Source organism: Andrographis paniculata, unplaced genomic scaffold, assembly GCF_009805555.1.
Source record: "Andrographis paniculata isolate CXL003 unplaced genomic scaffold, ASM980555v1 Contig35END, whole genome shotgun sequence".
Taxonomy (NCBI): Eukaryota; Viridiplantae; Streptophyta; class Magnoliopsida; order Lamiales; family Acanthaceae; genus Andrographis; species Andrographis paniculata.
In genome coordinates, this window is record NW_026137568.1 from 1,669,580 (window position 1) to 1,730,527 (window position 60,948).

The 60,948-nt window shown below is 26.6% G+C and overlaps 4 protein-coding genes, 1 long non-coding RNA gene and 1 other non-coding gene across 7 annotated transcripts; 2 read left to right on the forward strand and 4 right to left on the reverse strand.

Annotated features, from left to right (window-relative positions):
- Positions 1-9,569: 9,569 nt before the first annotated feature.
- LOC127249335 (zinc finger protein 11-like) lies at positions 9,570-10,397 on the reverse strand. Its single transcript, XM_051272088.1, has 2 exons — positions 9,936-10,397; positions 9,570-9,851 (listed from the first exon to the last, which is right to left on the reverse strand). The coding sequence occupies exons 1-2, from the start codon at positions 10,286-10,288 to the stop codon at positions 9,701-9,703; spliced, it is 504 nt and encodes a 167-aa protein (XP_051128045.1). The 5' UTR covers positions 10,289-10,397; the 3' UTR covers positions 9,570-9,700.
- Positions 10,398-17,530: 7,133 nt separating this feature from the next.
- LOC127249043 (transcriptional regulator SUPERMAN-like) lies at positions 17,531-18,157 on the reverse strand. Its single transcript, XM_051271636.1, has one exon. The coding sequence runs from the start codon at positions 18,155-18,157 to the stop codon at positions 17,531-17,533; it is 627 nt and encodes a 208-aa protein (XP_051127593.1).
- Positions 18,158-33,827: 15,670 nt separating this feature from the next.
- LOC127249015 (uncharacterized) lies at positions 33,828-37,783 on the forward strand. Its single transcript, XR_007838230.1, has 3 exons — positions 33,828-33,959; positions 35,394-35,502; positions 36,810-37,783. It is a non-coding gene; the product is annotated as an uncharacterized LOC127249015 (long non-coding RNA).
- Positions 37,784-39,379: 1,596 nt separating this feature from the next.
- Positions 39,380-39,463, reverse strand: TRNAL-CAA (transfer RNA leucine (anticodon CAA)). Its single transcript has one exon. It is a non-coding gene; the product is annotated as a tRNA-Leu (tRNA).
- Positions 39,464-40,720: 1,257 nt separating this feature from the next.
- Positions 40,721-43,520, reverse strand: LOC127249288 (1-aminocyclopropane-1-carboxylate oxidase homolog 1-like). Its single transcript, XM_051272026.1, has 3 exons — positions 42,921-43,520; positions 41,903-42,224; positions 40,721-41,044 (listed from the first exon to the last, which is right to left on the reverse strand). The coding sequence occupies exons 1-3, from the start codon at positions 43,424-43,426 to the stop codon at positions 40,790-40,792; spliced, it is 1,083 nt and encodes a 360-aa protein (XP_051127983.1). The 5' UTR covers positions 43,427-43,520; the 3' UTR covers positions 40,721-40,789.
- Positions 43,521-57,026: 13,506 nt separating this feature from the next.
- On the forward strand, positions 57,027-60,014 carry LOC127249379 (1-aminocyclopropane-1-carboxylate oxidase homolog 1-like). 2 transcript variants are annotated; one of them, XM_051272144.1, is made up of 2 exons: positions 57,027-57,899; positions 59,650-60,014. In XM_051272144.1, exons 1-2 carry the CDS (start codon positions 57,063-57,065, stop codon positions 59,917-59,919), a joined length of 1,107 nt encoding a protein of 368 aa, XP_051128101.1. In that variant the 5' UTR covers positions 57,027-57,062; the 3' UTR covers positions 59,920-60,014. The 2 variants fall into 2 exon arrangements, with proteins under 2 accessions (XP_051128101.1, XP_051128102.1); XM_051272145.1 differs by having other exon boundaries at positions 57,034-57,899; positions 59,668-60,014.
- The last annotated feature ends 934 nt before the right edge of the window (positions 60,015-60,948 follow it).

The following is a 60,948-nucleotide window of genomic DNA, read 5'->3' on the forward strand; positions in this document are numbered from 1 at the left end:
ACAAAAAAATATCATGTATATATGTTCAATTATCAAATTTATTCTATAATTTTTTATTTTTTATTTTTATTTCGGAAGCCCGCGTAAATAAATCTTATTTCAGGCCAACTTCTCTCTCTCCAACATTTTAATGACATGTGACAAATTATTTTGGCAAAATATGTCATAGATCTTACATAATTTTTATATATTCTGTTTTTTTATACGACAATATAGGTATTTATTTTTTTATTAACTTTTTTTTATATCCATAAATATATATATATATTCTATTTTAACTTTAACTATATATATATATATATTTTATTAGTATATTTTATTTTTTAATTAATTATTGTAATTATTTTATATGACAATTCTTAATATACTTCCTCCATCCTAATTAAAATGTCTACATGTATATACGAGAATTTAGGTAAAGTATAATTAATAAATTATTATTATATAAATAAAAATAATTATAAATTCAAATTAAAATAGCTAAATAATTTAACTAAGATTATTAAAATTATAAATTATAAAATTTAAAATATAATTAAAGTCTATAATCATATTTTAAAAAATGTAAATGATAAATTATGCGTAACAAAAATAGAAAAAACAAACACTTTATATGGGACGGATGAAGTAGTATTTAACGTATTTATAATTGATATATATAAATTTATCATTCGTTTTAAAATTTATTATTCATAATTACTGTATTTGTTTGGGTTAGAGCTGACAAAAACTGACCCGACACGAAATAATTGGGTTTGAGTCAAAGATTTCAACCCGATTATATATACGGGTTGACACGAACCCGATACGATAATAAACGGGTCGGGTTAGGGTTAAATAATTTAACCCGTTTAAAATAGTCAACCCGACACGAATCGATCCATTGTCTGCTCTAGTTTGGATTTGGAATTTGTATTTTGGATTTGAATTTAAAATATTAAAATTTTAAATTAAAATAATTATTAGATATTATATACATAAGTGTTGGTGTAATCTCTTTAAAATTTAGTGTTATATTGAAAAAAAAAAAAAGTATCCGCTTTAATAATTTTTGGGGAAGCTTTTTTTAATAAATAATAATAAAATTCTAAATAAGCACAACTAATTTCAATAAATTATATTATTGGATGAACAATTTATTATTAGAATATTCAAGTTTTTTTTAAAAAAATATTTTATAGCTTATTAAAAAATTTATTTTTATTTGGATGTTTATGATTCCTTCTTTGATGGATGTTTTATATATCATAATCTTTTCAGTTAAGTTAACAATTTGGTAGAAATTTGTCAATAAGGCCAACGAGAAAATCACACTAGGCGAACCATGTGTGATAAGTGAACCTAAGGTCCAGGAGGTTTGAACCTATGACCTCACGGGACTTCTTGCTTTCTTTTTATTCTGTTTATAAACTATTGATTTATAATATATTGTTTGGTACATGTGCAAATTGTTTACTACATCGTCATTGCGTTCTCGAATCAATGATCAAAATATTTACGTCGAAACGATGGAAGAAGATAAAGGCATTTCAGGGGACATACAAACAGAAAGGGACTCTAAAATTGAAATTCCGTACAGAGGATCCGATGAAGATGAAACTATGGAAAATCTCAGAAGATTTGGTGGAAGAAACGAACGAGGAAATAGAGCTGGAGGGATTAATCAACCAATTCTTTTTGTATATATGATAAATATATGGTATCTTGATATTTTAATTGCTAATCAACCAATTCTTTTTCATTTTGGAATTTTATCATAAATCCCTTTAGATTTATTCCCTCACTAAAATCAAAAGCTCATCAAGAATATATATATATATATATATTATTATATAATTCAAATAATTGCGAGAGTGGATCAACTGGCTATTGACCTGTAATAAAATTCTTATTTTATAACTTAATAAATAACAGATTAAAGAGAAATTTATGCAAGTTGCCAAGTGTCTCTTATTCATTTACCCCATCAAAATAAAATAAATAAATCGGTTGCGTAACGATGATCGGATAGTATGGGATGAAATCGAGACCGTAAGATCACATGTTCAAATTTCTACGCCTCTAGATTTTGCCTTCTAAAACGTAATCGAAGAATAGTGGCTGTGGATTCGACGTTATAAAAAAGAAAAAAAAACAAGAATTTTGTTCAAAATTGATATATATACATATATATACTTTAATGTAAAAGATATTCTATAATTTTATACAATAATTTCAAAGTATTTTTCATTCTTGTGTGATTTAGTAGATTTACGCAGTAGGTTAATAATTTTTTGTTCTTAAATATATAAATATATATTTACCATAATTCACCAAATTTAATTACATATGGTTCAATTAATAGTTTAGCATTGTGCTAATATGTAATAATATGATCCAATATATTTTATGCACAATTAAGCAAATTATTGGTACGATTCAATATTTTTTGTAAGATATAGGCTGTGTTTGTTTAGAGCTTTTGGATTTTGAATTCTGAGATTTTTTAAGTCGAATTTTGTAAGCTTTGTTTGTTTGAAGGTTTTATTTGCAAGAATCATGTCGAAAAATATTATTTATTTAATAATTTGAGTTGAAAGTTCGATATGATCTTTAGAATAAAAGAAATAAATTGAAATAAAAATATTTTTATGTTATGTATATATAGAGATTGTGTGTGATATGATGAGTGGAATTGTGTATTATAAATTGATCGAATACTCACAAAAATATTTTATTACTCCTTGCGTTAGCCCATAAAGTAATTTTTTTTTTATTGTCAAATCAAAATGTATGTATATTTTTAATAAATTTAAACACGTTACACATTATAAATATCTTCAAACTTACATTTATTTATATCAACATACCATTACATGAAATTAAATTACAAGGACAAAGTTTTTACACACAAAAAATTCCAACTACCATTTAAATATAAAAGAGGATTGAAGTTGAAACCTAATCATAAGCTAGGTTTCATACTTTCATAGGATCTTTCTATACATAATAATTATATAGTACAAATTCGGGCAAAAAAAAAAACCCCTCCAAACGAAAAGGATGCTACTTTAATTTTAAGATAAATTCAACACATACTTCAAAAAAAAATAATTAAAAAAAAAAGATGAGAATTAATTTGATGTATAATTTTGTGTATATAAAAGTTGCAATTAATTTATTTTTTTTATTTTAATTTGGAAAGGTAAACAATAATATAAAACTTCTTTTGTCCGTAACAATTATTGGCCAAATTAGGCAACTTGTTGTAAATAAATATACTGATATACATGGTTGATATGCATGTATGTCACACAAGTGGCAAAATTCAATTGGTTGATGATGTTTATGTCAAATAATAATTTAGATTTAAAGTTTTATTATAGTTTTGAGAAATTTGGTCTTGTCTAACTCAATTGTCCCTCTATGAATATAATGAATAAGCCCACTTTTTAGCCAAATCCAAATCCTTAATTAATACCCAAATCTATTTTCCATTAACCCTAATCCAAACCTTAAGTCCAAGCTCAAATGAAGAAATTAGTTTTTAGAGGTTTTGGGGTGTTATTATGATCGATGTGAAAAGTTAGAAATCTTAGTAGTTTTTCATTACATAGAGAGGGTTTTTTTGGGAGAAAGAGAGTAGAAACTGAAATGAGATAGATAAGAGAGTGAGAGAGACAAACCCCAAGAAGTTGCGATAGGTTTTTTTTGTGACTTTCTGATGGTCGATTCCGGTGGATGTCGAAACTTAGAGTGATACCCGATCCTTCAACCTTGCGGCATGGTTACCATGGGCTGAGCTAAAAATCGAATGTTTCTATCGCCTATGAAAGTTCAAAGAAGATTGGAGAAATCGGAGCTACTCCGAGTATACGTGCATAGGTCTATGACTGAACAGGTAAAAAACAAAAATAAATAATACACTCGATTTACACGACTCAAGACAACACAACGAACTCCACAATCTATCCTTTAAACAAACTCCCTATATTTTACAAATATAGGCAAATTGGTTAATTCTTACAGTGCCACAACAACACCAGTAGACTCGTAGTCTAGCTAAGAGTAAGTGTGTTTACAAGTCGATAATCACCTTCGAAAGGAACTCTTTTTTCTACTTGTTAAGATTGCTTCAAAATTCCATGGAAGCACATCTATCTTCTTTGAAACATGGAGAGATAGACACACTAAGGTGGAAAGAAATTAAAACAAACTAGTTTGTGTTACTATAATTCAAATCAAACCGTGAGATAATTTGAAATAAAAATTTACATTATACAGAAAATAATGTATTTAATTAAAAAACTATAAAATAATCATACCTAAGATTTTCTTACTACATAATTTTCCTTACTAAGTTTTCTCGGTTCCTTTCCTAATTCGTGGTATTTTGAACTTAATTTATTTTTTTAGTGTTTTCTCAATAAAATTTTTATTTATTTATTTATTGATATATATGATGAGATAATTCATTATATGAAAATTGGTTGTTTAGGTAGAAAGTTTCCATTTGGAATTGTGCAAATTTTTGTATATTCCATTTGAGAATCAATTATGAAATAAATGATAATATAGTAAGAGCAGTGAATATAACCTGCTAATTAAATTTTAAATTGATATCTATACGTGATCAAAGATTCATCATCTAAAATATTATTAAAAAAAAGTGTTAAATTTCTTGAAATTCTTCGAATAATTTGCAATATAGAATTGATATATGTTTTGTATCTAGATATGCTTATGATGCTTAATTAATAATATAGGATAAATGTGAACTAACTAAATTATATAATATAATATTACTATAAAAATGCATAAAATAGTTTGTATATTATTTATTACTTGAAATTTTTTCTATTAAATAAAAGGTATGCACAAAATAGTCTGTCGATTCTGTGTTGATCTGACCGAGTCAGCATGTTGTTGATTTGACCGGACCGGATCAATATATATACACGAGTGATTAACATATATTTATATATAATATAACAAATATTATGTTATAAAATAACATAAATTGTATTATAATATAATATAATATATAATATATTATAAATGTGTTGAGATATACATAAATATATTGGTCACCTCTATAACATATATTGATCTAGTCACATCAGTATCATGCTTACTTCACTACAAAAAAAATAGTATATTTGTAACGGAATTCCGTTTCTAAAGTTCACATAGCTAACCATCTCTAATTCCGTCTCTAATATCATTAGTAACGGAAAAAGTAGATTTAACAACGAAACAATTTTGTTACAAAATTGATATTTTTTTTGTAGTGCTTGACCAGATCATCAATGCCCAAAAATACATTCTTTATTTATATTTGGTTGTAAATACATATCTAATTATATAAATTTTATATAAAAAAAATAAAATATCTTAAAATCATATACTTATAAACATATAAATTTTTACATGTATAAATAAATTATTATTATTTTGGAATTTTAGAAAATTAACTATCTTCTTATCGAATTCTGTTCCGACACAGCATTCAATCTTTTGTAGACCATATTCGATATAGATAATAAAAAATATTTATTCTGAATTATATTGAATCAATTTCATCGACCATAAATAAACTAAATACACTCAGCTCAACTTGCAAATGCATACAATAATCAAAGAAGAGATCCCCAAAATGCTCCATACAATGGATTTCAATTTCTCATTATCCTTTGATTTTTCCTTCTTTTCTAATTCTAATTGTCTTCCTTAAAATAATCACTAGATCCGTACCCAAACCTGAACCCGACCGGAATTCGATTACTAAGGGTGTGTTTGTTTGTGGATTTGAATTTTTGAATAGTAAAAAGTTGAATTTGAATAATTGTTTGATGTGATATAAATAGATAATGATGTGATGTTTTGAATGTAAAATAAATTTGTAGTATAATATAAAAAAAGAAAAATAATTATTTAATTTGATATTAGGAAAAAAAAATCCGAATAGTAAAAACCTTGTGTAAAATTCACAAAAAAACACAACCTAAGTGACTTAGCTGAAAAATTTGGGCCGGTGATGTACCTGCAGCTCGGCGAAGTTAGCGCCGTTGTGATTTCATCGCCCGAGGCCGCGAAAGAAGTCATGAAGATGCACGACGTAACCTTCGCCAATAGGATTCGCTCGTCACAAAGGATATAATATTCTTAACAAGAACACCAAGAATCGAACACAAACTCCTCAAAGAAACAGAACCGAAGGCTTCAAATAAACTTTTGTTTTCGATTTAAAACTCAAATGCTTTAACACCACTGTTGAGAATGTATAAGATCGAAATCGAAACAAACACAAGTGAAAACCAAACCAACAAAACACTATTTTTACCCACACACGAACCCTACGGGTAACTCAAGAACACACGCACCCACCCGGAATTGAATTCGAGCCTAACCCTCAAGTGAAGGACTTTAGGGAACTTTTTTATTATTTGTAGATAGAATTTTTGGAATTTGTTTGACAACTTAAATGAATTTCTCCCAAATTAGAAAACAATGAGCAACGGCCCCCTTGTTGCATGCAGTATTGAGTTTGGAATTGATTCCACCATTTGATTTTGAATTCTTAAACTAACGACAATGAATTTAGATCATAAAAAACTTGAAGAAACTTGAAATTTTTCGAATATCTTACCGCTTGATTTACGAGGGTTTGATCCAAAACATGATTTGTGGCTAAAAGGTTTGGATTAGTCCTTATTGATGAAGAGCAACCCAAATACAACGGCACCTAGTCGACAACAGTGTATTTGCTCAGCTGCTATCGATCAAAATCTCTCTCTCTTTGTGTGCCATTGGGGAGTGTTTGGTGAGATTTCTTTGATCCCATTTTCTTCAAAACAAATTGTTTTGATCAAGATTTTGTCTTTGTTGTATTTGGGGTTGTTCTTCATCAATAAGGGTTAACCTAAACCTCTAAGTCGCAAATCGTGTTTGTTGATTTTCACTTATGTTCTCTTGTTTTTTAGTTCTTTAATAAAAATATTTAATTTAGTTCTTCTAAACTTGTTTTCAATTTCAATTTCGATCCTATATTTTCCTAACATAAAATCTTTGTAAGGGATTTTGATTCCTTGCAAACTTCCTTCTAAATTAGCGAATGCTTAACTGTGTTAATTTTAGTGTTATATCACATCAAAATTTAATTCAATAACTATTAATATCCAACCCCAACTACAACTCTCAACCCAATATCTATACACATAGTAACGATAAATATTCTTGGACAATAAGTGGAATTCAATCTATAGCTGTAAGAGTAGCAAAAAACAGAACAGCAATCTATATAGCTGTAAGAAGCTGTTGTTTTCTACCTAAAATTTCCAATTGGCAGAGAGAGAGAGAGAGAGGGAGAGAGAGAGAGAGAGAGGAATAATCCAATTGAAACGACAGAATCTAGACATGGAAAGAGTCTTTGTCCGAAGATTTGGTCTTGCCGGATGAACGAGGAAACGGTCATTTTCTTAAGTAGGCAACTTCTTAGTATTATTCAATTATGTGTATATATAAATATTAGGGTTTCATAGTTGTAATATGTGTGTAATAGAAAGAGACATATATATATATATTTATGTATGATGCAATATTTCGGAATATTATATACTCTTTATATCTCAAATATCGATGCAATATTTCAGAATATTTTATGCTCCCTATATCCCAAATACGATGCAATATTTAGTTTTTGGTACAAAAATTTAGGTGTATAGTATTAAATTAAATAGGATAATATGAGAATTAAGTGATGTGATGAGAGAAAAAAAAAATGTATATTTATTTTTTATTTGAGTGATGTGATTAGATAAATATAATGTATAGATTATTAGCATGCCGTAAGTTATAATTTGATATGTGTGTCGTGTTAGTAAATTTTGTGTTGAGATCAATTATAGTATGTCGTAAGTGGATTATTGTAAGTTCAGTTTATTTGTTGTATTTGTATTATATAAATATATTTCTTATGGTATTGATTTAGGTATAATATGTTGTCCGCCGAAATAGTCTGCCATATAGTTTTATATATGTATATATATATATATATATACACGGAAGAAACAAGAAGCTAACTCAGCTCTTATTTTGTCTGTTCTTCCTAGTGATCATGAATTAACTCATCGTTTTACATTAGACAAGGATTTGAAGAAGATTGGATATGCATCAATTAATTAATACTTGTTTCTACTGGATTAGATTGATTGGAATAATTTATGTGTTGCTTTGTCAACAACCTTAGTAATTCGATATGAATTACAGAGAAGAGAAAATATGATGTCTTCATCTCATGAAAATAAATAAATATATAAGAGTGTAGTCTACTAGAAATTTGAGCAACATATACTCCGAAAATTGATTTGGAGAGAACTAATTCCGAAGTTATTTTTGAATATGATTTGAAAAATGCGTCTGAAACGAAATCAAGGACAAAAAGCTCGAACACATTCAAGGGTCTTGAAAATTTTGAGGAAGTTTTTATTTGAATTGTTACAAGCATTAGTATTAGGTATGATTGTTAACTTGTGTTGAATGGTTGTCTAATTTGATATATTGTATATAAAAAAATGTGAATATAAGATTATGTAAGAAAAATCAGTAAGGTGAATAGTAAAAGTAAAAATATGAAATGCAAATGAACATAATTTCTTTGTTCATTTCTCTAAATTTGTCTAAAAAATATCATATTAATTTGAAATAGTTAAAAGTGTTGATTAGCGCTAAATTATTTCCCATCCGACGGTTGGAATTAACACACTGTGTTGTGTAGATGATTGTTACGTATAGTTCGTTTATAATATGCATTTTTGCTATGACAACGTATACTTATGTTGAAATTAATCGTGATATATGATGTGTGAACTATTAGCACATGATATTTCTATCGGTTCATACCATATATTTTATGTCTGAGATAAATTATAGTAATATGTTTAGCCTAATCAAAACCCTCATTGTCGCCCACATCCAATACATTACATTCAATATAATTTCATCCAAAAACATCAAAGTAAGAATACAAAAATGAAAGCAAAACACCCAATAAACAAACCCTATATAGTTTCCACAAATTAAACCAATTTAAGTCCATAACATTACCTATAATCAAATTAAGATAAGCCAAGAAGCACCTTAATCAATGGTAGAATTCCAAAGTATTCAAGTACATATATCCAAAACCACAATACATTGATACTTTTCTCAAATCACAACATACATTTATATATATATAAAAATTGAGACGAAACAAGTTCGTGAGTATAATGTATATCCCGCTCCAATTATTTAAATGACGATGTTAAAAATTATCCAAACAATCGAAAAGAAGAAATCAAACAATTGAGAGCAAAGGATTGTGGCTAGAAACTTTAGTTATTTCCTCTTGTTTGAAATCTTTCAATTCAAACATTTCGTAACATTTTTACGAAAATAAATGATGTACTCATCACCCAACCATTATTCGGCGCAACCATATACAAAAATGCCAATTATCGAAATATCGAAATGATAAACCATCAAATCATATACCAAAATGATCAAATTTTCTCATACAATGAGAAGCAAGGAGAATAACATACCAATAATACTGTTTTCCCCTTTGCTTTTTACAATATGTAAAATATGAAATTACATAATTTTAAATATTTCCAAGAAATAATCATTAACATATAACAATATATATATATATATAACTCACTTTCTGTACACCATTTCTTCAAGGATCATGTCCAAGTCGAAGCTCCAAATCCACTTCGACTTTCTCCACTTTTCTTTCCCCATCACCAAGATCCTGCGGCTGAGATTGCCCGATCCTCAGGCTCAGGTTCGGACTCGCCGCCGGCGCCGGCGCCGTCGGTTGTAGACGACTGTAATTGACAATTTGGGAATTAGGGTTTGGGGAGGGCAAGTAGACCTGATAATTGGGAATTCCCCCACCAGGTCTGTAATACCTTGTTTTCTGCTCCACGACGTGATCTTTAATTTGGGACAAAAACCTCAGATTCTGACAGGTGCTGCTCGATTTGGTCGAGGTATTGTAATAATTATCCAGTTGATGATGATGATGATCATTACGTTTCTGCTTGGCTTTGGCCTTAGCTTTGTCCTTTCTGTGGATGTTCATGTGCCCTCCCAAAGCCTGCGCGTTGGTGAAGCCACGTTTGCAGAAAGCACACTCGTACGATCTTCCGACGCCGGCGCTGTCGTCGTTGTCTTCTTCTTCTTCCTCCTCGTCCGATGATCTTTTGTCGTCCCTTTCCGGGCTCGAATTCGTCTCCGAATTGCTGGCTCTTCCTTGCTCCATCACCGTTGGTAGAAAATTGATTGGAATTGGATTTGATTTCTTGGTTTTTAGGTTAGGGTTTTGAAAAGGGAAATGGGAATTGGAATTGGAATTGGAGATGTAATTTGGGGAGGTCGTTTTCTTGCCACTTGATTCTTGAATTTAACTTGGTATGAAGATAAGGGTTTTTCTTTTTTTGGATTTTATTAATGTTGCTTTTTGTTATATTTTTAATTGGATTGAATTGGATTAGTTTGTCTGCCGGCTTCGAAGACGTAAGATTCTTTGCTGGTTTTTAATGTTGTTGGGTTGTCCGATCCTCGTGAATCTCTGGACCTTGCATTTGTTCTTGGTAATTTCTTGTTGCATCGTCGTCAGACATATCATATATATATATATATATATATCTATCTATCTAGAAGATGGTTACGATCGGGACCGGAACAAATCAACACAGTCAATACCATTTTGATTGTGGTGCCAAACAGTATATATTTATAAAGAAAATATCTATAGTACTAATGAATATAATATATAATACATATTTGGATAATTGATTATATAACACAATATAAATAATATAATACTACTTTCGTCCGGCACTAATAGTCTTATTTACTTTTTGCGCGTATCGATTTTTTAATATTAACTATTATATCATTAATGTCTTATAATACTAATAGAAGGATATTTCTTAAAAAACAAAAAAAAAAAACAAAAGAAAAATTATACAAATATAAGAATATTTTTAATATTAAATACAACGATGCAAAAAGTAAATGCGACCTTTAGAACCGAACGAAATGAGTATATAATTCTCTCAACAAATATTAAGTAAAAGACCGACTCACCTTGACATTATCTAACACACATTATATACATATCAACATTCAAATTATATATTTTATCACTCATGGTAGTAAATTACATTCAATTTATTACTTTTACTTATTTTATAAGATCACAATAATATATTTATTTCTATATATTTTTATTATGTAATAATATATATTTAAATAATTTATTTATTTTATAAATATTTTTATTATTTAATAACACTTTTATGTAATATTATATTTTAACTTTTAAATATTAACTTATATAAACACTAATAATTTTTGAAACATATAATTTACTATTTTAAAATTTTAATATAAAAAAATATAAAAAAAATAATTTTCAAATATAATAGATATAGTATGATATTTAGTTAATGGGTTTTAACTATAAATATAATTTCTACGTAAAATTTTGAAATTTCAAAAAAATTTCAATAATATTTAATTAATTTTTATTATTTTATTGGAGGTAATCAGTTTTAAAAAATGTAATAAATTTATAATAAATGTATTTTTTTATTAAAAGTAATAAATATTGGTACAGTAGTAGTACAAATTAAAATACAATAAAACGAATAAAAAAAATGTAACAAATGCTCTTTGAGGATATTTTGGATTTAAATTTGATTCAATAAAAATTAACTTTTAATATAATATCTTCGGTATAAAATATATTTTAATATTATATTTTGAATAATAAATTAATTTTTAATGTAACTTTTTTATACAATATATATTACTCTGGATCTATATTAAATAAACATATAGATACAAATTATGGGCCTGTTAAGTGTTTATAGCCCAGCCCATAAATGTTGCAATGGCCTGTGTTGGGCTGGGCCAACTATTACTAAGGAATTCCTTTGATGTGAACTTTTTTTTTTTTTTTTTTGAGTTTTTATTTAGTTTTTTATTGTTTGGATTTCTTTTTTTTTTTTTTTGAGTTTTTATTTAGTTTTTTATTGTTTGGATTTCATTGTTTCTTTTTTTGTAAAAAAAATAAAATAAAATAAAATAATTCTTTTCAATATCCTATATTAAATATTAATTAAATATAAAAAAAAATAAACCAATAAGATACACATTTGGTCATATATCTATTGTGAAATCTATCTATTTGTGATCAAATTTTATTCTATGATAGGAATGTGGGAAATTTTTGGGAAAGTAAAAAAAAAAAAAAAAAAAAAAAAAAAAAAACCTTCTCTATTAAACCATGCTCATGTTCATAATTGGTCATCTCCAAAAGTGAATTTTTTTTATTCTAAATATAATATCAAATATTGTTTTGCAGATTAATCTAACAAAAAAAAAAAAAAAAAAATTCAAAATATTCTTGTGCAATTTTTCAATTTTAAAAAATTCAATTTTCATAATTGATCATCTTCAATTCAGAATCTTTTCATTTAATATACAATATTATATCCAACATTCATATTCGGTCATTTTCAAAAGTGAATTCTTTCATTTTAAATATAATATTAAAATAGGTTACACAAATATTATTTTAAAAAATGATTCACTTACAATTTTCAATATATTATACAAATATCATTATTCTTATATCACACCATCTAATAAGGATACTTTTCTTTTCATTATAAATCAATATAATACTAATATTCAAAATTTTGCATAAAAAAAAACAAATTGTGCTGATTTTACGGGACATAGGTAGTATTTTCTTTTTTTTTTGGATTTTTATACCCAGATTCTATCATATATGTACTAACAAATAAGAGATATTAAAACAAATTCTGATAATCATATACAAGTGTTTAGATATACTCCCTTCGTCATGACTACCGCGTCTTTTTTTACTGTAGATACGAGAATTTATGAGAAATATAACTAAAAATAATTAAAAATATATTAGTAAAAATAATTATCGTATAATAAAAATAATTTTAAATTAAGATTAGGATAATTAATTAGTCTAATTAAAATTAAAAAAATTTAAATTAAAAATTTTAAAATAAGATTAGAGTGTATAATTCTTTTCCCGAAAAAAGAAAATAACAGAATAAGCAGTGGGATAGACGGAAATGAAAAGGTGGACACAATAAGTGGGACGAGCGTCTTTAAAGGTCACATTTACTTTTTGTGTCATTAAACTTTAGAATTAAAATATCTTTATATTTGTATAATTTTTTTCATAAATGTCTTTCTATTAGTATTATAAAAAATTAAAAAAAATATTTGTACTTATATTTTAATATAATAATTAATATTCAAGTATTTAAATGAGACCTTAACGAAAATAGTACAAAATAAAAATAGAAAGTAAAAATAAAAATGTGAGAGAGAATTCCGAAGTGGGAAATGTGACGCGATGATGGCATCTGAGGGTAAGAAATCCAAATAGGGAAAGTGATGATGCCATTTCAGGGCTGCAGGACATTATTGGGAATATGCAATTTTTCTAATATTATCTATTATATATATATATATTTTAATAAATATAAAAATGTCCCCACCAAATTTATCACCTTATGAAAAATTAAATAAAATACTCCAATTGTCTTTAATTTGTATGTCAAATAAAGCTAATTAATCTATTCGTCTCAATACAATAGTCTTATTTATCATTTTTATTTATCTCAAAATAATAGTCTCATTTCCATAAATAACCATATCACCATAAAATTATTTCTATCTTTTTATTATTGTTACACAATTGTCACTACGTTTTACAATAATATACTCACAAGGGCAAAAAAAATTATTTATCATTACTTTTTATCAACTACTAATATAATATCAATATTCTTTAAATCTTGTGTCCAACACAATAAGACTATACTTTTGGGACAGATAGAATATAATTTAATACTCCTACATTTTAATATAATAATAAATACATTTGTCTTTGATAAAGCTATGACTTTTGCATAATACTAAAAATTAACACTAAACTCCAATCAAACAAATCCCACACAATCATTTTGCATTTAGCCCATTTTTGTAATTTTGAATTAATGTATTTTTTATATTGATTATAGAGAATTGTGTCACTAATATAAAAAATATTTATATTGAATGATTAATTTTCTGTGGGTAAATAGAGTATATATATAATATATTGTACTCTGTCCATTTTAAAATTATATATTTATTTATAACACAAAATTTGAAAAATAATACTAATATTTTTATTGTAGTCCGTGGGGGAGCCAAAAAAATTTTTGGCGGGCCGAAAATTCTTTATATAAATGTTATATAACATTTTTAAAATTATATAATATAATAAAAAAATAAAAATTGCAAAAACAAATTTTTAATTTGTTTTATCTAATTTTGTTTTCAAATATTTCTAAATATTTGAAGTGTTTGAACTAATTTTTTTAGTATTTGAGTTAAATATAAATAATACTAATATTTTTATTAAATCTATAGAGATGGTTAATTATTTAAATTTTAAAAGTTGTGCAAATATCATATAATAAAAATACAAAACTTGGTCTGGTGATATAGGGATTGGATTGTGACTGGTTTACAGGGTATTAGGTTTGGCCGTGAGTTTATCCAATGCTATAAAGAAAATAGAATTTGTAATTATTGAAAAAGTAATTACTATTTAATTGGATAACTCAAAATAAAAGTATGCATACTATGTAAATAGACAGGGAGAATATTAAAATATGTATTACTCTCTCCGTCCCAGATACCATGTTCATGTTGCCGTTTTTGTCCGTCCTACATAGCATGTTATTTTTCTTTTTTGAAAAATGATTACACACTTTGATCTCATTTTAAATTTTTAAATTTTTTTTAATTTTAATTAAACTAATTAGTTATTTTAATCTTAATTTATAATTATTTATATTATAAGATAATTATTTTCACTAATATATTCTTAATTATCTACTAATTACACCCCTTCTAAAATACGTGTCTACGGTGTAGCAGACACAGTATCTGAGATGAAGGGAGTATAATTTTTATAATATTTATGAAAATCGTGTTAAGTAAAAATAAATTGGGTGAATAAATTAAATTAATCACTTGTTTATTGTTACAACAAATACAAACATTATTTCTTTCAATTTCAAAAGAATAATAAAAATTTTAGTTACAATAATTATATTATGTAATATAAATACGTATTAATTCATACGATATTTTGAATATAAAATTAATATTTATTATAATATAAAAAAATATAAATTTAATATGATATTTTTAAGATAAAACTCTAATGAATAATAAAAATAAAAATAAAAATAAAAAACTTGTTATTTAGATTCAGTCAATAATTTACCAAAAACGTACTTGAAGATTAAAGAAACATATTAAAATTTTTAATTAATAATAGTATTAATTAGTCGCAATTAATGACGCCCACAGATCGTCTGGTCCGGAAATTAATTAAATTTAATTGCTTGTAAGTCCCTCTACAAACCAATAATTAATTAAAAGAAGCAGCCAATTGACGGCTTGCGTACAGTTTAGATAGAGATTTTTAGTATTTAATAATAATAATAATATTATTATTATTATTATTAGATCAAATTAATATTTAATGATATTTTTGAAAAAAAAATACAGTTGATTAATAATGACTAACTGTAGCGAAGTGTGTTTGATCGGGGGTTTGGATTTTAAGTTGTGATTTGAATAATAAAAATTTTGAATTTGAATAATTGTATGATATGATATAAATAGGTGTTGATGTGATGTTATGAATGTAAAATTTATTTTTAGTATAATATAAAAAATGAAAAATAGGTGTTTGATTTGATGTTTTTGGGAGGAAAAAATAAGATGAACAGTGGAAATCTAATCCAATCCCCCAAACAAACGCACAAGTGTTTTAAAAATTATGAATTTTTTTTTTATTTAATTCATTAAAATTATAAAAATGTTGTACCAAACTGTGATGTTTGAGTGTAGTAATTTATCATACTCCCTCCGTTCCATGAGTAAATATTTATTTGTTTTTTAACGTAATTTTAAAAATATTAATATTATATTGAGATATAGTGGAAATAAAGTAAAAATGACTAAAATAACCTTATTAATACGTATGATATAAAAATAATGATATTTGTATAATATATTGTAAGTTGTAAGAGTATTTGTAATGTTAGGTAGACAATACAGTTACTAAAAAAAATTGATACTCTGTTATGAGACGGACTAAAATGGAAAAATAAATGTTTTGTTATGAGACGGAGGGAATATTTTTTTAAAAAATATTTTTGAAAGAAAATAATACTATCCTTTTATTAAAAATATATAAAATTTATTTGTTTATTTTTTTATATATGATACTAATGTAATAAAAAATATATATTTCATTCCTCTCAATTCTAATTATGTTTTTTTACCATTTTTGTCTGTCCATACCTCAAGGTACTATTTTTTTTATTCTAGAAAAGGTAATCATACACCTCAACTTTTTCTTAAATAACAAACATATCATTATACATACAATTACAGACAAAAATATTAAAAATTTTTATACACTTCCGCTAACTAATAAAATATTATTACTTCTTAATCTACTCCCTTTGTCCCATAAAGAAATATCCATTTGCTTTTTGTACGTAGTTTTAGAAATATTAGTATTATATTGGGATATAATATAAATAAAATAGAAATGACTAAAATAACCTTATTAGTATGTGTGATATAAAGGTAATGAGATTTGTGTAATATTGTAAGTTGTAAGGGTATTTGTAACGTTATGTAGATAGTACAATTACTAAAAAAAAGGAAATGGATACTTTGTTATGGGACAGACTAAAATGAAAAAATGAATATTTTGTTATGGGATGGAGGGAGTATTATAAAATTTCAAAAAGCCTATTTAATTAAAAACGGAGAGAGTGAGTATATTATTATTTCTCACAAAATGTTATACTATTTTCGTCCGGCTCTAAGGGTCTCATTTATTTATTTATTTATTTTTTATGGTGATCTTTGAATATTAATTATTATATAGAAAACGTAGTACAAATTTAGAAAAAATTGCAAAAATATTTTTATTAATGTTTTATAATACTAATAGAAAGACGTTTGTACAAAAATTTATACAAATATAAATATATTTTAAATATAAAGATATTTGTAATATTAAAGACAATGACGCAAAAAATAATTAAATATAACCCTTAGAAACAGACGGATGGAGTAAAACACTATTATTTTTTAATTTATTATAAAATTTCAAAAAGCCAATTTGATTAAAGCAGACAAACCTAGGGAGTATATTATTATTTTTTACAAAATATTATATCAGAATACTATTTTAATAAAAGAAAATTAAAATTAAAATTTCTTAACCAAACAAAGACGTAGATATAAAATAAAATAAAATAAAAAATAAAAAAATAATAAAAAAAATAAAAACTATATAGGGATGAAATTAAAAGAAATAAAAACCCTCTTGCAAAAACATAGATGATGAAGAAGCGTAACCCTAACAGTACTGTCCGAGCCGAAGCTCTAAATCCAAATCCAAATCGTGTTTGGATTCAGAATTATTAATCTCCAAATCCAACCTGACAATCTCATTACAAAACCTAAATTCTTTCTCACAATTACCAAAACCTTCTTTCCACACCAAATCTTTCGTCACAAGCCCGTTCCTGCTTCCCTGGCCCGGCCCGGAATCCCTGCACCATTTCCGTACCTCATCCTCTCGCGGCGGCGGAGACAATTTGGCGGCGAACTGAGGAAGTTTTGTCAAGAGAGACGACAGCGTCGGGCTCGGATTCGACACAAACCTAGCCTTAGGGTTAACGTTAGGATTAGGGTTAGGGTTAGGGTTAGTACAACCTGCGCCGGCGGCGGCGGAGAAAGATCCCCTCGACGGCTGCGGCGGCGGCGGAGAGCGGCGCAACCTGGCGGCCCTGTCGCGGCGGTGGACGTTCATGTGGCCGCCGAGGGCTTGGGCGGATCTGAATTCCCTCCTGCAGAAAGTGCAGGTGTAAGACCTCGGAGGCCACAAATATCCCGCCGCCGCCGCCATTAAATCTCCGTCGTCACCCCATCGGCTGCTGCTGTTATTACAGAATTGCCCTCCCTTCATCTTCAGCTCATACATTTTCTATATATATAAGTGTGTGTAGAGAGATAATTTGATGAGAGCATACGAAAATCCCAAAAAGAGTCGAGACTCAAATTATCACCGACGGCCTCATATATATATATATATATATATTTATATATTGTGGATATTTATTGTGCTCTAAAAAGATAGGGAAAAAAAAAGGTCAAACAATTTTTTCACTTATTTATATACTCCCTCTACATTTAACATTTTCGTCAATACATAAAGTTACTACCTCCGACTCTAAAAGTTTCATTTACTTTTTGCGTGTAGATCTTTGAATATTAATTATTATATCAAAACATAGATTGCAAAAATACTTCTATTAGTGTCGTGTAATACTAATACAATGACATTCGTACCAAAAAAAAAATATATAAAAAAAATATAAAGATATTTTTAATGTTAAGTACAATAACACAAAAGGTAAATGTGACACTTAGAGGCGGACGTAGAAAGTATATTTTTTTTTTTATGTTTGAATGCACTACACATTATAAATACGTTTAAACTTATATTTATTTATATTAATATTATTACATGAAAATAAAATTTAAAGATAAAAATGTTCATACAAATTAAAAATACCATCGATTATCTCTACACCAAAAATAAATATAAACTTGTCATTAAAATAGAGCAGGGTCGGCTTTGGGTCAGGCGAGAGGGTCTCCCGCCAAGAACTCAATACAAATAAGAGGTTCATTATATATATATATTTTTTTATATATGTATGATGTATATATAATAGTATAGGATAACTAGGTGATGTGGAGATGAATTTATAACTTTTATAAAATTATAAATTCAAATTTTTTGTTGTTATAAAAAATTATTTTGATAAGGTACTTTATTTTATTATTTTACTTTAAACTTTTGAAAGTCAGAATCGGCTCTAAAATAGAGGGGCGTTAGAGTATGTTTGGCCACCCGTGGTATTATATTTTCATTTTTTTACACTTATAACAAATTTTGTTTAATATACAACTCACTTATAAAATCTTATTTCTATCTTTCAAAATTTTATAATGATATATATATATATATATATAATTTTTATTTTTTTTTTCTAAAATATACTTTTACGTCCCACTCTTATGTACTCTTTTGAATTTTATTAGTAAATTAAAAATAAATATTTTATTAATTGATAAAAAAATGGGTAAAATAATTTTGATATATTTTTTTCTTTATATTTTATATATCAACTAATTATATATGTAATAATTTTTAAAAAAATTTAGTTAATAGTATGAAGGTGGATCAGGTGCTAGAGTTGAAAATTTTAACACTTGTGCTGATAGATAATTAGTTGTATAAGTATATTACATAGTTAATAAGGGTAAACTGTTTTTTTTAGTCCCGTAACTGGACCCTTTTATTATTTTAGTCCTGTAAGTGAAGCATGTCGCAAACTAGTCCCATAAGTGGAAAAATTTCGTTGTTTTAGTCCTCCGGTGCCGGAGACGCCCGCGTGGTTCGCCGGAGGTGACGTGTCCGCCAGGTGTTCCGCTAGATCAGCGACACTTGGTGGACACGTGGATTTTTTTTTTTCATTTTCTTAAATTTTTTTTATTTTTTTTAATTGGACCAAATAAAAAATAAAAAAATACAAATAAAATTAAAAATAAATTAAAAATAAGTTTTAAAAAATGAAAAAATAAATAAAAAAATCCACTGTCCGCTAGGTCAGCGACACCTGGCGGACACGTCACCTTCGACGAGCCACGCGAGCATCTCCGGCGCCAAAGGACTAAACAACGAAAATTTTTCACTTACGGGACTAGTTTGCAACATGCTTCACTTACGGGACTAAAATAATAAGGGGTCCACTTACCGGATTAAAAAATCAGTTTACCAAATTAATAATGAATTTTCAGTAACATGATTAATTGTTCAATTACAACATCACGAAAATTCAGCACCTGATCAATCTCAAATAGTAAAAAATGATATTTTCAATTAGAAAAAAAGAAGTATCATATTCAAACTAAAACTATTATAATAATAATAAAAAATAAATAAATATTTGAAATAAATTCTGATATCAACTTTCTTGGGGGTCCCGGGAGGGAGAGGGGTCACATTATTACATAGAGAGGGTTGACATAAATTGCGATATTAATAAGATTTTTGTTGTTAATTATTATAATTGAAAAAATAAAAAATAAAAAATAAAAAAATAAAAATCTTCTTCCAATATAAATGTATCTATTTATTTTATAATAATGTTCTACTAAATAATTTTTTGTTGTTGTTTTAAAAGCAAATATATAATAATAATAAAATATTTTTAATTTTTACTTAAATTATAAATGTATCATTATATATACTCTCTCCGTTCCATAACAAAGTATTCATTTCATTTTTTAGTAACTGTACTATCTATCTAATATTACAAATACTCTTACAACTTACAATATATTACACAAATGTCATTACCTTTATATCACACGTACTAATAAGGTTATTTTAGTCATTTCTACTTTATTCCTACTATATTCCAATATAACAGTAATATTTCTAAAACTACGTGCAAAAAATAAATGGATATTTACTTATGGGACGGAGGGAGTAGAATTAATTTATATATAAAGTGAAAAAGGCAAAAATATCAAAATTATTGTACGATCTTTTATTAGTCAATAAAATACTCTATTTGTCACAGCTAATTTGTTTATTTTAGCTAGGGTATGGAAATGTAGGTATTATGTAAGTAGTATGTAATTAAAAAAATATTTTAATAAATATAACTATGATATAATAAAAAATAATTATAAATTAAAATTAAGATAACTAAATAGTTTAATTAAAATAAAAAATTATAAATTGTAAATTTTAAAATACAATTAAAATGTATAATTATATATTTTCTTTAAAAAAAAAAGACAAATTATGTGAGTCGAACGAAAATAAAAAAAATAAAAAAAATAGACAAATTATGTGAGACGGAGGGAATACTAATTGTTCTAATCTATTACAAAAACTGAAATGATAGTTTGAAATGAAAACAAAAGAGTATATACTTTTATTAAAAAATGTAAATACTCCATCCGTCCCAGATACCGTGTCTGCTACACTGTAGACACGGTATTTTATGAGGGGTGTAATTAGTAGATAATTAAGAATGTATCAGTGAAAATAATTATCCTATAATATAAATAATTATAAATTAAGATTAAGATAACTAATTAGTTTAATTAAAATTTAAAAAAATTAAAAAATTTAAAATGAGATTAAAGTGTGTAATCATTTTTCAAAAAAAGAAAGTGACATGATACGTGGGACAGACAAAAACGGTAATGTGGATATAGTATTTGGGAAGTAGAAAATACTTTTTTTTAATTAAAAATAATGTAATGTTTAAAAGTAGAATTAAATTCAATGATAGCATAAATTTATTGAGGACAATAAAGAATAGAAAAAATATGATTGGATGGAGTGGGGCCCGGGGAGAGTTGAATGAATTAAAGAAGTGCATGTTCCCTATGTTTGGCCCCAACTTACTAATTAAGGCAACCTCGTCCTGCCAACACTTTCCATTCTTGGAAACTAATCCAGTGCATGTCGTTTATTCCTCTATACATTTTCGTGTCAATCTTTTTGTCACATTGCTGTTTTTGGTGTTCATTTTAATGCCTGCCTTTTTGGGTCAATGTTGTGTATAATAATAATAATATTAATAATAAAATTTCTAATTATTTGTGATCATGTATCTCATTCGTCCTAAAAATATAGTTTGGGTTGTATTTGACACGTAATTTAAAAAATATTGATATTATATTAGTAGTAGGTAAAAAATACGGGTAAAAGATTTTTTCTGCCCTTGTGAGTGTATTAGTGTAAAAAATAGTGGCGATTGTGTAATAATAATGAAAAAGTAAGGGTAGTTTTATAGCGATATAATTATTTATGAAAATGAGACTATTGTTTTGGGACGGACAAAAATAGTAAACAGAACTATTGTATTGGGACGGAGAGAGTAGTATTGTAATAATATAACTAAAAATATACTCCATCTGTTACATATAATTTGAGTGTATTACTGTAAATACGAGAATTTAAGTAAAGTATAATTAATAAGTAATTAAGAAGTGTATTAGTAAAAATAATTATTGTATAGTAAATGTAATTATATATTAAGATAACTAAATAGTTTAATTAAACTTTTAAAAAAAATCTAAAATTTAAAATGTGATTAAAGTGTATAATTATATTTTTTAAAAAGAAAATGATAAATTATATGGGATGAACGAAAATAAAAAATATGGATAAATTATGTAGGACGAAGGGAGTATAAAAATAAAATAAAATTACACACATAAACAAGAGGAAGATGGAGATAAGGAGGAAGATAACAATAGACAAATGAAAATGGATAATATGATTTTAGTTTATATTTTTTGGTAAGAAATTTTAAACAATAATAATAATATAATAGCATGTCATTGTTTAGTATAATTATTTATAGAACTTAATTTAGGCAAAATTGTCCATAACTCCCTTGTGGTTTCGAAACTCAGCGTAAATTCTCAATCTACTTTAAAAATTGTATGGCGTCCCCTTATACTTTAAAAAATGTTGTATGAAACCACTTTGTGGTTTCGAAACTCAGCATATATTCTCATTTTACTTTAAAAAATTGCATGACGCTCACTTATACTTTCAAAAATATTGCATAAAACCCCCTCTGTCATGCAAAACATATAGATAGAAAATCATAATCTTATCACACGAGGAAAGTTTCATGGTGGTGGGGTTTCATGCAACATTTTTAAAAGTATAAGGGGGTACCATGCAATTTTTAAAGTATAGAGAGATTTTACGCTGACTTTCGAAACCCCTGGGAAGTTATAAGCAATTCCTTTAATTTAAAATCAAATAAAAATTATTAATTATTATTGTAAAATCGGGTCAAAACCAGGATTCATCATATTATCTTATTTTTATATTTCAGGTTATCACATCAATCCGAAATTCAACTTAAAATTTTTTTTTTTAATCGCGACTTAGATATTATTAAAACAGTTAAACCCAAACTTAAATTTATTCAATTTACGACAGCCTTGTCCTAAGAACAAGAGAATGATAACTAGCCAGCTACTTCTAAGTACATATATTAAATAATGTCAGATATAATTTACGGACATCATTTATAATAAATCACGTACAAAATAGTGTGAGTAAAGGGTAATAATAATAATAATAATAATAATATGATATTTTGAGAGCATATATGAATTAATCATATACAATAATTTTAAATACTAAATTTTGATGTGAATTTATTTTTAAATAAATATAAAAAAATATATTAATAAATATATAAAATTATATCCATATCAATATTTGATACTAAAAATTACTATATTGTTAGTTTATATCCATCTCAAATACCGTACAACATTTGATTTCGACACAGTACTTTAATTTAGTAGTATTAAGTAGAATAATTTGAAAATTTGGTGATGTAATAAAAAAAGAAGTACTCTCTCTCTGTCCGACTCTAAAAGTCTCATTTACCTTTTGTATAATTATATCTAATATTAAAAATATTTTTATCTTTGTATAATTTTTTTGCATAAATGTCATTATAATGGTATCATAAGACACTAATAGAAGTATTTTTTACTATTTTTTTTTAATTTGTACTACGTTTTCATATAATAATTAATATTCAAATATCAACATGCAAAAAGTAAATGAGACCCTTAGAGCCGGACAGAGGTAGTATATATTTATTTTTTATTTGAATGATGTAATGAAATAAAGTGTGAGATAGAGATAAAAATATATTTAATTACTTTTTATTTTTAAAATATTAGAGAAAGTTTGGGATAAATAAAAAAAATATTGCAAAGTATTTAGAACATATTCATACGAAACTAATACTCTCTCCGTCCCGCTACAAATGACCCATTTTTCTTTTTTTTTTTTTTACGTCCCACAAAAGATGACATCTTTCCATTTTTAGTAATTTTATCAATCTTAAACACACTTAACAAATATAAATCAATTTAATTAAATTTCTAACATCTTACACGCAGGACCTACACAAAACCCCTTTATTTCTATCTCTCCTCAATTAACATAATTTTTTTATCTATATTTAAAACTTCTCATTTTTTATAAAATTAATTTATGATAATGATAAATAAAAATTTATTTGTATTATATAAAATTTTATTATCTACAAAATAATATCCATGTTGCATATATTTTTTCGAGATATAATCTTAAAAAATTTTAAAATACCAATAATATTATTCATATAAAAAAAATAATAAACTAATATCATAACTTATTATTAATAACTTATTAATCTACACTACCTAAAATACTATATCTCTAATAAAATGGTTCATCCGTCGCGGGACGGAGGGAGTATTATATTTATTCCATACTACTACTAAGATTACTACTAGTACTTGTAATAATTATAATCCTTCCGGCATGTAAATTACGTTTATTTGGTTTGGTCATAAGTTTTAATATGATATGTAATTTTTGTTTCTTTATCATAAATACTAAAAAGTAATTAAAAATGACAAAAATTGAATGAGTTTTTACTAAAAAAATGATACCGATTCCTTACGAGACGAAATCGAGCTATTTTTTTTTATTTTTTTTATGACTGATGGAGTAATAATAATAATTAGATTTTTATTTTTTTAATAACGAGTTTATCTCCACACTAAATTAATATTTTAATATAAATTTAAAACCCGAAATTATCCATTGATGATATATATATATATATATAATGATATAAAAAATTATAAGATGCAATACAATTGAAATTGTGAGTATTTGAAATTCGTAAAAAAATAATATTTTTTTCTATCCATCAAATTTAATTATATGTGCTTTTTTATTTGTGTAAAAAAATATATATGCTACAACTTTTACTTACTTTTAAAAATTTCTTAATTTATATCCTTCATTATACCACTTATTTATAAATATATTACAGTCACAACTACTCGTGACCGTAAGGTTATAGGTTCAAATCCTCGATGACTTCAAGTTTTGTTTGTAGTGTGACTTGTTTTATCAGACTTAGTATGCAAACTATTAGGTTTAATCCGAAGTTATTCAGAATTCATTTGACGAGTAGCAATTGCAGATTTTCACGTTATCAAAAAAAAAAAAAAAAAATTTACGTTTATATCATAATCAATCAATATAAAATTATATTCATTGAAATTCATGTTAAAGTCAAATGAACATAAATTTAATCAAGAGGAGTACAAAATTTAGATAATGTGGATAATTATATAAATATATAATATTATTTCTGTCTCAATTGAAAATAATATTTTTATCATTATTGTTTGTCGTACACAAAAATATTTTTCTATTATAGTAAAATTAAACATACATTAATTCTAAAATATTATATATATTTATGTAACTTACGAACATACCATTACACATACATATATAATATATATTACAAAATAGTGTAGGGGTGGATTTGTGACCGTAAAGTTATAGATTTAAACCCCTGGTGTCTTCTAATTTTATTTGTTACATATGATTCGCGTAATATGACTTGTCTTGCTGAACCTAGTTTGTTGGCTATTAGATTCCGTCATGACGATTGCGGATTCCCACGCCAAATTTGGAATAATAAGTCATATCTGAGTTTTGAATATAATGATATATGTATGTATAGGCGACAATTAGGCTGTTAATTTGGTCAAATCAGCATCACGCTGAATTGATCAAATCAGCAAACTAATTTGAAATAGCGTATTAGCAAATTAGCACACTAATTTAAAAAATTAGCAAAATCGTCACAAAAAAGATAACATATGCTGTGTTATTTTCTTTATAGACATTTTCTCATTGGATCGAATTACTATTGTGTTGGAATCATAATGTAATTTATTGAAATCAAGATATATTTTACCATAAATATGGAATTATATAATGTGTTATCCTTCACCCGTCTCACATAATTTGTCTACTCTTTCTATTTATGTATGTTCCACATAATTTGTAATTTTCTCTTTTGAAAATATAATTATACACTTTAATTACTTTTAAAAATTCATATTTTATAATTTTTTACTTTAATTAAAATATTTAGTCATCTTAATCCGTAATTATTTTTATTATATTATAAGTATATTTACTAATACATTTTTTAATTATTTACTAATTACACAATACTTAAAACTCCGTATCACAACTAAGGTGCACAAATTAGGTAGACCGGAGAGTATATCATATTAATATTTACTATTTTCTAATACTTCCTTCGTCTCTTATCTATGTATCCGTTTATTTTTTGTACGAAGTTGTAAGAATATTAGTATTATATTGAGAAATGATATAAATAAAGTAGAAAATACTAAAATAACTTTGTTAGTATTATATGATATAAAATTAATAGCATTTGTGTAATATATTGTAAGTTGCAATGGTATTTTTAATATTAGTATAAAGTATAATTACTAAAAAATAAAATAGATACTTTGTTACGAGACGGATCAAAATAAAATAAAATGGATAGATTTTTATGTTTTACTTAGAGAGAGAGAGAGACTGATAGCAATGATTACCAATCACTAGCTTTTCAAATTATAATACTACTGTGTCTTATTTATTGCATATACGAAAATTTATAAAAAAATATAATTATTAAATAACTAAGAATATATTTGTGAAAATAATTATCGTATATTAAAAATAATTTTAGATTAAATCTAAAATAATTAATTAATTTAATTAAAATTATAAATTATAAAATAAAATTTTTTAAATAATATTAAAATGTATATAAAAAATTAAATGACACAATAAGTGAGACAAACGTTTAAACGAAAAGATAGACATAATAAGTAAAATAGATGAAGTATTGTTTATTCAAGTTAAAATATTTATTAAAATATATTTTTGACTGTTGACGTATTTGGTTAGTTATAGTTTATTTGAGGGAATGGAGTTTAAGTAAATTAACATAGTATATTATAATATTATTTTTTTATAAAAATATTAAAATATATATTTAAACATTTTAAATTATATATTTTAATAAAATACATATAATAATATAAATATTATTTCATAGAAAGTAAATTTTTATATAATAAATATAAATAGAAAAAATATTTTATTTATTTATGATTAATATAAATTAATTTTATAAAAATAAAAAGATTTAAATATAAATAACAATATTTCTTTATTGAAAAGTAATATGTAAATCAAGAGATTTAATAAAAGAGAAAAAGAATATAAATAATTTGATCTATATTTGTTAAAATATTTAAAATTAATAAATTTAATAAAAATAAAAATATATCAATTATACATATTAACATGAAAAATATGTTAACTATTATGAAAGGGTAAAAAGAAAATTTTTATTATTCTTAAATATTTAAAACTTTAGCAAAAAAAAAAATAAGTGTGACAATAGTTGTGTTCTTTTTGTGAAAAAAACACCTTATACATTTATTAAAAAATTAATATATTAAATATATTTGTTATTTTTATATTAGCTATATAATTTTTTATATCTTTTATAAAAAAAATATTCTTTTAAATAATTTCACAAAACAAACACACTTAATATATTAATATATTACATGTTTCTTTGTGATTTTTGAACTTGTTTATGAGATTTTAAACAACAAATGTTAAATTTAAATAATTATTTAATTAATATAAATAAATCTATCAATTTAATATTTTAATATAATATACTCACAAAATTTAAAAATATTTTTTTCATCCTATACTATCTATTATTTTTTTTTTACAGAGTTTTAAAAATATAAGTATTATATTGAAATGTAGTAGAAATAAAAATTAAAAAAAGTTAGATTAACTTTATTATTATTATTATGTGATATAAAAGTAATGACATATATGTAATATAGTATTATAAATTAAAAAGATATTTGTAGTTTTAAGTAAATAGTATAATTACTAAAAAAACAAATACTTTATTATGAAACGAATTAAAATAAAAAAATAAATACATTTTTAAAGGAACTAGTAATATCAATTATCTCCCTTTCTCTCAATACAATAATCTTATTTATCATTTTTGTCCGTTTCAAAATAATAATCTTATTTCCATAAATAATCATATCACCATAAAACTATTTATTTTTTGATTTTTATTACACAATTGTCACTACTTTTTACACTAATACACTCACAAGGACAAAAAAGTTTTTTATTCATATTTTTTAATCCACTACCAATATAATATTAATATTCCTTAAATCTCGTATCCAACCCAATTACGACTATATTCATGAGACCGGGGAGTAGTACTTTATTTTTTAGAGTGACGGTGAGATCCTCAAAAAGCATACAAAAGATTGTGCCCTAAATAGATTTTATGTAAATAGCGAGTGATTGATTGATTTAGTGAATGAATGGCCAAAACAAAATTAAATTAATTAGTTTTCCATTTTTGACTTCACTTTTTTTGTGGTTACAGTTCCGAAATCGCAGGGCTTACCTGCAGTTTGGCGTACTCACTGCACCAACTGCACACTTAGGTACTGTAGGTGCCCAGCCACTTATCTTTTTGTGTTTGTTTGGTGCGGTGTGCAGTGCTGCTGACCTGTGCTGATTCATAAAACAAAAAACAAAAACATCAAACAATGTGTGTTTTTTTTGACATTTTTTTTTAGAACTTTATTAGTTGTATTCTGTAATTTACAAAAAAAAAATATATATATTTATTTTCCAATAAAAAATATTCGTTTTATCATTTTTATTTGTTTTATTAAAAAATAATTTTTTATTATAGTAAAAATAAATACATACTGATATCACAATATTCGTTAATTTATACATAAATTACAAATATACTATTTATAAATACAATTAATTTATACATAAAATACACAAAAAAATTATATCAAAATCATCTTATATTTCACCGATTCATAAAATATTATTCTCCCGTTAGCAAATTTTTTTTTAATTTATATTATAATTTGATATAATAATTAATATTCAAATATCAACACGCAAAAAGTAAATAAGATCCTTACAACCGACAAAGGTAATATTATTTTTTAATTTACCAAAAATTGGTATTATACAGTGCAACGCCAAAAATTGACATGAAATTTGACATTGGTTGGAGCCAACTGACACCAAATCCACCAACCCAACACCAATAATGGCGAGGTTGGAGATGGCCTAAGCTATTTAATAGAGGTTGAATATCACGTGATTGAAATGCTATTTTTTTTTTTTTCATAACTGATATATTTACGTATAAAATTACCGTACTTTTTACGGCAACTTCTTCTTCTCCTTCTTTTTCTCTTCTATATATTTTTAAAATTTAATCTCTATTCGTTTTCTTTATTCGTTTTAGATTCGCTAAACACAATCAAATTTGAAATCGATCCCAAATTTATAACACAATTAATCGACCGGATATAGAGATGGAGACGAGAATGCGTAAATTATTGCTCACCATCGATTCCTCCCCTGTTTCACCAAACCAAAAATCTAAGAAATTAATTTGATATCCTGATTTTCCCATCTGGGTCAAAGCCTCCATTCTCTTGTTCTTGAACCGGCGGATACAGTTCAAATAGAAATTTGATTCAAACCGGCGGCGACTGTGAAGAACAAGGAGGAAAAAGAAGAAGAGAAAGAACCTGGCTGCGGTGGCGTTAAAAAGAATTGTGGAATAAAGAAGAATTGGAGAGAAAAAAAGAAATATAAAGAAAATTGGAAAAAAAAAAAAAAAAACTGGCATGATTCAATCCCCTCCAACCTGGTTCTTCTTCTTTCTTTTTTTTCCTTCCTCTTTCTCTTCTTTTTTCTTTTTCTCTTCTTCCTTCTTTCTTCCCTGCTCCAGTTGCTTATGTCCGTCTGACTGCAATTGCTGCTTGTTGCAGCCGCCCAACCACCGCTAGCGTCGACTTCTTCATTCTTATTATTTTTTAATTTTTTATTTTTCAAAAAAAGAATCGGAGACGAAGAAGAACCAAAAAAAAAAAAAGGAAAAAAGAAGAAAAAAGAAAAAATCTGGTGGGGCTGCGACGACATGAAGAAGAATTGGGAAAGAAGAAAAACAAATTAGAAAAAAAGTAGAAGATAAAGAGCTTGGTGTGCACCGTGAAAAAGAATTTGGAGAAGAAAAAAAATGAAGAAAGGAAAGTTTGGTGCCGCTGGGAAGAAGAGAAAAGAAAGAATAGTAAGAGAAATAAATAAATAAAAAAATATATAAATAAGAGTATAATGATCAATGATAAAACTAACGTCCTGTAGTAAAATTTAGAGAGGAGTGAGTGTGCAGCATTTTAGAAACCATAACTAGGGTTTTTGAAATTTTAGAACCCGAGAAGTTTTCAGCTAATTCGAAAAAACGATGAAGTTTATTTTTGCTATTTTGCCAAATTATATCATTACTTTTTTATTATTCGTTTACTAAATTTATGTACAAATTTATTTATAATAAATAATTTTATATAATTATAATTTTATTATTTTTACTTTAACCAATAATAATTAATTTATCATTATTTTTTTATTTACTTCTTTATTTTTTATTAATTATTTAATAAATTTTTTATAATATTACCTTTTTACTTTTTGTCTATCCACTTTTAACATTAAATATAATTATTTTTTTCATATTCGTCCTCAACAAAACCTACAAAATTTACTAAATAAAGAAAATAATAGATACTCCCTTTGTTTACTTCAGATTTGACTTTTGTATTAAATTAAATTAATATTTTTTAAATAGTGTAATACTCATTTTACCCTTAATTTTAAAAGTAAAAATAATGTGAAAAAAAATACAAAGTACAAGTATTTTGGTATTTAGTTTAGAATTATTTTATTTTATATATTTTAAAGGAAATGAGAAATTTTAATTTGGACAAACTAAAATGATAAAATGAGAAGTTTACTCGTTTACGGATGAAGTATAATTTTCTACACTGCCTCATCCCAATTCGAAGTATAATTTGTACTATTTTCGTTTGTCTTATTCAAAAGTATCTAATTTTTTTTTTTTTTTTTATATTTTATGAAAAGTAATAGTAATATACTAATATCATAAGTTTCTTAATTTTTGCTCAAATTACAAACATATCATTACACATACAATACTTTATATATAAAATCAAACGATAAAAATATCAAAATTTCTTCGATAATTTTATTAACTAATAAAATATTATTTTTTAATTTATTACAAAACTCTAAAGAAGTACATTCAAGTAGAATACAAGAACTATAAAAATATATTCTTTCTGTTCAAGAGAGATATAATTCTAATGAATAAAATTAATACTCCCTCTGCCCTAATCCAAACGAATCATTTGGAGTTTTGTAATAAATTAAGAAATATAGTATTTGCAAACTATTAATATTATATTCACCTGCTTTTATTGATTAATGAAAGTGTGTAAGAAGATTTGTCATTTTGTCATTTGACTTTATGTATAATGTTATTGTATGTGTAATAGTATGTTTATAATTTAAGTAAAAATTAAAGGTATTTTGGTATTACTGTATAATTATTTTTTAAAAAATAGAAAAAAAATACTTTCGAATGAGACAGACAAAAAGGTAAAAAATATAATTTGAGTTGAGACAGAGGGAGTATTATTTTTTGTTTTACAAAATACCGTTGAAAAAAAAAAAAATCAGGACTCTGAATATATAGTGGCTCTGTTGATGCAACGTTTTTAAATGAATTGATTTTTTATGTGTGGTATAAAAAATTGTGTCAAAAATATAAAATATATATTATTTTAAGTTAATATTTTACTTTTTGACTTTTTATAATGAGTATTTTTAAAGTTTATTTTAAATTTTTTATTTTTATAAAAAGTTTTTTGTAGTATTATTTATTACTCATTTCGTCCCAATTAATTTGTCCACCTTAGTTGGACATAGAATTTTAAATATGATGTAATTAATAAGCAATTAAAAAATATATTAATAAAAATAATTATGATTAATTAAAGATAATTATACATTAAAATTAATATTTAAAATAATTACACATTAAGATGTCAACTTCTTTTTTACACTTGTTTTTTAATAATATAATAATAATAATAATAATAATAATAATAATAATAATAATAATAAGTGAAACAAACAAAACCCATAATGGAATAAAACCCAAATAAAAATCTCAATGCCAAATTAAAATCCAAAAAACTCATATCAATTATGGCATTCCACAGTAACCATTTGTTTTCTTTGTATTCAATTTTAATTTTTTATATGCAATTTTTACTACTCTCATAGAAATATACTCACTCCGTCCCGCTACAATTTCTATATATATATTTTTTTTCTTGCGGTCCCATAACTTCTTTCTATTTTTTTATTTATTATTTTTTTTGTAAATTTATCAATTTTAAACACACTTAACAAATATAAATTTAATTTAATTAAAACTCTCTACAAATATTTTTATTTACATTTAAAACTCTCTGATTTTTATAAAACTAATTTATACTATTAATAAATAAATATAATTATTTTTTATTTATTTATATTATATAAAATTTTATTCTCTACAAAATAATATTCATATATTTTATTGAGATATAATGTTAAAAAATATCTAAATATATATTTTAATTTTTTTAAAAATTAATAAATAATTCTCACCGTCTAAATAACTAGTTTATATCAACTAAATTTTCGTGTCCAAAATAAAAAGTTTCATCTTTATCGGGATATAGACAATATTATTTTTTATAATATCAAAACATTATTTAAATTAAAAATTCAAATCCAAAAGAAGATGAAAACACACTCTAAATAATAATGCATAATAAATTGGTGCTACCACATAATTCACTGTATGTTTGTTTGGTTGGACATTAAACTTTTTTGTTTGATTTTTGAATAGTAAGCATTTGAATAGAAATGTAGTATTTCTACCGTCTCATTCAAAGGTAACTATTTTATATTTTTGTTCGTCCTAAAATAAAATTATTATTTTTTAATTTAGTAATTGTACTACCTACCTAATATAATAAATACCATTTCAAACTTACAATATATTACACATATGCCATTAGTTTTATTTTACACCATACTAGGGGTATTTTTGTCTTTTTTACTACAATTCAATATAATACTAATATTCAAAAATCTACCTGCAAAAAGCAAATACTACCCCCAATGGAACAGATGGAGTATTTGTTTGATATAATGCAATTGTTTTTGATATAAAATTTTGAATATAAAATTATTTTTAATGTCAAATAAAAAATAAAAATTAATTATCTGATTTGAAAATTTTGAATATAAAACATTTAATAAATAGTAAAAGAATATAAACACGTCAAGCAAACACCACATATATTTTTTCTATATTTTTTTTTACACATTCTTTCCAAAAAATTAATACGCTATACATATTTATTATTTTTTTAGTCTTTACATAATTCTTTGTAACTCACATAATTTATTTTTTTCTTTTTCAACCATTTCACAAATAAATAAATGGAACATTATTATCTCATTCGTCGATCTCTTAAAATCGAGCCCGGCCCAATTAATCTTTCGAAAATTAGCCCGCCCGATGAGAAGGCATATCTAAACGGGTCGACCCAGACGGGCCTCTCGGGTCAGCCCGCATCTGGGCCTACCCGTTTCTTTTCTCATCTTCTTCTTCAGTTTTCTCGCCTTTCTTCTGACGAAAAATTCCTTTCCTACCGTTGCCGCCGTCGCTGTCTTCTCAGTCGTATTCGTATTTGTCTGCTCCGGTCTTCGACGTCGTTCTCCAAGATAGAGAAGCTTCTACAGTTTCGGCGGAGGCTTTGTAAGTTCAGTCCTTACGTTGAATTTTTTGTAATCAATTTTGCTGATATGGTATATACTATTTAGGGTTTGAATTGTCTGATGTTTGTTGAAATTAATTGTGTTATATAGTAGTATTAGATTACAAGCTTTTGTTCCACAAATTTTATTGTGTATAATCGAAATTCCCAGTTGAAATAAGAGTAAAAGTCTGGTAGAGAATCTAGTTCTTCATTCAATGTAAGTTAGATAATGATCCATACTGATGATCTAAAACCCTTCACTATGGCTGTGATTGTTTAGGGATTGGATTTTGGTTTGGGATTTGAATTGGAAAAAATTTGAATTTTAATAGTCATGTGATAGAAATACGTGTTGATAATATATTTTAGATGAAAAATTAATTTTTAGCAAGTGAAAAATATATCTTTAATTGATGTTTTCGGATAGAAAATTTTTAATGAATAGTAAAACTATGATAAAGTTTGTTAAAAAGAACACACCGGAAAAGACAAAATCAAGTCTAAGATTGAAAACATAACGGAAAAAGTCATTGGTTATAAGTTAACATCTAACTTCGTAATATAGAGACTTTTTGATAAGTTCAAAAGCAAATCCATCGAGTTTTGCCCAAAATGGACAATATTATAAAATGACAACCTCAAGTCCACATTGGAAAATAAAAAGAAAAAGAAAATGGTTATAAGTTAACATCCAACTCTAGATAGTATAAAGCTTTTTGAAGAAGTTCGAAAACAAATCCTTGCGGACTTAACCCTAAAGTGGACAATATCCCATTGTGTAATAATCCTGATTAGCATTGCGAGATAATGTCATCTCATCCTTGCGGACTTAACCCTAAACGGACAATATCCCATTGTGTAATGATCCTGAATAGGATTTATAGATAACATCATTTCAAATGGGGAGTGTTGAGAGTATCCCATATTGGAAAAATGTTATGACTTTTTTAGCTTATAAGGGTGAAGGATTATTCCGTTTAATACTCCCTCCGTCCACAAACTAATATTCTATTTTCCTATTTGAGACGTCCAACAACTATTGTCCTATTTCCTTTTTTTAAACACAAATTTTATATTTTTGCCCATCATTCATTTATTACTTTTAATCTCTACCATACAATTAAGGGCAAATTTGTCAATTCATAACAAAAAAACAATCACCTGAAAAACCGTGCAAATATACTTTAGAATAATAGAAATTGGACCTAGGGAGTATTAATTAGTTTTAAGTTGGAATTTCGAATTCCTTCTTGACATGATTTAATCCTAAAGCGGACAATATCGTACTGGTTGAAGTCAGACTAGTCCTAACATATATATGTTTTAATTTCTATTGTTCGACACATTAGGTCTAATAAAGAGTATCTAAATCCTCTACTTGCTTGCAATTGCTTACTAATCAGGAAACATAATAATCGTGTTTCATACTCTAGGTCTATTACACACAATGTGATCCTCGGGTAGTAAAGGCGCAGCCGAGTCTCGGTGCTGCACAGCCATGGCTTCTGTTCTCAACCCATCGGCTTCCACCGGGTAAACCAGGTAAGTCACTGTCATACCATAGCCGATAGCTAAAGCCTCATTGGTTTCCTCTGTTTTATGATTATTATTATTGGCCACTGCTCATCCATCTTTACAAGATAAATTATTCTATCGAGCTCGGTGATGTTCTTACACTTCATATTCCTATTTTCCATCATCTAATCAGGTATGCTTGGTTTGAAATTCTCGATAGTTTGATGAAATTACTAAAGGTTGTAGAGAATTTCCATCGAATTGTGGGTGTGTTTGTTAGGTGTGGTTACCCACTAATCTTAACATTTCTCTGTGTTAAATGGTAATAAAATCGATTTAAAAGAAACTTCTATATTTAATGATTGGATTGTGTGTTGTTGTACATAGGAGCTATGATTATTTTAAAACATGCTGGTTTTTTAGATGTATGAATGTCTGAATATCTTTGTTAGAGATTAAAGCTTGATGGTTAAAAATACAAGATGCAAACTGGTTATAAAATACTTATGGCTTCAGCTGAAGGTGCCAAATTATTGAACAAGGTCTTTTATTTTTTTGAATTTAATTGGCCAATGTTGAAAGATAACCTCAGAAAATCTTTTCCAGTTACGAATACACGAAAGGGTGTGCTCTTTTGGTGTTTTTTTTTTTGAAGTGTGCGTTCGTGTTTTAGATTTTGATGTTTGTTTATATTAAATAGTTGTTGTATTTGATGCTCTTAGAGGAAAATTGAAAGATTGGATAGTATTATGCAATATTTGTGGATGCCTTTGCAATCTATTGATTATAGGGTTATTTATTTTATTTTTTTATGAGATTGATTATCGTTAGATTATGCTTGGAAATAATCGCAAAAAATCAAGGGTTCAATTTTTTATTTTCTCTTTCTTTGTTATTTTTCTAATTTGCAAGAACAAAAAATTTGCCGGTATTTATTTCTCTATCTTTTATGGGAGGGGATCCTCGGCCCTCCAATGATCCCCGCTCCCACAGTCCCAACACACATATACTTGTATGTATATATGTATTTATATGTGTATCTATGGGTTCAGTTATCCTACTTCCAATAAATTGTGTTCTTTTTTTATCGATCAATAACTTTCCGGTATATGTATTTTTAAGATAAAATATTAATACATAAAAAATTTAAATATACATAGCAGAAAGTGATTGATGGGTATACAAATAGCACAATTCATTGGAGGTAGGGTAATTAAATCTGTGTGTATATATATATCTATATATATATTTGGGGCCTGAGGATCCGAACGTATTATTAAGTTATTTGCCAATTTTCAATGCCTTTACATTATGAATCTATTTCTTTCTTATAGATCAAAATATTAATACATGGTGGCGCCAAAAAGGTATGTGATGAAGGTATAGGAATTCATGTCGACAAGGAAATTGTGAAGAAAGGTCTCGAGAATGACACCAAGGTTTTGGCTATAGTAAACACCAAGAACAACAATGGTGTCAAACTTGTCTCAAAGATGCGACGACAACAATGCTTCGGCTACTGGCTTCGCCTACTTGTGCTGTCAAACATATCATATGAGAGAATGATGGATATTTCCGAGTATTAAAGGTGCGTTTCTTTGGGGTTTGGTTGAAAAATTTTAGTTCAAATTTGAATTAGATTTGAATTTGAGAAACTTTTGAGAGTTTTTCATGAATAGTGAGATGGATAGACAGGGTGTGTTTGTTTGGGGGTTTGGATTTTGAATTGAGATTTGAATAGTAAAAATTTTGAATTTGAATTGTTGTATGATGCGATATAAATAGGTGTTGATGTGATGTTTTTAATGTAAAATTGATTTTTAATATAATATAAAAAATGAAAAATAAGTGTTTGATTTGATATTTTTGAAAAAAATAAAATGAATAATGTATTTAAAATCCAATTCCCGTACAAACACACCCTAAGGATATTGAGTCTATTAACTTGTGAGTTATTTTATTTATCTTATTTTAAAATGAAGGAAATGAATAAATAGATTTTATGATTAAAAAAAATATGAAAAAGAAAAAGGATACTATTAGACGCGGTATATACACATTACATTAGAAATTTGAAAGTAGAGATGGCATTTTTGGGCCTAATGGGCTCTTTCGTGTCCGACAGGCCCAGGCTGGATTTTAATTGGTCTGAAAACTCAAGACCAAGTACAGTTAGTCCGGGCCCAGCTGAATTCTTTTAATATTTAATTTTAGTTTATTAAAGTTTTGTTTCATTTTTATATAGTTATATTTTATGAATTTTTTATTAAAAAAATTAAAAGATTATTTTTATTGATTGTCTTCTATGTGCGGCTTTTAAATTTTAAAAACTTCTTTCATTTTAATTGAAAATATTCTTTTTATTTTTTTTTTTGTCTTATTTAAAAGTATCTATAAAAATAATTATATATTAATTCTAAAATATTTTTAAATTTTATATAAATTATAAATATATAATTTATACATATGCAAAACTTAAAAATGTCAATCATTTTACACAAGTTCACTTTCACACAATTTTTTTTTTTTTTTATTGTTATTATGACGTGGGAACTCGCAGCCGCTACCCGAGAGTGTATATTAGATAAATTCGTGGCCGAACTTAATATCTTGCAAATTAGGCCCGACAAACAAGTCATAGATGAACCATGTGTGGCAGGTGACCTGAGACGTCGGGGGTTTTTGAACCCATGATCTCACGGTCACTATTTTTAGATCCGATATCCAATTCAAATAAATATTACTTCATTCGTTTCAATACAATAGTCTTGTTTATTATTTTTGTCCGTCTCAGAACAATAGTCTTGTTTATTATTTTTGTCCGTCTCAAAACAATAGTCTTATTTTCATAAATAACCATATCACTACATAACTATCCTTACTCTTTCATTATTATTACACAATTGCTACAATCTTTTACACTAATACAGTCACAAGGGCAAAAATGTCTTTTACTTATACTTTTTACCCATTATCAATATAATATCAATATTCTTTAAATCTCGTGCCCAATACAACCAAGACTATAGTTCCGGGACGGAGGGAGTATTAAACTCAAGATCCGAATCTGATCAACCTATACCCAAATTAGATTATATTGATCTAACATGATGTATACTCGATAAGACATAATAGAAGACATGATAGATCCAAATTCAACAAATCCTATATATGTTTATCATTCTTAAAAATTTAACTCAGAATTAATCTCGGATCCTGACAAACCAAATTTACATCAAAATATATGTATTTCATTAAAAATATTATAATAAAAAAATTTTAATTTTAAAAAAATATCTTTAATATAATTATAACTTGACCCGAGGTATACCAATAAGACATGATAGATCTGACGGATCCTAAATATCTTTACCATTTTTAAAAAGTTTAACTCAAATTGGTCTCTAATCCACACAGATCAAATTTACATCAAAATTTTAAGTATTTTATTAAAAACATAATAATAATAATAATAATAATAATAATAATAATAATAATAATAAAAAACTCAAATTAAAAAAAATATTTTCAATATAATTATAACTTGACCCAAAGTATACCGATAACACATTATAGATCGGACAGATACTAAATATCTTTACCATTGTTAAAATTTAACTCAAAATTGGTTTTGAATCCAACCAGACCAAATTTATATTAAAATTTATGTATTTTATTAGAATATTATAATAAAATAGAAAAAGCAAAAAAAAAAAAAAAAAAAAAAGAAAAGAAAACTCAAATTCAAAAAAAATATTTTCAATATAATTATGTCTTTATTTATTTTTTTTCTTATATATTGTTAAAATATTATTTAATTGGTAGGTTGAATTTGGTCAGTCTTTACAGGCATGCTGTTGGTAGTTTTGACATAAAGTCGCAGTCAAATTAAAATCGAAAAAATTGTCAGAAGTGGGATTTGAACCCACGCCCTCTTACGAAGACCAGAACTTGAGTCTGGCGCCTTAGACCACTCGGCCATCCTGACTTGTTGTTTATTGAGCTCAAATATGTATATTATATCATTATATATATGTAGGTTTTGCTGTAAATTCTTATTATTCAGAAAATTTATTTCCATAAAAATTAAATTAAATATTTATTTTTTAATATAAATTAAGAATTAGATATAATATTTTTTTTAGATAAAAACATTTCTCTAAATAATATGAATAAATCGAAAGCAACTGTATTTATGCTTGTATTTGTATAATGATTTGATGTTTTTTTTTTTTTTTTTAAAAAATAGTATATTTTTCTTGAAGAGCATAGAAATTCTATATTAAATAAATAGAAAAAAATTATTAGATCATTTTTACGTTAATCTTACCAAAGTAATGACTTGTCGAAGAAGGTGTGTTCGTTTGTCAAATTTTAACAAAATTCTACTATTCATCCAATTTTTTCCCCCCAAAAACATCAAATCAAACATCTATTTTTTATTTTTTATATTATACTAAAAATTAATTTTACATTCAAAACATCACATCAACACCTATTTATATCACATCATACAACTATTCAAATTCAAAATTTTTACTATTCAAATCCCAACTCAAAATCCAAACCCCCAAACAAACACACCCGAAGTAGATGGCACTTCAAATAGATTTTTTAGAATTTTATAATAAATTAAAAAATAATATTAGTAGTATTTTATTAATTAATGAAAATGTGTAAAAAGTTTTGACATTTTTTTTGACTTTTGTATAAATTAATTATATGTGTTATGATATATTTGTAATTTAGGTAAAAGTTAAAGTTATTTTGGTATTAGTGTATGATTACTTTTACTAAATTAAAAAATGAATACGTTTGAACGAGACAAACGAAAATAATAAAAAAAAGTACTTTGAGTTGAGACGAATGGACAAAGTATTTTTTATTGAAAATTATATTGAATGAATAATTAATTTAAATTTCAAATCACAAACAAACATTAAACACACCAATTATATAATACTCCTTCTGTCCCATAACAAAGTATACATTTTTCCATTTTAATCCGTCCCATAACAAAGTATCTATTTCATTTTTTTTTAGTAACTGTACTATCTACCTAACATTACAAATACCCTTACAACTTACAATATATTACACAAATGTCATTACATTTATATCACACCATACTAATAAAGTTATTTTAGTCATTTTTACTTTATTCCTACTACATCTTAGTATAATACTATTATTTTTAAAACTATGTGCAAAAAGAAAATGAATACCTAGGAAATTCAAATACTGATTTGTTTTCAACTATTTTTTAATTCAATTTTTTTATTATTCAGAAACCATAAAACACACCCTTACATATTTAAAGCTCAAGATGTTTTAAAGGCGAAATGCCATCACCCCCCTTATTGTGAAAGTAACTTGTGTATCCTCTAATAGTCGTTGCGCGGTATTTTGGAGGATTTTCTTCCGACAAGAGCTCCCCAATCGGTCCGTAGGATCTTGAGTTCACTCCTACGGTATCTCTCCCAAAGAAAGCCGCCATTGATACCCTTGGACCACGGCGGTTGACAACTACACGATGCTCCACACTTCTTAACTTGTCATTCGATACCAGCTGAAATTAAAGTCAAATTTAAATTATTTTTAAATTATTTCTAGGGTAAATTATATTACATTCACTTTTGTTTTAGTAAAAAAAGAAAATGCAGTGTTTTATTTATTACGTGAAACTTTCTGTGTTACTGTAAAGTTTGCACGAAATACTGTCCAAAACTGATATTTGATTGTAAATATTAACCCAATAATGCAAGTTTATACAAATAAAAGAAATAAAATATTTTAAATATTTTTTTTAATAAAATAAATAAATGAATAACTAATTAATCCTTCATTTTATAGTTTTTTGGAGACATTGTTATCTGATTTTTTTACAAAAATTATAAAAATAAATTATTGATCAATTATTTATTTATTTATTTTATTCAAAAACATTATTTAAGATGTTTTATGTTTTTTATTTGTATAAAACTTGCTTAATTTAGGTCTTTATTTAGAACCAAAATCAGCTTTAGATAAGAAGAGTGTTTCGTGCAAACATTACATTAACACAAAAGAGTTTCATATAATAAATAAAACATAAGGCGTTTTATGCATTTTTACTAAAATACAATGAAGGGTTATGGGTGTGTTTGTTTGGGGGATTGGATTTTAAATCCACTGTTCATCCTTATTTTTTTCTCCAAAAAATATCAAATCAAACACCTATTTTTTATTTTTTATATTATACTAAAAATCAATTTTACATTTAAAACATCACATCAACACCTATTTATATCACATCGTGCAACTATTCAAATTTAAAATTTTTACTATTCAAATCTCAACTCAAAATCCAAACCTTCAAACAAACACAACCGAATCATTTCTAATTGAAGGACTTAGAAAAACAACAAATTGTAATAACAACACTTACTTGTAGAAGATCGCCTATGTTAACGACTAAAGCTCCTGCCAACGGGACAATATTCACCCATTCGCCTTGGTGTTGCACTTGGAGACCTCCCAAGTTGTCTTGCAGAAGAATTGTCAAGAAACTATAGTCGGAATGTTTCCTCGTGCCTAATGTGTGTTCGGGCTCGGGACATGCCGGGTAATAGTGCCCGAAGAGTGCTAAAGTTTGTGCGCAATCGATATCTATGAGATGGTTTGGATCGAGTCCAAGAGCCTCGGATAGCAACTTGAACAAATTAGTCCCGAGCTCTATTACTTCCTTCGAATATCTCGACAAAATGTCCCTATAATTTCGTATTAGGTAAATGAAACTCATGGAAAGTAGGTTTGTTTGGTTATAAGTTGAGATTGTGGTTAAAAGTTCCATTGTACTTTTTGAAATAAGATGTTTAGTTAATGATTGTATTATATACATACATTTAAATAAATCAAAAATATATATTGAAATATTTTTCAACAAATATATTTAATTATGCCACTTTTTTTTATTATTATTTGCTAAACTTATGCATAATCTATTTTTAATAAACAACTATATCTACTCACAATTTAATTTATTACCCTACTTTAAAAAATAATAACCAATTTACACATATATATATATATTTATCAATTTTTTAATAAATTTATCGTAATACCTCATTTTAGTCTTCCCATTTTATTTATATATTAAAATACTATTATTTTAAAATTTTCCTATACAGCAATATGACATAAAAAATTATGACGGAAAGAATAATATATATTAATACACAATTTACATAAATTAATTTTATAAAAAAATAGTGACCTTTATTTATATATATATATATATAAAGAATTAGATAGAAATATGAGATATAAGTAGATTTAACTTTAAAAAATAAAAATTTTAAAAATTTGAGATTAAAAGACTCGAGAGCATATTAGAACTACAATCCAACTGATAACCAAACACACTCTTAACTACAAGCTAATAATTTAAAAAGATTGCGACTTACCTACACACCTCCGGTAGTTCCTCGGGCTCTAGTGGACCGGGTTCAACGATAACATTAAACGAGTCCCTCCAACACACCGCGGGCGAGGTGTACAAATCATGGTTGCTATTGTACAACATCTTCCTAGTATAATCTCGAGTGTAATATTTCTTCTTAGTCTCCACATCTTGCTCGTGGAATCTACGGACACCATCCAACGTGGCTTCAAGCGTGCTCGTGGATATACCGTGGTTGACCACTTGAAAAAATCCCCATGTCCGCGATGCGCGCAAGATCTCCTCGAGAATAGCTTTATGTCTTTGGGGATCTTTGTTGAACCCGTCGAGGTCAATTACGGGGACTTGTTGGCTTAAGCAAGATTTTGCTGTGATTCCATCAAGATGATGAGGCGGATGGACAAAGATTTGTGGAATCACAAAGGCGCCGCCGTCCACTAGGCCTTTTACGCCGGCCTTGGTGTTGTCGAAGGATCGTAACTCCGATTGCCGACGATCGTCGTTTGGCATTGGAATTTTTGTGGATGGGAGGTTTAGAAGAGGATGATAAGATTAGTGATCATATATAATTGAGAGTGTTAGGACAATATAGGCAATGTAGGATTTGACAAAAGCAAAAGTGCCAATGTATGGTTGAGAAAAAGAGTCACTATAAGACATGGGAGCCCCTACAAACAAGATAATAAAGGGGATTTTATATAACTTTCTAGATAAGTTCCCTAAGTGTTTTATATATGTATAATACGTGGTAACCCTCGTCAAGACAATTGAAAATATATAAAAGCGACGGAAGTTTGAATCCGTGAGTTCAAAGTCGCAAATTTATTTCACGCTACCAAGTCATTTTTACCTGACATGTTTCCTAAGTATTTTTGGTTTTTGGAGTTTTTAAAGTTTTTAACCTAGTATTCAATATTTTTTTTTTTATATATCTAAAAAAAATCAATTAAATATTCTATTTTTCTTTTTCATATTACATTAAAGTTAATTTTACATTCAATGCATCCCATCAATATATTTTTATGTTACATCAAATAATTATTGTAATTTAAAATTTTAGTAGTAAAATAAAAAACCCAACAAACAAACACATTCTTTGAAATTTTGTATTGGTCTTGAGAATAATAATACTTCCCCTGTCAGCCTCTAATGATCATATTTAATTTTCTTTTTATCATTATATTTAATATTAAAAATATTTTTATATTTGTATATATTTTTTTTGTACAAATATCTTTTTATTAGTATCATAAGACACTAATGTAAGTATTTTTAAAATTTTTTCTTAATTTGTACTATATTTTGATATAATAATTAATATTCAAATATCAACACGCAAAAAGTAAATGAGACCTTAGAGTCGGACGAGTTAGTAATAAAAAAATCTAAAAACATTAATGAAGCAATATTTTATCCAGCCGTCTCCATTTTCTTCTCCAAATTTGGAGGAATGCAAGTTTTTTTTCCCTTCGATAAATTGATTTCCGAGTTCCGTAACTAAAATATTTTATCATTTTAATTTTGTAATTGGAGGATATTGCAAATTAATCTTGTAAGTGAATTCACAATTTTAGTCCTCTGGCGTCGGTGATGCCTACGTGGCTTACATGTGGCTCGTGGAAGGACATATGTCCCCGCCAGATCAGTTACACTTGGCGGATATGTGAATATTTATTTGTTATTATTTTTTTAATTTTAAATTTTAAACTTTTTTTGATAAATTTTAATTTTTAAAAAAGACAAAATAAATAAATATTTTTTTTAAAAAAAAACAAATTTATAAAAAATCCACGTGTCCTCCGACGAACTATGTAGACGTAGGCATCTCTGGCGCCGAAGGACTAAAAGTGCAAAAAATTTTCACGTTTACGACATACTCCAATTACAAACTAAAATGATACAAGACAGAAACAAAATTTTAATTTTTAGCTTATATCTATATATTTGGTTTATTTAATTTTGAATTAATATGTATGGTTTGTATAAGTTTGGGTTGGATTTCCTTTCTTTTTTAAATTATTACATAATATATAATATTATATATAAATAAATAATAGTATAAATATTACACATAAAAGTTGAAATATTTATATTATTGTAGTAATATTTCATCATAATTTTTTATTTTATTTACTTTTTAAATAATTAGTTTTTTCATATAAAAAATGAAATTAAATAATTTATTATTATTAGTATTTAAAAAATTGTCGATATAATTTGAATTTATTAAAAAAATATTTTTGGAATTAATATATAAATAAATAAGAATTATTTAATTGTTTAAAAATAAAGAATATATGTGAAATATTGATGAAAAAATAAAGTATGTTGAAATGGAGTTAAAATTAGAGAAAAATAAGTTTTTTTTTTTTTTTTTTTTTTTTTGCAGAAAAATTTATTTTTCAAAAATATTAGTAATATACTATAAACATTGTTTATGTTCTTTTGTGGGTTTTAGCCCAAATTTTTATTATTCAGATTTTTTTCCTTTTAAATATATCAAATCAAACAATTACTTTTTTATTTTTATATTATATTATAAATTTATTTTATATTCAAATATCAAATCAATTTATATTTATATCATATTAAACAACTATTCCAATTCAACTTTTTACCATTAAAAAATTCAAATTAAAAAATCTAAACCCACAGACAAATACACATGAGTTATTTTTATATTATCTACGTAATTCTCTATACCTCAAATAAAAAAAAAAAAAAATTCTTCAAATTAAAACACAAAACAAACATAAAATAAAATTTGAAGTAAATGGAAGAATTGATTGGATATATATTTTATTTGAATGATGTATAGTCGATTATTTCCTATTTTGTAAACGTTGCAAGATATGTAGAATAGACCAAATAAAAAATATTATATGGTATACGTGACGAAATGAGTGATTTGTAAAAAATAAAATTAACAAAACAGATAATTAAAAAAATACATACACTATAGGAAAGAAACTACTATAATAAAAATAAAAAGTTTTATATTTTAAAACTTATCGTAATTTTCTGTATGAATTTTTTAAATATTTTTTCAAATCAAAAGACTCAAAATTTAAATATAATATACAAAATAAAAATGTATTAGAATAATATAAGCAAAACCAAATCAATTTAAAAAAACATATATACAATAAAAATAAAAAATTGATTAGTAAAAATTAAAATTAACACAATAAATAATTTTGAAAAAAAAAACACATACATAATATTAATTGAATGAATTAAAGGGGGAGTTAAAGAAAACTCCTGTCACACATATTTAGTTCAATTCAGTTCCCATTATTGAAAAAATTGATCTGCAGTCTTCATTTCATATTTTTCTATCTCAATCTATATAGTTGTAAATTTGATATGCTCCTAAAATATATATTCAAATACCTTTAACGTTGTTTTATATACTTATAACACATTCCGTTTATTTAAATTATTCTATTGATATACCTCTATTTATTTTATGTGTATCATTGTTTGTGTTACTACTAATCCAAGATCCAATAGGCTATATTCTCTCGAAATCAAATTAACATCGAAGAAAACTTAAAGAAAACTTTGATTTATTACGGAAGCAACAGTTCAAACTCAGTTTACCCTAATATCAAACCAACCGACATCAATCACACATCCAAGACCCAACTACAAACGACACGCCACGGAAACGCAACAAACACACAAACCCGAACCCTTATCTACGGAAACACAATCGATTTCAAGCCTATCACACCGCGAACAGCATATACATCGCGAGACACACATAAAGGCACAAATCGATTAAACCAAACCGTAGAAACACCGAGGGAAGAGGCGCGCATCAACGGGGAAGAGGAACTCCCAACTCGCCGGACAGATTCACCGGAGAAGGCAGACGCGATGACGAAGGAATCGCCTAGGGCATGAGAGAAGAATCGCGAGAAGGTTCTGTTATGTATCGTATGTTCTGGAATGAAGTGTGAACCGGTTCAATGGATCAGCCTATATATATAGGACAGAACAGACCAGCGGTCCAGACCGGTTCAAACCGGTCCAGCCCGGATCAAAGCCAGGCAGCTTGCGAACCGACGAGTCTCTCAAAAGATTGGGTCGGGTAGTGGGTTGCCGGGTCCGGGCTTCAATTTGGGCGGGTTGGTTGTGTGCATTCTAGGCCTCAATTATCACGGGCCAAAATATATAACAAATCTCCACCTTATTTTGGGCGTGGAAGATTGTTTTCTCGGGTGTCATCACGGTCCGAACTTTCATTGCTTCCTTATATTTTAGTTCATTTTAAAAAACAGTTCATTTTAGCCTATTGTTGAATTACTCTCCTGCACAAAGAAAATTGAAATCAAGTTAGGTTTAAGAAAATATGAAAACCTAATATGATACATAATAAAACCTACAGCTACACACAAGTAGCACCGGCTAATCAAATGTATCAAAGCATACAATTTTCACACAAGATACAAACATATCAACTTTCCAAAGCATTGTATCTTCACCAATAGGATTATACTCAAATTCAACAATTAACAAAGCTACTAAACATTGTAATTGTGTCTTACAACAAGAACATGCATCACACAATATACAAACACGAAAAACAGCAAGCTTTCTAGAGCACATATCATTTACAATCAATGATAACAAATCACCACCAAAGCAATCATAATGTTTAGGAACTACATTCAAATTTTCATTCTTAAATAATGAGTTCATATCTTCTTTTAAAGCTTCAAAACATTGACACTTATACCAAGAATTACTTGTCTCCCTAACAATCATAGGTTCATTCACATGTAAGTCATCAAACATACAACAAGCTAAAGAAGATAACTTCAAATTACCAAACATAGAGAACAATATAGGACTCTTCCTAACTCCATCTCTAACAAATAGGTAATTTTCAATCTCATCTTTCTCATTTAAATCAGTTCCAACATTGCTTTCAATTTCAGAAACTGAATTTTCAAAATTTTCCTTAATATGCTGCCCAGCAGCAACACCAATTTGAAAATCATCAACAAAGATTTCAGTTTCACTGTTTCTATCTAACTCCACCATATTTTGACCACAATTGTCAAAATCAGCAATAACAACATTTTCGTTTAAAGAATCAAAGTGTTGCTCAGCAGCAGTTTTCACACACAAAACAGAATCAGAAATCATATCAGCATTAACTAAAATGTCATAATGCACACAATCTGATTCACAACAAGTATTATCTACATGTATTTCACAAAACTGCACATATTTGTAATCAACAACAACTTTTTGACTTTCAAAAGACTTGCAAAGAAAATCAGTGTTATTCTTTTCAACCTCATAATCAAATTCAACATCAATTTGCACAGTATCAACAGATTTAGCACGAATTTCAGATTCAAGATCAATATTAAGAGGTTTATCATCACAAGAACATACTTCTTCACTTACAACATGCATTTCAGCAACAAATTGCACATTCAGTGCACATTCAGAATCAGTATCAGCATTATTTAAATCATCAAAATGCACATTTTCTGATTCACAATCAGTATCAACTGTATTTACATCACAAGACTGCATTTCTTCAAAATTAAATTCATGAATTACAACAGGCTTAGCACAAAATACAGAAACATTTTTGTCCTCAACATCAACTTTTCTGTTTTTAAAAACAGTTTGTGTTTCAGCAGCAGAACAAACACAAGAATCAATTTCAGAATCCATATCAACAATTTCAGAATTATCAAATTGTATACTTTCAGATTCACTCCTAATCTGCTGTTTGACAGAACAAAAATTAGAATTAAAGTGTTCATTTTCTCCCTCTTCTATCTCAACTTTATCATGCTCCACCTTATTTCGAGTATTATAACAATCAGTGTTTGTTTCACTAAAATCAGAAACAACATATTCAAATTCAGATTTTTCTACATTCAAACATGGCATTTCACATTCATTGAATGTCACATTATTTCTAAAAATAGTTTTAAATCCGGGTCTAGAACAAAGCCACAATCTATACCCCATAACACCATAACCTAAGAAAACACAATTTTCAGTTTTCAAATCAAAACCATCATTGCAAACATGTATTAAAGCAGAACACCCAAATACACGAACATTAGAAATGTCGACTCTTCTACCCAACCATTTACTTTCGGGACATACACCTTTAAGGGGGATAGAGGGTGATCTATTTATCAAATATGTTGCTGTAACTACAGCTTCACCCCAAAACATTTCGGGTAAGCCGGATGAAGTCAAAAGACTTCTAACCCTTTCCAAAAGGGTCCAGCTCATCCTCTCGGCCACCCCACTGAATTGGGGTGCCATGGGGACTGTTTTAATCATTTTAATACTATTTTGCACACAAAAGTTATCAAACCAGGTGTTAGAAAAGTTTAAACTATTTTCAGTTTGAAGACATTTCATTTTTCTGCCCGTTTCAGTTTCAACTTGAATTTTCCAATTCTTAAAAAACCCAAAAACTTCAGATTTATTTTTCATTAAGAAAACCCAAGTTTTTCTTGAAAAATCATCAACAATGGTTAAAAAATATCTAGAACCACCAAAAGTGGACTCACAAGAGGGACCCCACAAATCACAATATATATATTCCAAGATATATTTAGAGCATTCACGTTTTTCAACATGGGGTAAGGAAAAATGGACTTTAGTTTGTTTATTATCAACACAATTTTCACAATATTGCACAGCTGAAAACATATCATTGCCAAAATATCCAGATTTTTGCAATATTTCTAAACCTCTATTGCTTAAATGACCTAACCTTTTATGCCACAAAAACATTTTATTTTCAGAAATAGAATTAATGGAACAAGCAGGCATAATCATAGGATCAGCTTGGGTCACATAGAAATTATTTTTCCTTTCAGCTTTAAAAACAACTAAAGATCCTTTTATAACTTTCATAAAATCAGGCCCCCATTTACCCTCAAGACCTAATTCGGCTAAGGATGCACAAGACAACATATTACTTGACAATTCTGGAACATGCCTCACATTATTTAATTTCAATACAAAACCAGAATTAAATTTCAAATTTATGCTACCAATTCCAAGCACATTGCACACATGATTATTAGCCATAACAACAGTGCAATTTTCTAACATTTTGTATTCACAGAAAATTGATCTTAATGGAGTCATGTGATAAGAACAAGCCGAATCAATCAACCATTCATTTTCTAACATAGGTAAACAATTAGACCTAACAGCAAATATATCCCCTAACTTTCCCTCAAGAACTGTCATATTGGCTAACACACTTACTTGCTAAATCAGCTTCGGAAAACAGTTTGTTTTGAAAGATTTTTGGAAAAACAGTTTGTTTAAAAAACAAACACAATCAAACCAAAAGCAAACAACCACAGAAAATTGCACACAATAGGCAAGGGATTTAGAATTTACCCTCGAAGCACAGCAACAATTTTTCCTACAAAAAACAACAAGGGAAAATACAGAAAACCTATTTCTCTTTCGAGATAAGGGATTAGCCAATGGGAAAAACAGACCACTTAATATACTCACGGGATATAAAGCACAAGAAAGAATGGTACAAGTACAAAGAGAAAATACAGCAACTCAACTTAACTGTTTTTAATAAAAAACAGTTTTGATTTTAACAATTCTCAATCAAACCAGCTATGATTTTCTCAAATATAACCAAAACAGTGGCGGTTCCAAACAATTTCAAAACCAAGAACAATGGTTGTTTTACAATTCTTAAAAGATTTTAACAAACTTTCAAAATAATTGAAAAATCTTTTAAATCTAAAACCGACCAAAGGCAATACAATCAGAAATAAGGCAAAGCATCAATTGTTCAACAATCTATTTTCACAACCAAGGCTTCACCAAAATAGATTTGACAATTAGGCAAGTAACACACAAATCAGTTACTGCACAACCCAAAAAGAGATAGCAAACAACACAAGTAGAACACAAAACAGTTACTACTTCAAAAATAGAGGGATAAGCTATTCGTTACCCACTCCTAGCTCCGCAACAGTTGTTTGACTGTCTATTAGAATCTTTTCCGATGTCAACCTGTTACACCTTTTAAACTGCGCACTCAATACACAAATTAGTATAGTTTGGATGGCACAATACAGGACTATACTAACCAACAGCCTAATCAACCAAGAATGTCACAGGTAAGACAGACTTCTACAAGAAACACAATTTTCGGTTTCACTTTAAGGCCAATGTGATCACAATTATAGTATTCAAGTTCCAAACACTCAAAGTAACAATCGCACAATTCTCAGATTGTATTTCAAAACTACAGGATTGAACAATTGAAACATCAACCCACTATAATCAATGAATTTGTACAAAACAGATCACAACATATCAAACAGCGCAAGTAACAGTCTTGTTAACACCAATCCAGTTCAAGATTTCGAAAAACAGTGGACTATTGTCAATTTTTCGACAAAACTAGAGAACATAATCAACTCAGATTCAATCCTTTCAACATAACAGAGAACAACTCGCGTTTTCAAGATTTGGGAAAAATACAGTTTCAATCCTTAAAAAAAAAAAAAAAAAACAGTTTATAAGGACTTGACTCAAGTTTTCACAAAAAATAGAAAACAAACCACGGTTTCAAGTTTTATCCAAAACAAAAACAAACCGAGATTTCTCAATTTCGAAAGAAACAGTGAGTTAGCCACCTAAAAGCTCTGATACCACTTGTTACTACTAATCCAAGATCCAATAGGCTATATTCTCTCGAAATCAAATTAACATCGAAGAAAACTTAAAGAAAACTTTGATTTATTATGGAAGCAACAGTTCAAACTCAGTTTACCCTAATATCAAACCAACCGACATCAATCACACATCCAAGACCCAACTACAAACGACACGCCACGGAAACGCAACAAACACACAAACCCGAACCCTTATCTACGGAAACACAATCGATTTCAAGCCTATCACACCGCGAACAGCATATACATCGCGAGACACACATAAAGGCACAAATCGATTAAACCAAACCGTAGAAACACCGAGGGAAGAGGCGCGCATCAACGGGGAAGAGGAACTCCCAACTCGCCGGACAGATTCACCGGAGAAGGCAGACGCGATGACGAAGGAATCGCCTAGGGCATGAGAGAAGAATCGCGAGAAGGTTCTGTTATGTATCGTATGTTCTGGAATGAAGTGTGAACCGGTTCAATGGATCAGCCTATATATATAGGACAGAACAGACCAGCGGTCCAGACCGGTTCAAACCGGTCCAGCCCGGATCAAAGCCAGGCAGCTTGCGAACCGACGAGTCTCTCAAAAGATTGGGTCGGGTAGTGGGTTGCCGGGTCCGGGCTTCAATTTGGGCGGGTTGGTTGTGTGCATTCTAGGCCTCAATTATCACGGGCCAAAATATATAACAGTTTGTATATTTTAAAATATAAAAATAATAATTACAATCGCATTTTACCGTGAGACGAGACAATAAAATATTACACACTTCTTAGACTCCCGAAAAAATTCTATGCTTATTCTCTGCACTCTCAATCGTTGTCATTTGTCTCAACCACTCCAAGTGAAGGAAACATAGTAAAAACGAATTTCCAATTCATCCCGTCACCGAGGCGAAGCGCAAAAAAGTATGTGTATTGTCTTTTTTCTATATATATATACATATATTTTTTACATTAGTATCTCATATCCTATTTTTTTACATTAGTATCTCAAACAACAGTAGTAGTAATAATAATAATAATAATAATAATAATAATACTACTACTATTATGTAGTTCTTTTAGTAGTTTATAATTTTACAATATTCTCAAAATATGACAACTCAATTAATAAAAGTATCTTACAATAAAAAGACTGTTATTTCAAAAATTTAAAAAACGAGCCTCATCTCTCATAAAATTTTGGTTCTGCCACTGTATATATATAAATATATCTCTAATAGTTATGTTGTTACAGATGACAACTCCATTTACGTCCAACAATCCTGACAAAACGAGTAGGATAGTGCCGAAGAGGGCAACAACCAGGAGATGAAGGACGATGACGACTATTGTATACCTTAGATATAAATATATATACTTCTATCGTCAGTGTATATGTCAGGTAAGATACTTATATACATTATACTTATGTTGTGCATAATTCGCTAGTTATGTACCTATAATATAATTTTAAGAATTAAACGACATCATATTCAAATTACTTGTGTTATCAACAACTTTAAGTTTGTTTTGGAATTTGATTTTGAATTGATTTAATTTAAATAGTATTTTAATATGATATTTTATTAAAAAAATAATACTATATTTTTATGATAACTGTGCCGACTGAATTTATTTAAAATGTTATAATATATTTTCTATTCAAAATATTATATTTAGTATAACATATATTTAATTATATCACATCAAATATATATTTTTTATTTATTTATTTTTAAATTCAAACAACCCAAAACAAGGGTTTTTTTTTTTTTTTTTACAAAATATTAAACTCAAATTACTATTTAAATAAAACCAAAACCATACTTAAAAAACACAATGCAAGAGTTTTGTTTCATTAGTTAATGTAACATTATTTATCAATATCTCTCTGCGTAATAAATAACAAATTAGACATTTTTTTTTTTATTTAACGTATTCTTGATAATTTAAAATTTTATTTAGAACACCTCTGTATACAATACTTTAAACATCATAGCCCTGACACACCGCAATACACTGTGTGTTGTTATAATTATGAATCAACAAAGCATGTATTTTTATTTTTTTTTTAATAACGTGGGAACCCGCAGCCGCTACCCGAAAGTGCACACTGGGTAAATCCTTGGCCGAACCTAATACCTGCAAACCAGGCCCGACGAGAAAGACACATTATAAGATTCTTGGGTTTGAATCCATGACCTCACAGTCGCATGTTTTTATTATACACAATATGTGTTGTGTATAATAAGATTTTGTGTTGTTTGCCGGGAGGGAACTACACTAGGGCGGGCAATTGACCCCAAGCTCAATTTTTTATAATTTTTTTAGTATTAAAAATATTAATTTTTATGTCTTTATATACAATTTGCTCTGCAAAAAAAAAAAAAAAAATTAGATTCATATATAATTTTGTCATTTTTTTTATTTAAATTTATTAATTAAATATTAAATAAATTATAACATTTTGCCCTCGAAAATTTAGATGTTAGTTTCGTTGTTTGTATATATTAGGTGTGCAATTTGAAAATATTATAAATAATATATAAAAATATATAGATAATTTGATTGAGAATTTATCAGCACCATATTGATTGTCCTAATCAGCGCATAAAAATATTATAAATAACATATAAAAATATAACAAGCATATCATGCTGTATAGAATAAGAGTTTGTTTTTCCATTCAAAATTTTAACGACACAATTTCTAATATATATAATATACTATATTTTATTTTTTTAAAATAATTAATATTTAATGCAAAATATTATTTTTTTTTTTTTTATGCTATCACGTAATTCTCTATACATTAACATAAGAAATAATTTAACTAAAACACTAAGCAAACAAAAAATTTGATATGTACTATTAATTTTATTTTATTTTATATGTTTAAAAACTTATATCTAATATGTCATTTAATATATACTCTATCAGTTCCGATTCAATTGATACTTTTTATTTGGAACACAGTATTTAAGATAATGATGTTTAATTAATAAATAATAATAAATTATAATATTATTTTATTATTTTTATATAATTAATAATATTGATAGTTTTAAAACAAATTTAATATATATGATTAAAATAATAAAAATATATATTTAAATATTTTAAAAATTATAACGAAATAAAAAATATACGCAATATATATCATTTTATAGATAATAAAAATTTTTATAATACAAATAAATAAAATAATACATTTATTTATTTATAATTAATACAAATTAATTTTATAAAAAAAGTAAAATTTTAAATATTGATAAAAATATTTATTCTTTTAGAATGAAATAGAAATAAATTTTTTTAAAGTGGATTCTATATAATATACGATATTATATATTATATAATTAATTAAATTTATTCTAATTAAATAATTTTTATTAAAAAAAATATATCAAAGTATTATAGAATAAATGAAAATAAAAAAAATTAAAAAAATGTAAATTAAGTTGGGAGTACAATACTAATTATTGCAATGTACAGCTAAGGTCAATCATTGCAACTTATTTATAATATCTCTCTATTATTATAGGCTAGTTTTTCGCATTGATCAACTAAAGTCGTCGTCTAGATCTAACTCTATTATTATACTCCATGTTTTTTTAGCTGAATTTTTTCAAATTTTATTATTTAGACTATATGTTTTTTGAAATTTTCATAAAATATCTCATTAAACATTATTTTTATACCAAATTCTACTATAAAAAAATAATCTATTTGTAACGAAATTCCGTCCCTAAAGTTCACGTAGCTAACGTAATTTCATTCCTAATTCCGTCTCTATGTCATTAGTAACGGAAAAAGTAAATTTAGAGACAGAAAAATTTTGTTTAAAAAATGATTTTTTTTATAGTGTTCAAATAATTTTTTTTTTCAAATTCATAAAAAAGATAGTCTCTCTCTTTTTTTTTAAAAAAAAAGAAAATTACAATTTTATTCTTACTTTTTTGTTGAAATGATTTTATAAATTTTATTTAAATAGATAAAAAGAATGACTCCTATAAAATAAGAAAAAGTGCAAACAAATTCAAAGATGGGTTTGTTTGTGCATTTGAAATTTAAGTTTTATACTAAAATTTTGAGTTAATATCATTGTTGACGTAACATAAATAAATATTAATATATTAATTTGAATGTAAATTGAATTTTAATATAATATAAAAATAAAAAATAAATATTTTATTTTATTTTATTTGGAAAATAAAATTACTAATAATGTTTTAGTTGAACAAATAGAAGTAGAAGAAAATACAAAAAAATAAAAATAAAATAAGAATTTAGGTAAAGTATAATTAGTAAGCAATTAAGAAATGTATTAGTAAAAATAATTATTATTTAGTAAAAATAATTATAAATTAAGATTAAAATAACTAAATAGTTTAATTAATATTAAAAAAATTTAAATTTTAAATTTTAAAATATGATTAAAGTGTATAATTAACTTTTTTTAAAAAAAAAAAACAAATTATATGGAACGGATAAAAATAGAAAATATGGATAAATTATGCGGCACGGACAGAGAGTACGTAACTTGTTCAAATTTATATTATGGGGAACGTGATTCCTAACTTGTTCAAATTTATATTATGGGGAACGTGATTCCCCAAGAATCAGATGCTTGTCAATACATATTTTTAATTGATCATTATTACGATAGATATCCACTATTAAGTCTATCACCAAAAAAATAAAATTAAATTAAATATTCATTAGATATCCACTATCAAGTCTATCACCAAAAAAATTAAATTAAATTAAATATTCATTAGATATCCACTATTAAGTCTATCAAAAAAAATAAAATTAAATTAAATATTCATTTGTTTCAATTCAATATATATTTTTTTATTATTTTTATTTTCAATAAAAAATTTCATTTTTAACTTTTATAGTATATTGAAAATTACTATTATTTTTAAGAGCATAGATGTTGATTGGCGGGATTATATATATTTCAGTATATTTATAATACAAGATATATTATATTATATTTCAGTATAATTAATTTTTAATATCAATTATTGATTTTTTTGTGTGAATTGACGAATTTGCCTTTTACTTTATGTATAGAAAAGAAAAGAATAAATAAAATAATAGTAAAAAAGTAAATTCTGTGTATAAAAATTAAAATAAAACGATAATGTTTTGAGGTTCCAAATAAAAAAAGTAGCAGCACATTAGTTTGTGGACAGAGAGAGTAATACATCATATGCTGACGACATATATATAAATCATTCACATACCATATGTTGACTAATCAAATAAATATGATGCTGATTTGACCGAATTATTACAATATATACCGCCTACATTATAATTATTATATTAATATTTATTTATATTCACTCAAATAATTATTTAAATTTAAAATTTTACTATTCCAAAATGCTTAACACGCCGTCTCTCCATATATATATATCCACACAAAATGTGTCGGTATTGCAACCATGGCGATACAAAGTCCTACACTTACTCTCCTAAACGAAGAACGTCGTCGTTTTGACGAAACAAAGGCCGGCGTCAAAGGCCTCGTCGACGGAGGCATCAAAAAGGTGCCTCCGATGTTCGTACACCCACCGGAAAGTCTATGTGGCATCCATGCCCCGCCGGGCCTCGATATCCCGACAATTGATCTCGCCGGAGTCGGCGACAACGATCCTGTCCGACGACAAAAAATCGTCGAAAAAATAAGTGACGCTTCCTCGACGTGGGGCATTTTCCGGGTCATCAACCACGGCATCCCGATGAGCACGGTCGACGAAATGTTGGACGGGACGAGGAAATTCCACGAGCTCGGGGTCGAGACAAAGGCGCGTTATTACACGCGCGATAGCGTCGAAGGCCTCGCCTATTGCAGCAATTTCCACCTTTACCGGCTTCCGGAAGCCGAGTGGCGTGACACGTTCTCGTGCGACGTCGCGCCCGACCCGCCGCGCGCGGCGGACTTGCCGGCGGCGTGCGGGGAAATTATGATGAGTTATAAGGATTGGGTGATGGGTTTGGGGCGACGATTGTTTTGTCTTATTGCAGAGGGACTTGGAGTCGAGGCGAACCGGCTTTTGGACATGGCGTGCGACGAGGGGCTCGCCGTTATCGGACATTATTATCCGGCGTGCCCCGAGCCCGACCGGACATTGGGAATTCGGAAGCACTCGGACAACAATTTCTTGACGATTCTTGCACAAGATGGTTTGGGAGGTCTTCAAGTTGAGTACGAGGAACGTTGGGTCGATGTCGAGCCAGTACGAGGATCGTTGGTCGTAAATATCGGCAACATCCTCCAGGCAAGAATTACAGCTATTTTTACTGTTCATCAATTTTATTTATTTATTTATTTATTATTTTTTAAAAATCAAATCAAATATTTCTTTAGTTTGTAACTTTATGCAACATTGATCAAGATGGATTATTACGAAAATTTTATTAAAAAGTTAATAAAAAGTAATCGAATAACTAAAAAAAATTTAGTGACAAATTGATTATTATTTATTAAAGTAGAATAATAAAAATATGAATTGATAAAATTGTTTATTATAAATAAATTATAGTACATAAAATTGGTGCGATAAAAAAACATAGCATAATTATTTGAAACTGATGAAGTATTTATTTATATTTATATTATATTATTTTTTTTAGAAAATATTAAATGAACACTTATTTAAATTACATAATACAATTATTTCAATTTAAAATTTTTACTATTAAAAACTCATATCAAAACTCGACTCCCAAACAAACCCACACTTAAGTGTTGTTTATTTTACATTCAAAAATAATTTTTAACATTATTTACTAATAATTCTCTCTCCGTTCAAGTCGAAGATATTCATTTTTTTTTTTAATAAAGTATCTTTCAAGTAAGTATAAAAAAATTTCAATATTTTGTTATTATTTTTTCAATATCATTAATATCAAAATTAAAAAAAGACTTTATACTTAAAAATCTATAAGATACTAATATACATAAATTTGCATCTATAAGTAAAATAAATACTTTTGATCCGAACGAAAAAAAAAAAATTTACTTTTAAAAAATGTAATATCAAAATATTAATTTTACCATCATAAATATCATATAAAAAGCTAGGTTTTCATAATATTATTATTATTATTATTTTACATTGTGTCTATTTTTGTTTTCTGGTTTTTGTTTTTATTATACATTTTCCTTTCAATAAAGTCACAACCTACCCTCAATAGTGTTTTGATTTGACTTTTTTTTTTTTTTTTTCTTTTAATATGAGGTATAAGAAAGCGTATTGAAACACAATATAATTTTTATTATTAGTTATTGTAAATTGTAAAAATTTTGTGAAAACTAGCTGTTTTTTTTTTACCAAAAATATAAGTTTCTACTATTTGTACTTTGTATTTAAAAAAAAATTTATATATTTTTTTTTCTCGCAAAATATCACATCATACATTATTTTAATACCAAACCTAAACCATAACAGCACATACAACACATACTACATGCTAGCAATTCATACAACAAGGGTTATTTAGGGTGTGTTTGTTTGGGGGTTTGGATCTTGAGTTGAGATTTGAATAGTAAAATTTTGAATTTGAATAGTTTGTATGATGTGATATAAATAAGTGTTGATGTGATGTTTTGAATGTAAAATTAATTTTTAGTATAATATGAAAAATGAAAAATAAATGTTTGATTTGATGTTTTTAGGGGAAAAAAATTGGATGAATAGTGAAAATCTAATCCAATCCTCCAAACAAAGACACAATGTATTTTTACGTGCTAAATGAACATAGTACACTAATCAGTATAGTGTTGATTATCTCAATCAACATGCCAACTATTTCCCATAAAATAAATAATAGATAATTTTTTTCATATGATTAATAAAACAAAACAAAGAAAAGTCTTGAAAGATATAGTTTTATAAAGAAGAAAACTTTGATGAATAATGTTAAAACAAAGTTAAAAATATAAATTAACATAGTTCTATCGTTCATTTAGACGCTCATATAAATTCTGTTTTAGTTAGTATGATGATGTGGGAACGATGAAAATAGTGTTTGAATGTTCGTCAGATCATATCGAATGACAAAATGAAGAGTGTGGAGCATAGAGTAGTATCGAAAAATGTTGGTCCGAGAGTATCAGTGGCGTGCTTCTTCTCGACAGGGAGAAAACACTCGACGAGGGTTTATGGGCCGATCGAGGAGCTTGTGTCTGAAGAGAATCCGGCTAGGTATCCCGGAATCACTATCCACGACTACTTCAAATGCTACTTGGAAAATGGCTCAAATGGCATTGCTACTTTACGACATCTTAGATTATGAGACGGTGTTCTTTCTTAGATTGATTTTTTAAGTTGTATTCACTACGCCGTTTTTATGATTTTTTTATAAATATATACTTCCTCCGTTCCATGTAATATGGGTGTATTACTGTAGACACATGAATTTAGGTAAAGTATAATTAGTAAGTAATTAAGAAGTGTATTAGTAAAAATAATTATAGATTAAGATTAAGATAAGTAAATAGTTTAATTAAAATTAAGAAAATTATAAATTTTAAAATTTAAAATGTGATTAAAATGCATAATTATATTTTCAAAAATAGAAAAGACAAGTTATGTGGGACAGACGACAATAAAAAATAGGGACAAATTATGTGGGACGAATGAAGTATTATTTTTTAAATAAAATATTACATTCAATCACTATTTAAATACAAAGTGTTTGACGGCCGATTACAACAGATTTTTTCAGAGAGCATTGTTCAAGTCTTCAGAAAACACTGCTCAATAGTGTAGACAACACCGATTAAGAGTTCAAATAGTACGTACAATATTTAATTTTTATTTTTATTTTTTTATTTTTTTATTTTTTATTTTTTATCTTGATTGACACTTTATGAATTCTTGAATTGATGCTATTTGAGGAATTAACAACACGGTATAGAGTATAATATATACTATATAAAGTAGCAGACATATTTCTATAAAACAACCACATCATATATATACTTCTATAGACCACAATATTTACTTTATAGAGCATCGGACATACTTCTATATACCACTCTACATTTTTTTTTATAAAATTAATTTATGTTAATTATAAAAAAATAAACATAATTTTTTATTTATTTGTATTATACGAAATTCTATTCTTTACAAAATGATATTCATATTCTATATTTTTTATTGCAATACATTTTTTCAATACATACGTATTTTAATTTTTAAATAATATACACTACAAAAAAATAATATATTTGTAACGGAATTCCGTCCCTAAAGTTCACGTAGCTAACGTAATTACATTCCTAATTCCGTCTCTAATGTCATTAGTAACGGAAAAAGT

Coding starts and splice junctions, on each gene's coding strand:
- LOC127249335 (XM_051272088.1), bottom strand. CDS start 10,288: ATGGAGCAAGGAAGAGCCAGCAATTCGGAGACGAATTCGAGCCCGGAA. Junction 9,852..9,935: donor GTCGTGGAGCAGAAAACAAG/GTATTACAGACC, acceptor TGTCAATTACAG/TCGTCTACAACCGACGGCGC.
- LOC127249043 (XM_051271636.1), bottom strand. CDS start 18,157: ATGTATGAGCTGAAGATGAAGGGAGGGCAATTCTGTAATAACAGCAGC.
- LOC127249288 (XM_051272026.1), bottom strand. CDS start 43,426: ATGCCAAACGACGATCGTCGGCAATCGGAGTTACGATCCTTCGACAAC. Junction 42,225..42,920: donor GAACTACCGGAGGTGTGTAG/GTAAGTCGCAAT, acceptor ACGAAATTATAG/GGACATTTTGTCGAGATATT. Junction 41,045..41,902: donor ACATAGGCGATCTTCTACAA/GTAAGTGTTGTT, acceptor CTTTAATTTCAG/CTGGTATCGAATGACAAGTT.
- LOC127249379 (XM_051272144.1), top strand. CDS start 57,063: ATGGCGATACAAAGTCCTACACTTACTCTCCTAAACGAAGAACGTCGT. Junction 57,900..59,649: donor ATATCGGCAACATCCTCCAG/GCAAGAATTACA, acceptor CGATGAAAATAG/TGTTTGAATGTTCGTCAGAT.